Source organism: Humulus lupulus, chromosome 3 (assembly GCF_963169125.1).
Source record: "Humulus lupulus chromosome 3, drHumLupu1.1, whole genome shotgun sequence".
Taxonomy (NCBI): Eukaryota; Viridiplantae; Streptophyta; class Magnoliopsida; order Rosales; family Cannabaceae; genus Humulus; species Humulus lupulus.
In genome coordinates, this window is record NC_084795.1 from 259,621,402 (window position 1) to 259,693,490 (window position 72,089).

The 72,089-nt window shown below is 38.8% G+C and overlaps 2 protein-coding genes and 1 long non-coding RNA gene across 4 annotated transcripts; all 3 read left to right on the forward strand.

The window, feature by feature from the left end:
- Positions 1-6,346: 6,346 nt before the first annotated feature.
- On the forward strand, positions 6,347-7,473 carry LOC133825605 (protein FAR1-RELATED SEQUENCE 4-like). The gene is made up of 2 exons (XM_062258521.1): positions 6,347-6,570; positions 7,143-7,473. Exons 1-2 carry the CDS (start codon positions 6,347-6,349, stop codon positions 7,471-7,473), a joined length of 555 nt encoding a protein of 184 aa, XP_062114505.1.
- Positions 7,474-34,913: 27,440 nt separating this feature from the next.
- On the forward strand, positions 34,914-53,298 carry LOC133823834 (uncharacterized). Of its 2 annotated transcripts, none has more exons than XM_062256682.1 (10): positions 34,914-35,422; positions 35,545-35,734; positions 35,909-36,042; positions 50,227-50,339; positions 50,461-50,587; positions 50,687-50,848; positions 52,486-52,641; positions 52,730-52,752; positions 52,931-52,980; positions 53,152-53,298. In XM_062256682.1, the coding sequence occupies exons 1-10, from the start codon at positions 35,033-35,035 to the stop codon at positions 53,286-53,288; spliced, it is 1,482 nt and encodes a 493-aa protein (XP_062112666.1). In that variant the 5' UTR covers positions 34,914-35,032; the 3' UTR covers positions 53,289-53,298. The 2 variants fall into 2 exon arrangements, with proteins under 2 accessions (XP_062112666.1, XP_062112665.1); XM_062256681.1 differs by having other exon boundaries at positions 34,915-35,422; positions 52,730-52,809.
- Positions 37,487-39,998, forward strand: LOC133823835 (uncharacterized). Its single transcript, XR_009888463.1, has 2 exons — positions 37,487-39,191; positions 39,659-39,998. It is a non-coding gene; the product is annotated as an uncharacterized LOC133823835 (long non-coding RNA).
- Positions 53,299-72,089: the final 18,791 nt, after the last annotated feature.

The following is a 72,089-nucleotide window of genomic DNA, read 5'->3' on the forward strand; positions in this document are numbered from 1 at the left end:
CAAGAGGACAACACCATAACAAGAAAATTTAAAAAGAACAAACCCCCAAAGATTTTCGGAGGAAATCAAAGCGAACCGAATCAAGAGCTTTAGTGAAAATATCATCAATTTGTTTATGTGTTTCAATATATTCCAAGACAGTAACTTTATTTTCAACTAATTCTCTTATGAAATGATGACGAATATCAATATGTTTAGTACGGGAATGTTGCACAGGATTTTTTGAAATATTAATTGAACTTGAATTATCACAAAAAATAGTTAAAATGTCAAGATCAAACCCATAATCCATCATCATTTGCTTCATCCACAAAAGTTGTGCACAACAACTTCCTGCTGCAATGTATTCGGCCTCAACTGTTGAGAGAGATATAGAATTCGGTTTCTTGCTGTGCCAAGAAACTAGATTATTTCCCAAGAAGAAACATCCTCCACTAGTGCTTTTTCTGTCATCAGTGTTACCTGCCCAATCAGCATCACTAAAACACACTAGATTAGGGTTAGTTTCTTTTGAATACCAAATACCATAATCAGCAGTCCCAGGAACATATCGAATGATTCTTTTGACAGCTGCAACATGAGACTCCATGGGATTTCCTTAGTACCTGGCACACACACCAACACTATAACTTAAATTAGGTCGACTAGCAGTGAGATAAATAAGACTACCAATCATGCTCCTATACAGTGTAGGATCAACTTTGACACCATTTTCATCTTTGGATAGCTTCACAGTCGTTCCCATTGGTGTTTTGGCAATCTTTGAACTTTCAAGTCCAAACCTTTTGACCAGGTTCTTAGCATATTTACTTTGAGAAACAACTGTGCCTTCATCTAACTGCTTGACTTGCAAACCTAAGAAATAAGTCAATTCTCCCACCATGCTCATTTCAAATTCCTCTTTCATTTGTTTCACAAATACCTGCACCTCATTGTCAGAAGTAGATCCAAACACAATATCATCAACATAAATCTAAGCAATGATTATGTTAGATTTATTATTTTTGATAAACAAAGTTTTATCTACTCCACCCCTTTTGTATCCATGAGAAACAAGAAATTGAGTGAGTCTCTCATACCAAGCCCGAGGGGCTTGCTTCAAACCGTAAAGAGCTTTCTCCAACTTGTACACATGATTAGGTGCGTGGGGATCTTCAAACCCTTTAGGTTGTTCAACATATACCTCTTCATTCAAGATCCCATTGAGAAATGCGGATTTGACATCCATTTGGAACAACCTGAAATAGACAATAATAATCTAATTGATTCAAGTCTTGCAACAGGTGCAAATGTTTCATCAAAGTATATTCCTTCCACTTGTGTGTACCCTTGTGCCACTAATCTTGCTTTATTTCGCACAATTGTACCAAATTCATCAGATTTATTCTTGAAAATTTATTTTGTGCCAATAATATTGGTATGCAACGGTCTTGGCACAAGAATCCACACTTTGTTTCTAAAAAATTGCTCTAATTCCTCCTGCATAGCTTTAATCCAATTTTCATCAGCTAAAGCTTCTTTCACATTTTTAGGCTCAAGTAAGGATAAGAAACAAACAAATTGAACAACATTACTAAACCTTCTTCTTGTGACCATACTGTCTTTTGGATTTCTAAGAATTAAATTTGCTGGATGATTCAATTTAACTCTGGTTGATGGCTCTTTTTGGACTTCATCCGAAATAATATCTGGAAATTTCTTTTTTGTCTGTCCAGAATCTGTTTCATTGGATTCGTGCTCTGTTGGAACAGATGGACCATACGTTGCAACAGTAGTATCACTGACAAAAGCTTCTTCGTGTTTTTCAGTAGGTTCATCAACAAACCTATCAATTTCTTCCTCAGTAGAAAACTCAGAAAAATCCCTGGAATCATCAATAACAAAGTTAGCTGACTCCATTACAGTTTGGGTTCTCATGTTATACACACGATAAGCCCTACTGTTAGTGGAGTATCCAATAAACACACCTTCATCACTCTTAGCATCAAATTTACCAAGATGTTCTCTATCTCTCAAAATGTAACAAACACATCCAAAAACATGAAAGTAAGCCACACTTGGTTTCTTACCTTTCCAAATTTCATAAGATGTTTTAGATGTACCTGGACGGAGAAAAACACGATTTATGATATAGCAAGCAGTGTTAATTGCTTCTGCCCATAACCGTTTGGTCAATTTTTTGCTATTTAGCATCACTCTAGCCATTTCTTGAAGAGTGCGATTTTTCCTTTCTACAACTCCATTCTGTTGAAGAGTTTTGGGAGCAGAAAACTCATGAGAGATACCTGCAGACTTACAAAAATCATCATAAACTGAATTTTCAAATTCTTTACCATGATCACTTCTTATACGAACAATTTTTCCAGTGTTGCAATCTTTTTCAACTTTTAATTTCGAGCAAAGAGTTTTAAAGGCATCAAAAGTGTCAGATTTTTCTTTCGAGAAGTCCACCCAAGTATATCTAGAAAAATCATCCAAACAAACAAAAATATACCTTTTTCCATTTAAACTCTCAATTTGTATTGGAACCATAAGATCCATGTGAAGCAATTCTAAAACTTTTGAAGTATTTATGTCAGAAACACTTTTATGTGTAATTTTTAATTGCTTACCAAGTTGACAACTCTTGCACTTACCATCAGATTCTTTACCTAGCTTAGGTAAACCACGAACACTCCCTGCATGTGACAATTTTTTCAAAGTTTTGAAATTTATGTGACCAAGTTTAGCATGCCATACATCAGTGTTATTACTCACAATAGATTGACACATAATAGATGGCAGAAGAGTGTAGCAATTGTCATTAGATCTATAACCTTCAAGAACATTCTCACCATTCTTGTTTAAAACAAAACAATTCTCTTTATCAAAGTTAACAGTATAACCTTGATCACAAATTTGACTTATGCTTAGAAGATTAGCTTTAAGTCCTTCCACAAGTAACACTCTTTTGATTCTAGGCAACCCTTCAAAGTTAAGAGTACCCATTCCAAGAACATTACCCTCAATTCAATTGCCAAAAGTAACAGACCCACAATGCATAGGCTTTATGTCTGTAAGAATAGACTTGTCACCTGTCATATGTCTTGAACAACCATTGTCAAAATACCAAAAGTATGAAGAACCAGATCTATCATATTCACTGGTAAAACCAGCAAAACAATTATTCTTTTTTATCCATATTTTCTTTGATTGAACATTTTCCTTTTTTACTCTTTTGAAATTATCAAAATAATTGAATTTTTCAAAATATTCATTTTTGGAAAAATTCATAAGAGTAAAGCACTTAGGACGAATATGACCTTTCCCACCACAAAAATGACAGATTGGAATGAATTTTTCCAATTTTCCATTGGATTTTTCTGCTGACTGTGTCCATTCTGTTGGAACAATCCGAGAACTGGATGCAACAGATTGCAGTGAAGATGACACAAGAACATCAAACGATAGCATCCCAGCTGAGATAAAGACAGTTTTCTTTGATTTTTGAGAATTTGAAGCACCAAGTCCCACATGACTTCTTTGACCTGCATTCTGAATTTTCTCAAAAACAGTAGAACCGGGGTTAAGCATTCTAACATTTTTCTCAAGAGTATCCAAATCTTTTGACAACTTATTAATTTCAACATTTTTTGAAATTATTTCTTTTTCAAAATTTTCATTTAGATCAGTAAGTTGTTTGATTTCAAAGAATAAATCTTCATTTTTGCTTACCAATGACCGATTCTCATAACACACTTTCACCCATGAAGCATACATCTTTTTGTAAGATTCACTCAAAGATTCATCATTTAATTCAGATTTATCACTATCAGTATTCTCGTCATCTTTTGAAATATTATTTAAGCAAACAATTTTTTCATTTTCAGATTTAGAAACAGGCAAAATAGAAGTGAAAGCGACATTACCTTCCTCATCTTCACTACTTTCAGAATCATTATCACTCCAAGTAGCAATCATACCTTTTTTATTCTTTTTCAAGGTGTTTGCACATTCAGACTGGATGTGACCAAATCCCTCACATTCCCTGCACTGAATACCATTTTTATTAGTTTGAAAAGGTTTAAGAGAAGAAGGATTACCTTTTGTCATCTTGCCATTGAATTTCTTGTTTCCTATCTTATTCATATATTTTCGAAAATTCTTTGCAAGCATTTCCATTTCATTATCACCATCTTCATCATCTGATACTTCTTTTTCAGTGCTCTTGAAAGCTATGGTTTTCTCTTTTTCTTTGGAAGTACTTGGCTTGTCTTTTTGACGAATCTTTTGATTTAACTCAAAGGTACGAAGTGACCCCATCAATTCTTCTACCTTCATAGTACTGGAGTTTTTTGCCTCTTCCATAGCAGTGAGCTTAACATTGAACCTGTTAGGAAGAACTCGAACGATTAATCATCAAGTTTCTCACCAAGTGAAAATACTCATTAGAAATATCAGATAATCTCTCATAAAATTCAGATAGTGTTTCAGAATCAGACACTCTAAGGTCATCAAACCTAGTTTGTAACATAATAAATCTAGACCTTTTAACATCTACAGTTCCTTCAAATTGAGTTTGAAGAATTGTCTAAGCATCTTTAGCCGAGACACATGTGGAAACAAGTTTTATAAAACTTTCTCCAACACCATTAAATATGGCGTGAAGAGCTTTATTATTATAACTGGATCATCTTTCTTCTTCTGTGTCCCAAATAAGTTCAGATTTTACAATTGTGCTTCCATCTTCACCTTTTTCAGCAGGAGGTGACCATCCAGAAAAAATTGCTCTCCATGCTTTCTCATCTTGAGCTTTTATGAAAGCTCTCATCCTAACTTTCCAATATGGATAGTTTGAGTCATTTAGCAATGGAGGTCGAGACACCGAACTACCTTCTGCAAAGAAAGACATTTCACACAAAACAAATCAAACAAAAAATAACCACAAGATCTCACTAAGAGTTTAGTGAACCGCTCTGATACCAATTGAAATTCCATTTTTTATGATTACCAACTTAATTATTCAAATTAAATAATTAATTGTTGCACTGTTACGGAAGTGTTTAAACGGATACAGAAACTGTTTGAACAGAAACCAGATATGTTTAAACAGTTTGTGACCAGAAGATAAAAATGAACATAAGGTAAAGAACACACGAATTTTTACGTGGTATCATCAATCTTTGCAGATTGCTACTAGTCCACGAGGCCACGCCCAGAGAATGAAATTTATTAGAAGAATATATAAATGATTACAAAACCAAATTGACTTATACAAATAAAGACTCCCTCTTGAATTTGTCACGATTTTTGTAATCTAAACTCCTAATCAAATTTCTAAAGTGCTAAGATCTTGAACTCCCTTCAAATCATAACACTTGCACTTTTCCTCCCGAAAAGTGACTCACGAACAAGAATTCTCCCGAAGCTTGATGAACAATGTCCAAGTGTGTTCAACCTGCACAATTAACACAAAGAAAACAATACAGAAGTACACTGTAATAAACCACTAAGAACTTGCTGGACTCAAGTTCTTCACATAATAAAAAATCTCTCTAAAACTTGAAAAATATTTGGAAAATAATACACCAAGAGAGATGATAAAAATCCAACGACCTAAGGATGATTATATACTTTTTAGAATCCCTTTAGGTCGTGGAATACAAATCAGAAACCAATCAGCCAATAAATGGAAAATCTTCCAAAATAGGAAAGTCAGAATCTGTTCAAACAGACTGGCAATCCGTTCAAACAGATTCATTGAACCTTGACAGTTTTTTAAACCAATTTCCCTAAATAAATAAGAAAACTATATATACTTTATCTCTGCAAGCTGTACACGATTTCTGGACAAAATAAATCAGATCAAAAAATAAAATAAATACCAATAATTTCCAATTCAAGAAAAGATATTCTTTTATAGGAAATTATATATTTATTTTATTAACATATATATAATAATCTGATTAAAAAGACATATCACAACAAAATAGGAAACTACCCATTTCGAAAATACTTCTTTAATTAATTTTGTCAATATTGTCAAATATGCCAATAAAGGATTTTACATGTGTGAATGAGAATATTGCTGAGTATTAATATAGCTATTCAGAAAGCATTATTTACTTTTGAGTATAAGTATAGGTCTTCATGAAGCATTATTTCCTTTTGAGTATAAATATTAGTATGCTTTATGCTAGAATAAGTATAATGAAATATGACATGAGTACGAGATAAATGATTGTTCATGGATTCACATATGCACCTCTTGCTTACATATGCTTAAGACTACTCTAAAAAATATATAAAAGCAATTAGGGATTTGCCTATTGACATATTAAATGATTTTCATGCATTGCAAGGAGATATGACGAACATTGATTTATCCTCCAATCCTCAATGGGAAGAAATTCTTGGCTCCCTTCAACTATACAAACTAGTAGCCAAAATAGATAGAACTAATATTAGGGGCAAGGACATGGAGACTCTAGACAAATGGGAGGCTTTCTACAAAACTTACGCAAAGTGGGTTGGATTCGGTGTTAGGATTGACGACACCAAATACAGGGATGGAATTATTAGCATCCGCCGGTGGGTTTGTTCTAATGAAGGATTTCAAAGAGAAATTTTTTTGAACCTGCCAAACCAAAAGAAGCATGCAAAGGAAATAAAACAATGTGAGTGCCTCGCTGCGATCTGAATCCTTTGAATGAAAGACACAAACCTTTGGCAGTGTAAGGAATTTGTAGCGGTTCACAATCATGATTTGGTGATCCCATCACAAATGTATTTCTTACGTTCAAACTGTGAGGTTCTAGAAGCAGTGGCTTCCCATGTAATGAGCATGAACAGAAGTGGGATAAAAACTAGTTCAGCAGTAGCACACATGGCCCTACAATCAGGTGGGTACGATAATCTTCCTTTTCAACTAAGATATGTGTACAACAAGGTTTCCACTTTAAGAAAACTAGATAACCTACCAAGTGCCTCAAAGGGTGCGTTTGCTTTCTTGGACGGCCTATCAACAAAGGATCCCGATATATATATGTCGAGTACAAGTTAGATGAGTAAAATCATTTGGCAAACCTTGTATGGGCTGATGGAGTGAGTAGAAGGGACTACATGCTATTTAGTGAGGTCGTTGCATTTGACTCAATGTACAGGATGAACAAGTATAATAAGCCATTGACAATCATTGTTGGCGTTAAAGAACACTTTGAGACTTGTGTGTTTGGGTGCGCAGTGATAGTGGATGAGACAGAGGACACCTATTGTTGGTTCCTGAGGGTTTTCCTTGAATACATGGGCAACAAAAAGCTTAAAGTAATGCTCACTGACAATGATGAAAGAATTGGATTTGCTGTCAACCAAATTTTAAGTGATTGTACCCATCGACTCTATACATGGCATTTGGGAAACAATGCAACGAAGAACATTAAGAGTCCAGAGTTCGACCAAGGCTTCTATGACTTAATATACACCTACTACACATAGGAAGAATTTGAAGAAAAATGGGTTGATTTTATGGCAAGGTTTGGCCTTCAAGAGAATTCATGGTGTCGTACTAAATACAACACACGAGAACAATGGTCAAAGACTACTTGACGTGGGTGTTCTATGGAGCCATGCGAACAACTCAAAGATGTGAATCAATGAACAATCAATAAAAGAGATTTCTAAAATCTAATTTTTTATTGTGAGATTTTGTCACACAGATTGACCTAGCCATCAACACGATGTGCAACAATGAAGCCTTAAATGAATACAAAAGCGTACACACCCTTCCTCATATTCCAGACGTTAGGAATAATTACTTGATACTGTATTAAAAGCAGGCCTCTGAAATATTTACATGAAATATTTATTACAAAGTAAAACAAGTACAGGATGCAACATATTCATTTTTTCATAAGGAATCAAGGCACAGAGTTCATTACACCAAACTTACCAATGAGTTCAAGTGTTTGTGTTTGTTATTTGAGTCAGATGGTATTTCTTGTAGGCATATATGATGTGCAAAGAAAAGTCTTGACATACGAGTTATACCAGAGTTCTTAATTTTAACTCGTTTGCGGAAGGATGTTAAGAGTTCTTCTAATATATCACTACCTGAACCCGCAGCTGACCATCAAAAGATGATTCAAACTTCAAGGTAAGAACTAAATCTATTTTCTTTATTTATGAACTAAATGTTAAGTAAATTTTACCTTTTTATTTTCATGTTGTAATAGAGAATTTTATATTTGAGCATAGGTCTATGGCACTCAATTCTGTAGCACGGTCATTGATTTTTTATGCATCATACGACACCACATTTCAAATGGCAAAGAATGAGCTCAAAAAATTGATGACCAGATTTAAAGAGGCTTACGAGCAGGGACAAAGTATTGAAACGGGTACCGAAAAAACAACTAGAACACATCATGATAATCCAAACATTGTACAAGATCCTATTAGGGTGAGGAAGAAAGGCATGGGTACCCCAAACAATTCTAAAAGAAGAAAAAATGATGGCATACAAGATGGTAAAAAATGCGCACTCTGCGGAGGTCGGGACCATAATAGGCGAACATGTCACTTGAGGTCTGAAATGGTCTCTACAGCTCGGGTAGGAACATCATCTTACACAAGGAATGACACAAACTTTCCAACTCTACAACACAAGACTCCTTCTAATCTAGTTAGTATGCCTTGCATCAACCATTTGTCACCACTTTAGTTTATTTTCCTATTTCAAGTTTCTGGATTTAGTTTATATGCTCTTGACTGTTATTTTCATGGACCATTATTCAGTATTTTGAAACATTTTTCTCAATAGATACATGCAACCATCTGTGACCACTTTAGTTGCTTTTGTATTTGGAAGTTTCTAGAATTAGTTTATATGCTCTTGACTATTATTTTCACAGACCATTATTGAGTTTTTTGAAACCTTTTTCTCAATAGATACATACCACCCTTTTTCAATATTTATAATATAGAGATAATTTGATTTAATTGTTTACAACAATCAAATTAAGGATGCCACAAAATAATTAATTATAATATCATCTATGCATATAACATGATTTGACTAAATTGTCCACATACTAACAAATATTAAAGTGGTACAAAGTTTACAGTGTAAAATAATAAGTCATAATATTAAAGTGGTACAATATTTACAATGTAAAATAATAAGTCATTCACGTAAAACTCTACTACAAACAATATTACTCGAGTAATAATCATGTTTACTCTGGATATAACTCACTACTTAATTTACTTATATTATTGCGTGTAAATATAAGTAAATTACTTGTTGAAGGTCCATATTCACCCAGCAAAATAGTTCATTTGCTTTTGAATATTCAAATTACAATTTTATCCCTACACATATAACATGAATTGTTTGGCGCCAACACAGCCAGTAATAAAAACTGGATATAGCAAGTAAGTTTCACATGCAAGTACATTTGAGTTGACAATTTGTACCCACTGTCAGAAAAAAAAAAACCATTAGTTTAATAGATCACACGCACACATATATATTAGTTAGTTTAATAGATTACACACATATATATACATATATATTGATTTATCATATCATTTTATTAATATCATCTACGGGACCGGTCTGAAAAAAGTGGTGGATGTGTGACTGCATCCATCGCCTATATATATTTATATATGATAAAAAATTACATATTTTTATCTAATATTGTAGTGTACCAATTTTTTTTATGTGTTTGGTTATTTTGAATTTAATCATTTAATTGTTAAGAGTTTAAATGTTTGAAATGATTTTAATTATTTTATTTATTTGAATAATGATGATTGATTATGCATGAGTTTTGATTGTGCGCATGTGAGAGCATGGTAAGTAGTGATAGACATGCATGTTTGTGTGTGTGCAAGTGCATAGTATGCATGGTGAGCATGCAAGAGAATGTCATAAACCTAGACTAAATAGTGGGAATGTGAGTGATTTCCCTATTTTTAGAAAGACTATCAATACTTGAGAATTCTTGAAGGTTTGTGATTATTACAAGAGAGAAAAGGAAACAAAAATTGTAAGAGAAAGAGAGATGAGAGTGGTGTGAGCTTGGAAGAACAAGGGAGAAAGGATTTTTCCTTATTTATTTATTGTCTTCTTTTCCTTGATTGAAAATAGAGAAAATAATATTAGGTAAGTAATCACTATGTGATTGATTCTATTAGTTGTCTTTTGCTAATTTTGAGTAAGTAAAAATTGGAATTTGATCATGTGAGCTGCCCCATGCTTGGACAAGATAGTGAGAAAGAGAGAGAAGTAGCGAGCAAGGAAAATAGTTGCCATTTATAAATTCTCATAACTTTGGACACAACCTCAGTAAAATGACCATAACTTAAGTTGTAGGAGTCCAATTTTAATGAATTTAATACTGTAAGAAAGCTAATTAAAATATCTACAACTTTTGTGCAATATAGTTTTCCGTAAAACATAACGAATAAGAGTCAAGATGGGGGTCCAATCTATGGGGCATTTTGAGTTGTGAGATTATTTTAGGATAAGTATATAAGGGAAAAATGAATATTGGGGATTCATTTTTCATTGGGCTGAAAAAATACAGAGAGGAAAAGAAAGAAGGAAAGACGAAGAGAAGAGTAGAGAAGGGTCTTCGAATTTTCTAAGGTATGAATTGAGGTTTATGGCTTCATTCTTTCTTCTTCTTCTTCTCGGTTCTATTTTGTGAAATTCATGGTGATGTTACGTGAATTTCACAAGAGCATTTGTGGAGGTTTTGGCTTAAGGTTTGGTCTACAAGGGTAAGATTATTCTTCTTAGTCTCTTATGATTGATTGATGAGAATTTGGCTTTGGGTGGTCTAATAGTTTGATGATTATGCTAAGGTGTTGGAGTTAACAATCAAGAGGAGAGGATTGTAAATTCCGGCCTAGTGTACTCAAGGTGAGGAAGGATTTTGTCTTGATGTTGTTTTTATTTATTAGTTTCACCTATATGAAATGTTGTAATAGAACGTGTTAGGATTCTTTCATGTTTATGGGTGGCCTATTTGTTTTATGTTCTCTCCATGATCTAGATTATGCATGTGGAGTTTCTAGTTGATTTTCAATCATCTTGTTTATGTTTTTTGTAACGTCCCAATTTCCCTAATAAGGCTTAGTGCCTTGATTAGGGGGTCAGGAGGGCAATAATTTATTTAATTATGTATTACATGACTATATGCATGATCATACGAGTTATATTGTAATATGACTATATTAGCATCTTTAGGTATATAAAGATGCATGTGGGCCTGTTTTTTATTAGAAGGACATTTTTTGTGATTTTGACCTGTTGATGGCATATTTGTGTATATATATATATGAGTGCATATTGATTGAGACCACATTATTATGTGGATATATTTGAGTTATTCAGCACGCGACAATCCAAGGGAGCAAGTTAGTGGTATAGTCACAACGAGGATAAATACCCGGTTCGGGGCGAGCCAATGGGTATTTTGGGTGATCTGGAGAGTCACCAAGACTCATTGTAGCGTGAGTCATATTTTGGGAGAAATAACAATATTCTGGATTTAGCATAATTATTTGGGGAGATTTGGGTATAAAGCGGATTAGAGAGTAAAAATGACATGTTTTCCCTTATGGGGTGTTGAGAGATAAGCGGGTTGATTGGGGGAATTTTTGTCATTTGGGACCATTCGAATATAAGATTAAGGCTAGGTTCACTAACTCAGAAAACACAAACCTCTCTCCCCCTCTCTCTCTCTCTTGTTCTCTCTAAGCTCGTTAGTGTTTTCAAAGGAAACTCGAGTTTTAGAGCTCGGATTAAAGAAAGATTAGAATCATAGAGATTCTATGGAAGATTAGAAGCTTTATAGCCTAGGGATTCAACTAAAAAAAATGAATTTATTAAAGGTAATTCAAACTTTCATAAGTTTCTGAGTTTTGGTTTTTAAGTTTCTTAAGCTTTGCTTGGATTTTGTGATTTTGAGTGTTATGATTCGATTTCGAGTTGGGTTTTGCTGCCTGTAATGTATTAATGATGTTTTGGGATTCAATTATGGGTTTGGCACAACTTTGAAGTGAATTTGCAAGGTTTTGGCTCGAAGAAAAATGGTGAAAAACTAGATTCGCGAGGTTGCGTCACGGCACTGTTCTTAGAACTGCATAAACCTAGAGGCGAGGGCGATTCCCTGAATCCTCTTGGCGCTTCAGCGCATGTCCCTGGGGTTATAGGTGTTATATTATTTTATAATATAATGTAATATTATATTATATTATAATATAATATTTTAGATTAAATAAATATGACAAAGTGTGTCACATATTGTAACATATAATAGAGAGTTACAATATTTAGATATATGAGATATATCCAAATAATGTAACATATTTGGTGTTACAAATTTGTAACTTCCAAATATTACCCTTTATTGTGTAAAATTGTTGTTGCACAATATTGAGATGAATTTCATAAAGTCATATGTAATATGGCTGTTAGAGATATGATTTTAACCCGAATAATGTGTTTTGGGAATTACAAAATCATTTGGGAGGGTTTGGAACCGTTTGGAAAAAAAGCACATTTTTTAGTGCTGAAAATGTTCGTTGTCGCGGCCACTGAATGTTGGTGGTCGCGGCCTGTGGGACAGAGGCTAGTGGCCGCGGCCACAGGCCAAAAACTAACCATTTTTTCAGTTTTTTCAATCTTTGTTGAACGGCTCAAAAAACCCAAATAACTCCCAAATCTCATTTTTAATTCCATATTAATCCAATTAAACATTGGTAACAGTCATGGGGGTTGGTGAAATTTGAAATTCAAAGGGTGTCTCTAAACTCTATAAATAGGAACCTATAGCTCACTTGTAAGACACAACATTTCTATCCATTAGAGCACTTGACTAGAAACACCTTGAGGCTTGATAATTCCATAAAGCTTTTCCAATATATGAGAGAGATCCCTTAGTGCTTGAGTTAGGGGGAAATAAACTTTTGGACAAAGGTTTTAAACCTTGTTCAAGTTGGTGATCCCCAACCCTCTTCACTTAGGTTGTGTAAGTGAGAGTTTTCTTGTATTTCTGTTCTCCATTCTGTTGTATTGTTTTCTTCTTATTCTCTTGTTCTTTTTACTTGTATTTCTTGTTCAAGAGTTGTAATCTTTTCTTTTCTTTTATTTCAAACACTTTACTTTATTTGTAACCTTTTGCTTAGAGTTGTATTTTTCTATTATCTTCTTCTTCATCATCTTCTTCATTTTCTTTATTTATTTGTAATTTTCAGTTATAGAGTTGTAACTCCTTTTAATCAATCATTATTATTTGTAATATATTGCATAGAGTTGTAATTTCTTATTATTTCCATTCAGGCAAAAACAATTTTTCCTAACAATAGGCTGGGGGCTATCTGACTTGAGGCGCACCACAACCCTTCAGGGGTGCGCCGTGGCGCTAGTTGGGAAAGTTATCCATAAGATGTTTGTGATTGCGAGGACTCAAACCTAAGGGCTCGGGAAGGATTCTACTACCCGATTTAGTAGAATTCGAGGTCTCGGAGACTAGGACTCGGTCCGAAAGTCTTTATTTGCTCGATATTGATGGATATCGCTTATTATGGTTGTGACAAGGATACCACTAGGGCTTGAGACGGGATTGTGCTCAAGGGTCATTCTTAATTAGCTTGTACTTGGACCAGAGGTAAGAAAAATGTACACAATACGTGATATATGTGATTAGGGCTTGACCTGGTTGTTAAATATGGATATGATTAGGGCTCATGCCCCTGTGAATGAGCATGATTATGATTATGCATGTGATTCTTTGATTAAGCATGCTCGAATGCTCTGTATCTGTATAATTTCTAAATGATGTATGCTTGTTTGCATTATCTTATTGAAAGCATTGACTTATAAATCAAGGGCAACAATAGCGTGCCGAGAGCTGGTCGAAAGCATTGACTTATAAGTCAAGGGCGGAAATATCGTGGGGAATGCAGGCCGATATGGTTAGGCCTAATTAGGAGCATGATATACGCTTGACCGACCCTATGGTCGTTGGAAAATTAAAGCGCTAGGTACGATGGGCGAACTCTAAGGCTGGTTATACAGAGCATAAGGCAGAGGGCCTCGAGGTGACTCTATGGTCCCATATCCTAGGGAAATGGGCCCTAGTGTGACCTTATATTGATTTATTTAGGGAAACGGCCCCTGGATGACTCTATGGTCACGTATCTAGGGAAACGGACCCTGGTGTGACACTGTAGTCACTTATCTAAATAGAATGCATTCATGAGTAGGGTTATTACTGCTAAGCATGCTATTTATGATTCTGTAATATGTTGTTAACTGCTTATGAGCATGTTTAAGTTTTCTTGCTGAGCCTCAGCTCATGGGTATTTTGTGGTGCAGGTAAGGGGAAAGGGAAGCTGGACCAACCATGAGTTGGAGAGTTTTGGTGGTGATGTGTACATATGCGGCTGCTCGACCACCACGGACCGGGTTTCTCAGAGGAACTAGGGTTTAACCCTATTTTCCGCTTAGGCCAGCTTGTTGTAACTTTTGAGTTGTAATTAACCTTCTTAATGTTATTTTGGGACCCCATGTACGAACGTAAATATTTTAATGAAATGGTTATTCCTTTTGACCAAAAATTTTAACCCTAAATCGTTAATCAAGTTTAGTTACACGTTTATGACCAAGAGACTTGATTAGAGAATCTAGCACTATTTAAAATACACAGTGTAACGGTCTTGGTTACTCAGGGCGTTACATGTTTGGTGAGGTGATTTTGGTTGGGCCTAATCTACGGTTCTTATGTATAGCAAAAGAATTGATTATATGTATGTTTAATGTTTTTTTTTTTTAAAGAAGCATGTTAGGGTTTCAAAATCTTTTATGAGTTATGATTTTATTTTATTTTTATTTTAAAGATTAATATTGGGTCATGTTTGTTTTAATAAATTTAATGTCTTGATAATGTGAGTTTGTGTTTGTTTCTTGATTCTATTTTTAAAACCATTGATGTTGAGCATGTCAATTTGTAATATTTTTCTTGTATTAAATATGCTATGTGGGTTTCGACATTGTGAGTAGAGTTTAGTTTAGAGTAGTTTGATTTTTTTGTTGTTGTTAGAGTAGTTTTGCATGCTAGTTGTAATTTTAAGGTGTCCAAAGTGTAGAAACATGTTATGGTAAAATGTTAAATTGATAAAAATAATTGTGAGCATTTTAAGCATACTATGTGATTTTCTGCTTGTTGGTTTTTAATTGATTTAGAATGCTATTATGCAAAGATGATTTAAAAGATATTAAACCACTACAACAAATACGACCTTTAGGGACAACAGATGTCGCCCCTAATAATGGGCATAGTCGCTGATAATTGTCATTAGGGGCGACATGTCGCCACTAATGTTGATTATTAGCTGCGACAAAAATGTCGTCCCTAATAATTAATATTAGCGGCGAAATTTTTGCCCTTAATAAATTACAACTCGCCCTAATAATCGTGTCTACTGGATTAAATTTCGTGCCTAATAATAACAAGTTGCCCCTGATAATGTAATATTAGCGGTGACACTAATATTATTAGCGACAACAAAGTCGCCCCTAATAGTTTTATATAATTTAAAAAATGAAAAGATATTTAATGAAATGGAATATCAACAGCGACTTTTATATTATTAGTAGCGACAAAGTCGCCCTTAAAGGTTTTATATAATTAAAAAATGAAAAAATATTTAATAAAATAGAATATTAGCAGCGACAAAAGTCGCCCCTAATAATTTTATATAATTAAAAAAATTATTAAAATAAAATATTTAAATAATAATTTTAAATTAATTATATCAAAATTAAATATGCACAAAAATAATAATATCAAAATTAAATATGTACAAAAATAATAATTTGTTCAAATTACACAACCAATACAATATTAACCAAATTAAGCATGCATACAATAATATATTAATTGAATGTTATTGTTTAATACAATAATATATAAAATATCTCAAACCTCGACCCCTTCTTTTGGTGGCTGTGGTGGCTGTGGTGCCTGCAGTCTTCAATGGTTGTGGTGTGTGTGGAGGCATCAGCCATGAATACTGTGGAGGTAACGATGATCCTCCAGATCCATATATGTATGGATAAGGATAGGGCGGAGCTTGAGATGACGGTCCACTCATATGAGGAGGCGGGGGTTGGGACGAAGGTACACTCATATGAGGTGGATAAGCCTGAGGGTACGGAGGCATCAACCATTGATACATATATGGCTGGGTCGGAGGTTGCGACGGCCACAATGGTGGATGCATGTCGGGATGGCCTGGTGAAGGCTGAGAAGCTGAAGCTTGAAAGGTGTGATGTGTCTGAGGTTCAGAAGATGAACCTACATACTTCTCGTAAAATTTCTGACGTGTATTCTACATCTCCATGTTTGTTGCCGAACGTTTTTCAGGTGGAATTTGCTGTACACGTACTAAAGCTTCTCATTCACAATCTTCACCAGATCAGCCACTTCACGTATATCCTTAGTCAACTGGTGAGGTGGTGCCTAAGACTGAGTGTTAGAGGGACGGGTTAACGCTTTACCCTTTAATTTTTGGACAACTCCTTGCTGGTGGACTCGCCCTTCACCAAGAACTTGACTTAGTATATTCATTTGATCAACCGAGGAAGAATCATTAGTACTAGATTCAACTATCTACTGAGTCTCAACTTCAAGAGTTGACTTTAACTTTTCCTGTTTTAAAAAAATATTAAAAACAAAATAAAAAATATAATTATTTGAATTGATAATAAAGTTAAACTTACATAATCTCGTTCAACATCCTTATTGACAAAATTCTTGTTCTTTTTTGTCCAGTGATACTCCTTCCATTCCTCAATGAGGTTCAGGTTCAACTAATAAAGAAAATGAGAATGTTAGAGAACTTATAAATTCATATAACTTAATTAAGTTAAAAATTTTACTTGCTTTTTCATGACGAGTGGCCGCTAATGATTCCGTGCCATGTGTTGTAGAGTACTTCATTTTTTTCTCGGTTTATTTTATTCTTCATTGAGCGTGCAATAAACTCTGGACTTGTGAAAAACTCACAAATTTGTTTCCACTCATTGGCATTGACATCTTTGAGTGGATTCTTTAGGACCTCGTCCCAATCATCTAGTCATTTGTAAAACCTTTTGAAGTGGTTGTGCTGCTTAGCTTTCCTATCTCTATATCTCTCAGCCATCTCAACACCGATACTATCAATGAGGCTGGTATAATTTGGTCGCCCATCTATTTGATAGATGTGCTACAATCAAGAGAAAACATGGTAATCGTGCTGTAATTATAATACAATTATTATTATTATTATTATAGTAAATTCTAAAAATTTTACCTTCATTTTACTAACGACATTGTCCTTATACCGTTTTGGGACACTTGTCCAATCCTTGTAATATCCTGGAACTGCTGATATGACTTGGGTGCCCAAAATGCGAACAAAAGCAGCATGTTCCGTTTCCACCACATTGTACGTGATAGGGTCAACCACTATGGGGAGTTGATGTCAAGCTTCTCGCCTTTTGTCATCTAATTTTTTCGCAGCGGCAGGCCCACGACCTTTTCTCTTCAGTGGAGCGGCTATATTGTTTTAAAAAGCAAATCCTTCTTTGTATTTTTGCACCAGAATAGTTATAATTTTAATTTTTTTTATATGACATTGTACATTGTAACTACAGGAGGTATCCTGTAAGTTTTAAGAAAACTCTACATAATTTATGATGTCTGTTGACCCAAGATTTGGCCAACTGACACGGAGTCAGAGTATGCTTGATGTGAATGAAAGAGATGAGAAGAACGTAATGACAAAAGTAAATAAGACACAGTATTTTATAGTGGTTTGGCCCCAAGATCTGGTAATGACCTACGTCCACTTAGAATGATATTGATATAAAAATCAGAAGAGTGATCAAAGAACTAGGGTTCAATGAGTTTCACCACTTTCTGAAGAACAATACAATATTCCTAGGATAATTACTATAATCTCTCACGATTCCAAAAGCTAAAAGTCCCCTCCCTTGAGCTATCTCTTGCTACTTATAGGCTCAAGGGGGATTACAAAAGATTGTTACAGATATTCTTTCCTGAATAATCGGATACTCGGGAGATTGTGTGAGATAAATTCGGGATTCATAAAGATCTTCCCATTAATGTCGCCTTGTACACGGAACTATCGACCTGACTGGTCGCAGGTAAGACAGGCTTGCACTGCTTCTAATGTGTCCTCTGGTCGATACTTTAGCAGAACGTTTCCAGGTGTCAGCCACGTGTCCAGGGATCACTTGCCACGTCACCAATGCTAATTTTATGGATAACAATGTCAAAATCAGGGTTTAAATATTTTGTTGCATGGATATATAAAAAAAATCAGGTGCACATGTAATATAAATATTTGAACCATTCTTTCGACTCCTAAAATTATTCAGAATTTCCGAAAACTGATGGGATCCGTGCTATAACTACAATACTATTATATATATAAAAAAAATGGGATTATAATTATTAAGATGCTGAAAACACGAAGAGAGTGCACCCGTAGTCCCTTTTTAGGGGAGACTACTTGAGAATTACCCTATGTTATAACTGAGTTGAGTTGTTTAAGTTTTTTTTTTCTTTTCTTTTCTAATTTAAGTTTTAGGAAATTTTTTTGGTAATCCCCCTAAAAGGGAACTACTAGTACACCCCGTTGTTTTTTTTAGTACTTGGGTAGTTATAATTCAATTTTTTATATATATATATGATGGTGTATATTAATTGTAGCAAACATCCCATAAATTTTCGAAAAAAATTCGAATAATTTATAGTGTCATAAACAGTGTTCAAATAGTCTGTTATAGTGGTATTTTTTTCTTATACGCGAGTAAAATATGTTATTTGAACACTGATTTCGATACCATAAATTATTTGAAATTTCTTGAAAAAATTAATGAAATATCTGCTATAGCTATAATGTATATTGTCTAATAAAATAATTAGAATTATAATTATCAAAATGACGAAAACATGAGGCGGTCCACATATAGTATCTTTTGTGGGATGGCCTTGAATACATCACCAAAGAAGTTCCCAATGTATTAATAGTAAACTTTAGATTTCATTTAATTCAATGGCCTTGAATAGTTGTCAAATTTAGTGTAAAATTCGTGTCTAAAGAACCAATCCTTTTGTGTATAATCCAAATAGCATATTATTATATCTTCTAGAATTATCCCAAGTATGAGATGCCTTCTCACGATATAATAGAGATGAAAATAATGATACATGATTATTATTTTTTTAGAAATTTGCGACCAAAAGACTAATATTATGGAAAAGTTGACTTAATTTCTCTCTTTCTTTTGCCAAAACTTTATAATGCAACCCAAACAATTTTGTCACTACATTATTGGTTTAAATTTTATTAAATAAATTCATCATTTTAAAAATTCTTATTCTAAAATATATTTTTTTAAATAAGAAAAGCTAAAATTAAATTAAAAAGACTTATTAACATTAACAAAATTAATTAAAATTGAAAACGAAAATTAATTCACGTTGTTTTTTAAAAAAAAATACCCAAAAACAATGAAAATAAAAAGAAAAGATAAATCCCAAACTAAAAAGTTGAAATTAAAAAAAAATATTGTGATATGAGGAGTGAGGGTATGTGGTGGAGGAGCTACATGTTGGAGTAGGTCTAAGGTGAAAAAATAGTGTCATGGACAAAGATGGCATGTGGTGGAGTAGCTTCGAGTGGCAGTCAGACATGGTGTGTGATGGAGGATCCAAATCTTAGGCTATTCAAGGAGCACGAGATTTGAGTTTGGGTGCGCGATGGGACATGGCATGCATGAAAGCTCTTTTTGTAGACGAAACACTACTTATCTCTTATTTCTCAAAATTTTGCTGCACCAATAATGTCATATTCATTGTTGGGTAGGATTTTTGCCTTGTTTCAAAGTATTCTAGTGAGTTTTTGTGCCATTTGAAAAACAATTATTAGTATATGATTTATTAGATTTGTTGAGACATTATAGTCCTATTTGGGTATTGCATTACAATTGTGGGTTCTTCATATTTTTTAGATTTATCCTAAGATTAGCTAAATGAATTTATAAATTTTGATATTTAAATATTTTATGGGTATTGTTATAGTGTTCTTTGAGTTTTGTTTTCATTTTTTTGGATTTTAATAAAAATGTTAGATTTTACAAGTTTGGGTGTTTTTAAATGTTAATCATTTTTGTTTCTATATTTGAATTGGATTTAACCTTTTTATTTTCATTTAAAAGAATTATTTCATAATTTTATTTTTAAAAAAATATTTATTTTTAATATTGAAACTAATAATATAATGACATATTGACCAAGCACTACTTTTATTCAAAAAGATATACAACTAAATATTCATGTAATGAGTTTCCCCACAAAACAAGGTGTGGTGTAATTTTTATTTTAATGATGTTATTATAGGCAGGTAAAGAGCACGGAATTGATTTCTATAGCGCACCAAGGATGTACACAAGGCGGCGAATCGGCAGGAAGTGCTCCCACAGTTCTCGTCCCCTTTAACAATTTTAAAACTAGAGTAAAATTTAAATCCATAAAAAAAAATTTCAAATACGTATTTGATTAACAAGCCCCTTGAGCAACCTAGAGTTAGACCAACAAAAAATCCATGTTTGACAATCCCATACCCGCAAGGGCGATGACTGAAGACAAGGACGAGCCACTTCTGTGAGGTTTTGAGTTTTATTTATTTTAGTTTTGAATAAATTAAATAGATTTTTAAAAGGGATTAAATATTTTGGATCTTATGTTTTGTCTCAGTACATGTTTGGATCATGTATTTTGACAAATTACTTTTTGAACCTTGTATTTTGTAAAAATAGTTCAAATATACCCTAAAACTGATTTTGGTCAAAAAAATTAACTAAAATCACAAATAATTTGTCAAACTGACAATTCAGAATAAAGACACAATAACTCTGCCTTATAATTATGTTGTCATATTCATTTTTTTTCTTATCAAAATTGGGTTTAGTAATCTATTTGAACAATTTTACAAAATATAAGGTCCAAAAATTAATTTATCAAAACACAGGGCTCAAACAAGTAATAAAACAAAATACATGGTCCAAAAAAATATAAACTATTTTTAAAATATTCAAGAAATATATATAAAAGACCTCACCAATTAAATCAAGCCACATATACATTTGAGTTATATTTAGGGTACGTTTGGTACCCGTATTATGTCGTATTGTATTGTATTATAATGAATTGTGTTTTATAACATATTTGTATATAGTATTATGTTTGGTATTGACTTGTATTTACATATAAATATATAATATTTTAGTAAAAGTCAATACCAAATATACTACTATATAAAAATATGCAATAAAACATAATTCATTATAATAGAATGCAATGCAATACGACATAATAATACAGGGCATCAAACACACCCAGTGTATAGGTACCGACCATTGCATCGAAATAATAACAAAAGTATTATTGTCGTTACTTACTATTTGTATTCTTGAAAAAATTATTATATATATTTATAGGACAATTCTTCTATAGGGGTTTCACTTTAAGCCTGTTGACACGATTTTTCGCCAACATTGTATTACAAAGATTAGCTGGAATAAACTAGTGCTTAAGGGTAAACCGTAAGGAGAATAATCACTCTTCAAGTTACTTATAATGATATAGTAAGATCACTCGTTCCTTTTTACGTGGTTCGGAGGTTAAAATCCCCCTAATCCACGAGTCCATATTATTACTGTATGTCTCTCTCTATTTTGACAGAATATTTTCATTACACAGAGAAAATCCAACCCATTTTCTATCCAAGGTCTTGGTATTTATAGGAGAATGATCCCTAAGTAGGTGTTGGGGTCATCCCGTGATCACTTGATCCCTCACATCATCCCTGCGACACTGATGATTAACATTTACATTTTTATATTAAAGTGTGGTCTAATCATTAGGTAAAATAGATCATGGATCGCATGGTCTAAATTAGGCGTGTGATATCTGATCATGCACATTTATATTGCGTATCCGGGAATTCGGGAGTAAACAGACATGTGATGTCTGTTTACGCACGTTTATATTGCGTGGTCAACTTTATAAAGACCCTGGGGTATGTCAGACATCCGGCGTACGACGAGCTTAGCGTAACGTCAGCTCGTGCCTTTCGGTGCTATATTCCACAAATGGTTCCAGGCAATAAGTTGCTTTGAACTCATCAGCTCGGGCTATTTGTCTAGGGAATCATGCTAAATTCCACTCAATGAAAACTGAACATGTGGAACATCGATTATAGCCTTTTGCTAGCTAGCTGTACCCGAGCTGCCTAAAAAGATACGTGCTGATTTTCAGGGCATACAATTGCCCCCCAAGTCCCTGCTCGTGTTCTATGAAGTCACTTCTGACTTTCACGGTAGGGACTTTTAAACTTCCATTGCGATTATCCAGGCCTTGCCCATCATTTGAGTACTGGACACGTGGAACGTCGTGATTGGCATCTGTTCGGGTTTCGAGGATTATATTAAATGGCCTGGCCACCTTTTTGCCATCGTTTCATCTTTCGAATCATGACCCTCGTATCTCGCCTTAGCTTGATTGAACGGTCCTCGTTTCCTTATGCCTTTTACGTATAAATAGGGCTGGCAATTTTCAGTACTCATCACCTTTCATTAGAAATTTTTCTTCATTTTCTCTCTTCCAAGTTTCAAAAACTCTTCTTCTTCTTTTGATTAAAATCCTAGAAACCCCCATAATCTCGCCACAAAAACCCCTCAGAAGCCTAGTCTTAAGGATTTCTCCAGGACTCCTCCTTCTATGTTGCTTGCAACTTTTGTTTGGAGAACATACTGTAAGTTTCCTATTTTTCGTGTGTTTCAATTTTCTTCCTTTTTCTTTCTCATGTGAATCTACATTTCATAGTCACCAACAGTAGGTTGTTCCTGAATAACTTTGGTGCATAGGTTTCGATTTTAGGTGTATTGAGTAGATCCTAAAACATATCTAGGATTGTGATGTTCATAACTAGGTAATTTCTGGGTAAATTTAGGAAATACCCATTCGGGATATGGAAGACGAGAGGTTTTTGGGGTATAAAACCGGGTAGCTTAGGGGTCACGTTTCTTAGGCGGTTTTTCTTTAAAACCCTTTCCCTAAGGCAAGTAATGGCTTGACCCTGCTGACACACGGATCCCTGAATATCAAGGGTCTGTTGGAAAACCTAGGCGCGTAGCATAGGCAACGCGTGACATCACACGGCAGGCTGAGATTCAGCTCGCGTGTTAGGACCCCTGGCCTCTGTTATTTCTCCTGTTCAAAATTTTTTACGTCGTCCACTAAAATCTCCATTCTTATTCGATAGGCGAGCTAATGACACCCAAGAAAGGCGCATCCAAGAAGAACGTTGCTAGCTCATCGTCCCAGCAATCTCGCAAGGGAAAGGAGGTCGTCCCTGATTCCCCCTGCCTGAGTTCGGCCCCATGGTGGAGAAGGAGGTCGCGGTCGCTCCTAACACCTTTTTCGAGGCCGAAAGGATTGTCTCCAAGATAATGACCCAAGGAAGGGTCAACAAGATCCTGTTGTCCCATAACATCGAGGCTGGGGCGGGGGCTCTCATCGCCCGACCTCCCTACGAGGGGGAGCAGAGTTGTGCACCACTCCAGGACAATTTTGCGGCCTGGAGTGATGAGCACTTAAAGGTCGGGGCCTTTCTCCCCCTCGACCAGTACTTCGCGGACTTCCTCAATTATGTGAGGTTGGCGCCATTTCAACTTCCCCCGAACTCCTATCGTCTACTGGCCAGGCTGAGGTATCTCTTCTTTAAGCAGATGTGGGAGGTCCCCACCCCTGCGGATATCCTTTATTTCTTCTGCCTCAAGGCCAGCACAGATCAACGGGGTCGAGGCGATGGGTTCTACTATCTTACCCGCTTTCCGAATTCACCCGCAATCATCGAACTGCCCAGCCATCCCAACGACTTTAAAGATCAGTTCTTTATGTCGAATGGGTTTCGCAATTGCGACTACCATTACTTCAACCATCCTCGTAAGTTTCCTTTCTATTCTCAGCTCGCGAATTTTTTTTTTTTTTTTATTCTTGGATTTTTCGCGTATACTGATTAGAGCATCACCGTGCAGCCATTTTTGCAAGGATGACCAGATTAGAGACCCTCGGGGGTCAATATGATACCCTGGCGGGGCTTCTGCCTAGCGAGAAGGACTACTGCCAGCTCGTCTCTGACGAGACGATGTTGGCGTGTAAATTAATTTCTGAAGGCCAGACTTTGGCCCTGAGGAGGATGCAGGCTACTTACACAGTAGCTCGCAAGCTGGCGCCCATCCCTGAGGGAGGCGTCGCAGTCGTCGACGGCGACGAGCAGGAAGAGGAGCACGAGGTGCCACTTGTGTGAAATAGGCGAGCACCTGAGATCGCTCGGGAACCTGAGGTGGACCGAGTTCAATCGAGGGCAGTAGCCAACCCTCCGACCAAGGTAACTCATACCCCTTTAGGGACCTAGATAGGGCTACCGCCGACCTTAGGCTAGTTAGGTTTAACCCCAACCAGCTCGTACATCGCCACCCTAGAGACCCTGCCTATAACACAACCTTACTTCAGTGCGTAGATCAATTAGTACTACGACATGACATGGGCCGTCCTAGAGGAACCGTAGTAGTGGACAACACCTTGTCTTTTAGGTCGACCTTCTTTGAGGAGTATGGGACCAACCTTAGGTCGTGGCCCTCCCTTCTCGAGGGTATAGTTGCTCCAAGACTTAGACAATACGTAGAGGAATCCAATCCTGAGGTAGAGCCTAACTCGGAACCTCCCCTAATTTAAGAAGTGGTTAAATTAGACTCTCCTTCCCCAATAACAGTTCTGAGGCCAGAGGTCGTGGAAATAGACTCCTCCTCTAGCTCGTAGGGTAGGATTTTTTGTTACTTTATACGTATTTTCTTGGTAAATTGGTGAACGTATATGCATACTTAACACATTTCCCATTCTTTTTCAGGTGAGGAGATGGCACAGCGAGGGGAAACTGACATCCGCTCGATGTTCCAGGAAGGGAGATCCAGCGAGGGCCCCCTAGTCAAGAAACTCTGGCCTATGGCAAAGAAAATGCCTCCCTTGGTTGTGACCGCTTCCAAATCCCCGACCAAGGGGAAAGGCTCGGGCTCGGGAGCTTTGCCCCCCGCAGCCCTAGAGAAGAGAAGTCCGCAGCACCCCCTCCTCGCTTTCCCCCGGCTCCTGCCCCGGACCCGGTAGCATCGGTTGGTCCCCCAGCTCCAGTGGTCCCTGCCGCCACTGTTCGCATCCCCATCAACCCCCAGGATCTGGAGTAGATTCCAGACACTTTTCAGGGGACCGTCTATGAGACGACAAACTACTCGGTGGAGCATTTTTATAAGGCCAAGCCCAACGACCTGAGGGCGATCGAGGAAAGGAGCCCGGAGAATGTAATGGAATCTGCCCTGGGGATGAACCTCACAGTAAGTATTTTCCTTGACCTGACTTTTTTTATTTTTCCCTGTTATGTGCCTAACTGTTTCTTTGCTTTTTGTAGGCTGTCTTGGCTCAACATCACAGCATATCTCGGGCCAGGGCCAGGAACGATGAACTCAAGGCCGAGCTCCAGTTTGCTCAGGCCGCCCTAGCATCGGCCCAGGCTGCTCTCGCCGCCTCTCAACAGAGCGAGCAAAGTTCCAAGGCTGCTTTGGCAGCGGCCCAAGCAGGTGAACAGGCAGCAAAGACTGCCTTCACCACGACTCAAGAAGGCGAGCAGGTGGCAAAGGCTACCACAGCAGCCCTTCAGGCCGAGCTCGAGAGGGCCAATGCCAAACAGTTGGAGGTCGAGGCGGCTATTCTGGAGGAGAAGAAGGCATCGACCTCCTCCATGGAGGCATGTTGTACCACTGCTAGGCCTTCAATCAGGACGAAAACTTCTCCTTCATGGCCTCCAATGTGTGCGGGCACTACCTCCAAAAGTTCAAGGCTCGGCTACAATAAAAGCTGCAGTCTGAGACCGGGGAGGCCTCTGTCTCTGGTGAGCAAGAGATCGAGGAGGTGACGTCCTCAGAGTGGCCTAGAGGGTCTTAGCAAGAGATCGAGGAGGTGACGATCTCTTTCTCATGCTTTATGATGTGCGCGTTTAAAGCCTTAGGAAATGACCCTTAGGTCGAGATCGATATTCCTGGTCGTAACCAAAAAAGACGATTTATATCGTACCTGTTAAGTATCAGGCCCTGGACCCGGTTGTATCCAGGGCTTTTTAAATAAAAACCTAGTTTGCGTTAGTTTTATCGATACTCTTTTTCTTTAGAAAAAACATTGTTAATCAATTTAACCAACTTCTAAGTTTCGGAACCTGGTCGTGTCCAGGATATTTAATTAGAAACTTAGTTCGCGTTAGTTTTATTGACACCTCGCGTATTTTAGAAAAACACTGGTTATTCAATTTAACCAACTTCTAAGTTTCAGAACCTGGTCGTGTCTAGGATATTTAATTAGAAACTTAGTTCGCATTAGTTTAATTGACACCTCGCATTTTTTAGAAAAACATTGGTTAATCAATTTAACCAACTTTTAAGTTTCGGAACATGGCCGTGTCTAGGATATTTAATTAAAAACTTAGTTTGCGTTAGTTTCATTGACACCTCGCGTTTTTTTGAAAAATACTGGTTAATCAATTTAACCAACTTCTAAGTTTTTGATCCTGATCGTGTCCAGGATATTTAATTAAAAACTTAGTTTGCGTTAGTTTTATTGAATACTTCGCTTTTTCTTTAGAAAAAACGTTATTAATCAATTTAACCAACTTCTAAGTTTCGGAACCTGGTCGTGTCCAGGATATTTAATTAGAAACTTAGTTCGCGTTAGTTTTATTGACACCTCGTATTTTTTGGAAAAACACTGGTTAATCAATTTAACCAACTTCTAAGTTTCGGAACCTGGTCCTCGGGTTGTCCGCCCCCCAAGTAATCAGGAAGTGGACTTTCTAGGTTACTTTGAACTAACATGCATATGAAACCGTACAAAGATACAAATATACTATAAACCCCTTTTTTTTATATATTTTTAAAATTAAATGGCTTTTATATTCAAGCCTTACATAGACAGGTGGTTTAATCACTGATAATATTTTTTTCAAATGTACAGCATTCCAGGTTCGTGGTACCATTTCTCCACTAAGTCGGGCCAATTTAAAAGTACCTTCCTGTATGATTCCCACAATCTGATAGGGCCCTTCCCAGCTCGGGCCTAAGGTACCATCTTTGGGGTCCTTGCCTGCTAAAAACACCCTTCGAAGTACCAGGTCTCCTAAACCAAAGACATGCTTTTTGACCTTTGAATTAAAATAACGCGTGATTTTTTGCTGATAATGTGCAAGTCGTAGCTGTGAATCTTCCCATTTCTCATCAATTAGGTCAAGGGACGCGCTGAGTAGTTCGTCGTTCCGCTCCGGACTAAAGGTCTGGAGCCTATATGTGGCTACCTTTGTTTCGACAGGGAGGACGGCCTCACTTCCGAAAGTTAAGGAGAAAGGGGTATGCCCCGTGGAAGTTCGATGGGAGGTCCGGTAAGCCCACAACACCTTGGGGAGCTGCTCAGGCCATACTCCCTTTGCCTCGTCTCTTTTTAAGGCTTGCTTTGAGGGTTTTGTTTACAGCCTCGACCTGTCCGTTGGCCTGCGGGTAGGCCACCGAGGAGAAGCTTTTGATTACGCCATGCCTTTCACAAAATTCAGTGAAGAGATCGCTATCGAACTGCGTCCCATTGTCTGACGCAATCTTTCTTGGCAATCTGAATCGGCAAACAATATTCTTGACCACGAAGTCGAGGACTCTCTTTGCGGTGATTATAGCCAGGGGCTTCGCCTCCGCCCATTTTGTAAAATAATCGATAGCCACTACTGCATAGCGAACTCCTCCCTTCCCCATGGGCAGGGCTCCAATTAAATCGATCCCCCATACTGCGAATGGCCAGGGGGATAATATCATGTTTAGCTCGACTGGAGGAGCTCGGGCAATGGTGGTAAACCGCTGGTACTTATCACACTTTTTGACATAGGAGATGGAGTCTTTTGATAATGTGGGCAAAAAATACCCCTGCCGTAATATTTTCAAGGCCAGGTTTTGCCCCCCAGCCTAATCCCCACAGAAGCCTTCATGCACCTCCTGCAAAATAGTTTTGGCTTCCTCTGGCAGAACACACCGTAGTAAAGGCAAGGAGTGGCCACATCGGTACAGCATCCCGTCTATGATTATGTACCTTGGAGCTTGATAGAGTACTCTCCTCGCATCTTTCTGCTCACCAGGCAATTTTCCTGTCGTAAGATACTCTATTATTGGAGTCATCCAGGTCGGTCTGATATCGATCATCTCGACCTCCACCGAGCTTTCTGCCATGCTCGGACTTTCAAAGAATTCCACTGGTACTATGCTCAGAGTCTCTGCTTCTCTGGAGGTAGCGAGTCTAGCCAGAGCGTCGGCATTGGTGTTCTGCCCGCGAGGAATCTGCTCAACTAGGCTATACTCAAACTCGGATAGCTCCTTCATAACCTTGGCCAGGTAAGCTGCCATTTGAGCCCCTCGAACTTGATATTCCCCAGATACTTGGTTTACCACGAGCTGGGAATGGTTGTAGCAGTGAACGGCCCTGGCCTTCAACTCCTTCGCCACTCTAAGCCCGGCCAGCAGGGCTTCGTATTCGGCTTCATTGTTGGATGCCACGAACCTTAACTGTAGCGCGGAGTGGAAATGGTGCCCTTCTGGGGTTATTAGGATGATCCCAGGTCCAGACCCGTTCTCATTGATGACCCATCTACGAAGATTCTCCATAATTCCCGCACTGGTTCTCTTAAGGGCTCTTCCTGGAATCCAGTGCATTCATCCATGAAATCAGCCAAGGCTTGGCCTTTTATCGTAGTTCGAGGTACATACAGTATCTCGAACTGGCTGAGCTCGACTGCCCATTTCAATAAACATCCTGATGTCTCAGGTTTCTGCAGCACCTGCCTTAAAGGCTGATCGGTCATGAAATGGATTGAATGGGATTGGAAATATGACATAAGTTTCCTGGAAGCCGTAATAAGGCGGGAAGCCATCTTTTCCATTAGAGGATATCGAGATTCTACTTCGAGAAGTCTCTTTCTTATATAATATACTAGCTTTTGAACTCATTCCTCCTCCTGGACCAACACGGCGCTGGCCGCATTTTTTGTCACGACTAAATAGAGGAAAAGGTGCTCTCCTATCGTTGGTTTAGATAACACCGGTGGCTCGGCCAAATGTGTCTTTAGGTTGATGAAAGCCTGCTCGCTCTCCTCAGTCCACTCGAACTTTTTGTTCCCCCGGAGCAGGTTGTAGAATGGCAAACACTTATCAGTGAATTTAGATATAAATCGATTGAGGGCTGCCACCCTTCCTGTCAGACTCTGGACATCTTTATGCGACCTGGGCAAAGGCATCTCTAGCAACGATCTGATTTTTTCCGGGTTTGCCTCTATCCCCCCTGGTGTTGACTATGAATCCCAGGAATTTTCCCGATGCCACTCCGAAAGTACATTTCTGGGGGTTTAGCCTCATATCATACTTCCTTAGAATTCCAAAACATTCCTTCAGATCGGAGACATGGTTATCGACAGTCTTTGACTTGACTAGCATATCATCAACATACACTTCCATGCTTTTTCCGATCTGATCAGCGAACATTCTGTTAACCAGCTTCTGGTAGGTCGCCCCAACATTTTTCAGCCCGAATGGCATGACTTTATAGCAGTACACATTGGTTGGAGTCATGAAGCTAGTGTGTTCCTGGCCCGCAGGGTTCATGGCGTTCTGGTTATATCCAGATTATGCATCCATGAAGGACATGAGCTCGTGCCCTGCGGTGGCGTCCACCAACTGGTCAATCCTTGGCAAGGGGAAGCAATCCTTGGGACATGCTTTATTTAGATCGGAGAAATTGATGCAGGTCCGCCATTTTCCATTTGGTTTTGGGACTAAGACAGGATTGGCGACCCAGATCGGATACTTACCCTCACGGATAAAGCTGCACTTCAAAAGCCTAGCTACTTCTTCCTCTAATGCCTCAACTCGAGTCGTACCCAGACGCCTCTGTTTCTGGGATTTCGCAGGCATGCTTTTGTCCAAATTTAGCGTATGCATGATGACACTCGGGCTGATTCCTATCATGTCTTCATGGGAAAAAGCGAAAACGTCTAGGTTTTCTTGTAAAAAAGTAATCAGTTCCGCCTTTTGGTCGGCGTCAAGATTTTTCTCGAGGTTAACGACCCTCAAAGCATCTTTGGGATCGATGTTTACTTCTTCGAGGTCTTCGATAGCCTGGAGCTCGGATCTATCTTCACCCATCTGGGGATCAATATCGTCACTCGGGGTGGGTCCCCTGCAACTGACCTGCTGAGGTTCTTCCATCCCAGAATTATCTCTGACTTCCTGGGATTCCTCTCCTTGATCCTCCACGGCCATAGTCTGCTGCCCGGGTTGTGATTTTCCCTTCATGGAAATGTTATAGCATTCCCTAGCAGCGATCTGATCGCCTTAGATAGTACATATTCCCGTGGATGAAGGGAATTTGATCATGAGGTGGTGGACAAAATTTATAGCTTCGAATGCCATCAGCGTGGACCTACCCAAGATTGCGTTGTATGTGGTCGAAAAATCCACGACCATAAATTTGAGCAGCTTAGAAATAGTTCGTGGTCCTTCACCTAGGGTTATTACCAACTCAATCATTCCGATAGCTATCAAACCTTCTCCGGAAAACCCGTACGACATCATGGAGGTTGCCCTTAGTTCGGCCACAGACAATCCCATTTTCTCCAATGTGGACCTAAATAGCAGGTTCACAGTGCTCTCGTTGTCGACCAAGGTCCGCCTAACTCTCCGATTGGTGAGTTGGACAGTTATGACTAGAGGGTCGTTATGCAGGAACTGGACATGACTAGCGTCTTCTTCAGTAAAACTGATCGGTTGTTTCTCCAATCGCTGCTGTTTAGACAAACGCTGTTCCGGAACGAACTCAATTCCATTGTGAGACCTCAGCTCATTGACATACCTTTTCTGGGCAGTTCTGCTCGTGCCTGCCAGATGAGGACCTCCAGATATGGTGGTTATTTCTCCTCTTATTATTGGAGGATGGGTGTCCTGACTCACCTAGGCTCCGGTCTAATTTGCGGGGGGCTTCCGGAGCTAATTGAATGTTTTGCCCAGCGGACTGATTAGGAATGACTCGATTCCAAGCATACTGAGCTAGGCGCCCGACCTTGATGAGGGTCTCGATCTCATCTTTCAAATGCCTGCAGTCATCGGTGTTGTGACCGATGTCATTGTGGAATCAAAATTTTTTTGAAGGGTCTCTCTTCACCCTTTGATTTTTTAGAGGCTCGGGCTTCTTCCATGGAAGGCGGATAGAGTTTGCTAAGAAGATGTGCTCCCTGGTATCCATGAGATCGGCGTAATTCGCATAGATCGGTTTGAATTTCTCCACGGGCTTATTTTTCTTTGAACCATTATGGCCACCTTCGCCATTTCCCTTCCTCTAACTTCCTCCCCCATGGTTATTCTAGGTAATTGTTTGAGCTGTAGCTGCCACGTCCGTTACCTCTCCAACGGGCTGGGCAAGGACTTGGCTGGTTCCTGCGACCGAAGCTCACGCCTCTTCCAGGTTGATCCATCTCTGAGCCTTGTTCAGGAACTCGTCCACTGTGCTGACGCCTTTTCTCTGGATCTCTTTCCACAGATCGCCTCTAACAAGGATTCTTGTTCTCATCGCCATAAGCCTAGAATTTTCATCCGCGTCTCTAGCTCGCGCAGCGATGTTGGCAAACCTACTCAAGTAAGCTTTCAGAGGATCTCCGACCTGCTGCTTTACGTTTGTCAGGGAGTCTGCCTTTATTCGAGCTGCTTGAGAAGCCCAGAATGCCCTCTTGAAGTCAGCAGAGAAGCTCTTCCACGAGCTAATAGAATGCTTCTTGTATTGCTTGAACCATTGCCTGGCTAGTCTGACCATAGTCGAAGGGAATACTAAGCATCTTATTTCGGGTCCAACGTTATGGGCCATCATTAGGGTATTGAACATCCCCAAGTGGTCGGACAGATCTCCATCTCTGTCAAACTTTGATAAATGGGGCATCCTGAAACCTGGTGGGTATGGTGTTGCTGCGATTTTGGGGGCGAAAATCTCGAGCTCATCCCTTGAGTCGTACTCATCTTTTTCCTTTTCTGATAGGAGTCTTTTCATCAGTTCCTCCATCTGGGCCAGCCTCTCGAGGGTTGGGTCCTTGGTTCCCTGGGGCTGTTCAACAGCTCCCATTTAAATGTACGCGTTTAATGGGTTATTGTCCCTCCAAGCTCGAGCTTGGTTTGGTGGGGCATTCCCATTGTCACGTACTTTGGATGGACTTCCCTCGTGGTGAGTGCCGCTGGCTCCATTGCAAGTCAGATTGGTCCTTTGTGAGTTTAGGCGATCTCGCAGATCGGTATGTGGATCAACCCGAGGGTTTTGAGCTGAGCTCAGCTAATTCCTCAAATCTGTGCTGGTTCTACCACTTCAATGATCCTCTGTCCAATAACTTCCATTAGAGAAGCTCAGAGCTTGCGGTCAAGGATGAGAATCTGGAGCGTTCCCGCGTGCTCGTGGGACATGAGTAGGGGCAGCGGGAGGAGGATTCCTCCTACTGCTTCTGTAGGCAGGGACGTCTTGAGCAGAACGAGGTGGGGACAAATGTCGGATCGGCGACGGAGGGTGTATGATTGGCGAAGCAATTCTTGTCCCATCAGGTTGGATCAAACTAGCCCGAGGTTGCTCTGCTCTACCATTTCTGGTTCCCTGTGCATGGCGATCTGATTGTGGTACAGGGAAGTCGGTCGGGACACACCGTCTTTGCGAGTTTGTCCTTGACCGTCTGCGTGGGTTGCCATGAGCATCCGACGGTGGCGTTGAACTCGGAGTCGAGGTTCTGACCGACTGGCTGACTCGTTGGTGATCCCTGGGAAAGCCACCAAACGGGGTTTCTTGGTGACACAGGAGTAGAACTTGGAGTTGAGGTTCTAACCGATTGACTTGGGCTGGGTTGACTATCCTGGCGAGACTTACGAGTCCCGCCTTGCCTCTTTCCGATGTTAACGTCAGTTGCAAGAAGGGGTAGCCGAGCCAAAACTTCTTCGATTTGCTTATTGGCCTTGGCTAGATGGCTCCTCAACTGCATGTTCTCCATCTCTACTGCAGTCAAGGAATCCGGGTTTGGATTCAGCGGTAGAGGTGCTGAACTTTCGATGTCGTCGTGGCCCATCGGTTGTTTTCCCGATCGTTGCTGGATCTCCGGGCCTTGTTCGTCAGAAACAGTGGTATGGTGAGCCTCCTGCCCACCGTGCTGATCTGTTTCGTTACTGTACCTTGAAGAAGTGACTACCATGATGAACTTTTTCCTGAATCTTTTTCAATGGCACTAATTCGCATCTCTCAATGAAAGCACCAAACTGTTGACATGGTTTTTCGCCAACAGTGTATTACGAAGATTAGCTGGAATAAACTAGTGCTTAAGGGTAAACTGTAAGGAGAATAATCACTCTTCAAGTTACTTATAATAATATAGTAATATCACTCGTTCCTTTTTACGTGGTTCGAAGGTTAAAATCCCCATAATCCGTGAGTCGATATTATTACTGTATGTCTCTCTCTATTTTGACAGAATATATGCATTACACAGAGAAAATCCAACCCCTTTTCTATCCAAGGTCTTGGTACTTATAAGAGAATGATCCCTAGGTAGGTGTTGGGGTCATCCCGTGATCACTTGATCCCTCACATCATCCCTGCGACACTGATGATTAATATTTACATTTTTATATTGAAGTGTGGTCTAATCATTAGGTAAAATAGATCATGGATCGCATGGTCTAAATCAGGCGTGTGATGTTTGATCATGCACGTTTATATTGTGTATCCGGGAATTCGGGAGTAAACAAACACGTGATGTCTGTTTACGCACGTTTATATTGCGTGGTCAACTTTATAAAGATCCTGGGGTACGTCAGACATCTGGCGCACCACGAGCTTAGCGTAACGTCAGCTCGTGCCTTTCCGTGCTATATTCTACAAATGGTTCCAGGCAGTAAGTTGCTTTGAACTCATCAGCTCGAGCTATTTATCTAGTGAATCATGCTAAATTCCCCTGGATGAAAAGTGAATGCATGGAACATCGATTATAGCATTTTGCTAGCTAGATGTACCCAAGCTGCCTAAAAAGATACGTGTTGATTTTCAGGGCGTACAAAGCCCAACCGGTGAGGCTCTCAGTGTTCTCGACCCGTGAATAGTTTTCGACGCGATTTTTTTATCACCGTGTATATTTGTAGCTATTTAGAGCATCCTGTAATTTTTCAAAAAATTCTGAATAGTTTACAGTACCGAAAACTAGGTTCAAACATCTTGTTTTCCACGCGCATAAAAAAAATTAGTCACGCATGTAACAACATGTTTGAACTTAGTTTTCGGTACTGTAAACTATTCAGAATTTTCTGAAAATTTGTAGGATGCTCTAAATAGCTACAATATACACGGTCATAAAAAAAATCGCGCCGAAAACTATTCACGAGTCGAAAACACTGAAAGCCCTACCGGTAGGGCTTAAAGTGAAACCCCTATAAGAGAATTCTCCTATATTTATACATTTTTTGAAAAGGAATGATTTTATAAATTTGTGAAGAAAATCCTCAATCACTATTTGTTTTTTTTTTTTTAAATTGAGTATTTAAATATAACCATTTATAGGACTTTGCGGTAAATATTTATAATTATTATATTTTTTTATTTGAACTTAATAAATATTAAAACTACACAGTTACTCGTTTAAAACACGTTAAAGACTTTTTGGAGATTCCTCCCCACCGTTAAAGTTTCTTTCTTGATTATTCTCTTTGTTGAATCGGTACTAGCTAGCCCCAGAAAGTTAGCTGCAGCCACTGGCAAAGAAAAAGCCAAAAATGGCTATTGGGTTTTCATTTCAATGGCTTTTTCTTCTCTGTTTAGTCTCCTCTGTTTCTGTCTCACTCTCGAGAATAACACCCAGATTTCCATCTTCTGTTGTTAGCCCAGAAAAGGTCTCAGTTTCCCTCTCATCCACAAAAAACCACAAGCTCTACAAAACCAGTTACTTCACTCAAACACTTGACCATTTCAATTTCAATCCCCAGAGTTATCAGACATTTCAACAAAGGTATCTGATAAACGACACCTTCTGGGGTGGCGCCCAGACCAAGGCTCCAATCTTCGTTTACACTGGTAATGAAGGAGAAATCGAATGGTTTGCTCTAAACACTGGATTTATGTTCGAAACCGCTCCCCATTTCAAAGCCCTTCTAGTTTTTCTCGAGGTGAGTTTAAATTTAGTTCACTACGTGTTTGTTAAATGTCAATTGTTTATTAATTTTATAGTTTATACCATATTACTGTGCTCATTTTTGCAATTTATATATATTTATACTTTATATTCTAGCATCGGTTTTATGGGAAGTCCATACCATTTGGGGGTGATAAGGAAGTGGCTTACAGCAACACAAGCACGCTTGGCTACCTTAGCTCCACACAGGCACTGGCGGATTATGCCACTTTGATCATGGATTTGAAGAAGAATTTATCTGCGGTGGACTCTCCGGTGGTCGTCTTTGGAGGTTCCTATGGTGGAAGTATGTTCTTCTTCTTCTTTTTTTAAATCAACATGTCGTTGTTTATTTTAACTATAAAATAAATCTTGTCTTATAGTTATAAGTGCACAGTTTGTTTTGACTTTGGAGATCTGTTGTTTTTCACAATGGTTAAACAATGTTTATTGGTCTGTATATATAAATTTATATATATAGTGCTGGCAGCATGGTTTAGATTGAAGTATCCGCACGTTGCCATCGGAGCTTTGGCATCTTCCTCTCCCATCCTCGGTTTTGAGAATTTAACTTCTCCATATAGCTTCAACAATATAGTCACTCAAGACTTTAAGGTCTCTTTTCTTTCTCTCTCTCTCTCTTTGATAATTTTATATAACATGGTATTCGTATGCTTGAACTAGAAGACATTAAAGATCAGAGTTTAGATTTTTTTTTTAATTTTTATTTTGTTTTAAATCGGCATCTTTACACACACACCAACACTACATATATGTCCATAACTATTCATTGAAAGTGAAAAGGTCAGAACACATGATGTTGAAAGATAGCAATAATGTGTGGATGAGTGTATGTCCAACTTTACAAAAAGAAAACCAACCCCACATGCATCTCCTTATGTCTTAGATGATTAATTTTTTTATTTTAATTAATGAATTTTAAAAGTAATATAATTGTACTAAATTAAGAAAAGATATAATTTCTAAAAAAAATTATTAATTATCAAAAATAATATTTGAAATATATCATTTATAAAATACTATCATAAATTATATTATTTAATAGTGCTAATAAAAAAATTACTTATCAAATTATGAATAGAGTTTTTCTACGAGTGTGTTAGTCATTTATTTACATACCATTTGTGCACACAATCATGTTATACTTTTTTTAACCACATAATTTATTAATAGTAAAATCATTTTATTTATCATGGGTGGTTAATAATATTGACACATCATGTAGAAAAAGAATGTATCAATCATTATCCTTTTCTAAATTTCTTAAAATAATAGTATATTTGCATATTAATATTGTATTAAATTAATTACTATAATTTTTTTTTCTTATAGTTACATTACTATAAAAGAGAGAGAGAGAGAGAGAGAGAGATAATTTTACATTGGTTTTAAAGCTAGATGTCGATTTTGTTATTTTCATAATTAATGTATATGCGAGCCCCTTCAAAACCTATGTTATTGGATGATCTTTTACACCCGTTTTAGTACACAATCAACAGTAAAGATTTTTTTCTAATAAAATAATTAAAAAATTATCCAAAATGATAAATTTACGTAACTAAAATATTTGTACAAAACAAATATATAAATCCATAACAAAAATATATAAATCAATCTAATAAATACTATACAATAAAAAATAATAATAATACAAAATCATATATTCAAGTTATTATATATTTATGAAATTAAAATTATATACTTTAGATTCAATATTGAAGAACAACTCCAAAGCATAAGTTTTTCTGACGACATCTCTACAAAAGCAGTTTTATGATAGATTTAAAGATTGTATTAGTATTTAAATATGGCTATTTTGGTACCATGTATTCTTGCAAAGTATCATTTTGGTACCTTCTGTTTTCAATAATGCTCATATGGTACCTGCATTTTAAATCGTACATATTTGGTACCATAAACTCAAATTTAATTAATAAAATTTTACCAATTTAATCAAACTGTTGTCAATTATGTAAGTTCCAAATTTAAATTTAATTACTTAATTACATATAACTGATGACAATTTGATCATATTGACAAAATTTTATCTATCAAATCTGAGTCTAGAGTATCAAATATATATAATTTTAAAATACAGGGTACCATATGAGCATTATTGAAAACAGAAGGTACTAAAATAATACTTTGCAAAAACATAGGGTATCAAATGAGTAAATTCCCTTTAAATATAGAAGAATATCAAGAAATGAAATCAAGATCGTGAGGGAATATATGGAATGGAATTTCTGTTGGGGCTTCTACTTTAGACCCTACCCATGACGTTGTTTTTCTAACTTATGAAAATCATCCAATTATCCATTTTATTTGGTATACCATAGGATTGTCTGTATAATATATTTGCATGTATTTTTGTTCATGCTACAAGTTCCTCAAAGCCATATCAGATCTTCCCAAAATCATTCACTCCATTTACCCAATTCATTAAAGCACTCATCAAACCCTCCTACAAAGCCCCAAAAGAATACATCCAAGCCTCTGAATTCAACGAGTGCCAATTGAAACCGACCCTTGAGATCCAGTTTATCACTTTGCAAATCCCTCCTGAACTTATCCCTCAGTAGATTATACAGGGAAACACCTGATGGTGATATACTACCTAAGAATCTATAATCTTGACAAATTAAAAACAAGATTTAAAGAAATAACAAAGAACAAGTAAAAATTCACACAAGGAAATTTTTACAAGGTTCACCACTACACAAAGTAATGGCTAATCCTTGGGACCTAGTCCAGAAAGAAATCCACTAAGATATGAAATGCAAGTTTTACATAGTATCTCTCAATTTACAATCTACTAAGTAAATCATCTATACTTGTCTCTCTTGCAACCATCCTTAGTTTGAACTAGTTGAATCTTCACACTTGAATTCTTGCAGATCCAGCTTTCTTCCAATACTCAGCTTGATGAACAATCACAGCTAGCCATGGATGAACAACCTCTCAAGATTCAGTTCTTCAACCTGTAACAGAAAGATAACCAAAAACAAACTCTACGAACAACATATACCATATATTCCACGGCTGAGAAAATCAATTAACCCATATATTTATAGACCTAAGATCTAACTAACTCAAAAACCCAGCCATGCTCTCAAACAGAAAATCGTTAGAGAAACTAATTAATTCAGCTACCACTGAAAAAACCCGAAACCTAATGATACAGTCATATTCAGACAAAGCCACGTAAGCAAGCAGTCAATTAAAACAATGTCCAACAGCCAGATGCAACTGGCAAAACAGAAGATAAACCAAAATTCTGTCACGATACACAAAACAGATGGAACTAAGAAACTAACAGATGAATCATGAAATTGCCAAAATACAGACAACACAAAGTAAGACACTTACAACATCCATATTCATTTTGGTGCCATACGTTTAGCTATTACCGACTTGTTGTCGAATGGGTCTAATAGACACCAGAATGAGGAAATATGAGCATGCTAGATAGAGACAACGTTAAATGCAGGAACATTAATAACTATATTGTTCCCTAATTTTAATATGTCTCTCTGTGAGAATCGATTGATTGATGCCTTCAAAGTAGAAGTCCAACTGGCTAGAATTGACCAAGACCTCACCTCTACAAGAGCTACTCTTCAGTACCAAATGGCATACACTCTACAAGATCACACTCTGGATCTCTCATTGCCAACAGCTGAAGAAGCATTGTTGGTCTCGGTAGACTTTACCCAAGTCCCTACATGCACTCATATTCCAAGGTAGATTTCTACATATGATCTTATGAAAATCTTGCCTAGTTCGTGAATAACAAATTATGAGATGCTTAACTAGCCTCAGAAATGTATCCAGACTCTGATGGAACCATTTTATCATAAAAAAGAAGATGGCTCTATCGAAATAGTCTTTGACATAACTCAAACAAATACTCTCAGTTATTTCATTAACCCAGTACATGATGATTTCTGTCGTGCCAACTGATGTGGAAATCCAGTTATTTCATTAACCTTATTTATGCTTTTGAATCTTTGGATGGACACAAATATTAGGATGTCTGCAACTATATTCAGAAGAGGATCTCCCAAAAAGGCGTCCTAGTTTGTGAAACCAGCTTAAGCAGCTGTTAGAAAAAGGAGAAAGGGGAATAGGAATTTTGGGCTAGTTTCTCAAAAAATTGACTATATTATCAAATATTTTTCCCCTAAAGACTTTTCTAATCTCGTTCCAGAACCAACTGGGTGGGACACAGAACATCCTCCATCACTAGACTCTCGACAGTCTCCACCTCCAGCTTCTCAACAGGCTATCTTGACATGCTATAAGAAAGCAGCAAAGTGTATGCGACATCATAGAGAAAATTTTCCAGTACTACCTTATTTTACACACTCTCCTTCCTCTATCTCTTTAGTCCTCTTTCTCCCACAAAATTATGAAAACCCCATTTTTGTTATTTCTATATATTCTTTTCTCTTTTTTTAAGAAAGAAAAGAATAGGAGCAATGGTTATTATTACATTTGTTTTTTTTTTATTCTTTCTCTTACACGATCTCTCTTCTTCTTCTTCTTTTTCTTTCTGTTCTCTTCATTAAGATGTAATTTTAATTTTATTTTTTAGTTTTTTATTTATAGACATTGCTGAAGAAGCATTGACCATACCTAATCAACTAAATCATTTCATATCAATTCAATCTTAAGAAGAAAAAAAATCATTACCCATTTGCCATTCCTTAAAATGTTAAATCTCAAAAACTTCATCACCCAATTTTTAGAGGCACCATATAAGATTACTAATAGAAGAGGAGAGAGAATGTGCAGAAACCGAAAACCCATAATTTTGTTCTCACTCTCATCACCTCTTTCACTACAACTAACTTCTCGTTTTCTCTGCAACTTCTAGTTTTCCTAAATAAGCCATGAGATATCGACTTCGTTTTCTTCATTCTCATAGTTATTCTTAGACTTCTTCTCCCACCAAAAGTCCTCCATTGAAGACCACATCTATGTTATGTTTGTTCAAGGCATTGGAAAAGCTTGGTTCACCCGTCTTTGAATATCATTAGAGAAGATGACTAATAAAAGAGGGGAGAGAATGCATATAATAAAGAAAGTAATAAAATATTTTTTAAAATAGCCAAATGAGCTTAAAATACCATCAATATAAGGGTTATATTTTTTTTGACCATGTGTTTTGTCCCATTATTTATTTGGACTCTGTATTTTGATAAATTATTTTTTGGACCCTATATTTTATAAAATGATTAAAATAAAACCCTAAATTCAATTTTGGTCAATGTTTTCTCAACTAAAATCACAAATAATTTATCAAATTAACAATTCATAATAAAAATAAAATTATTCTGCTTAAAAATTGTATTGTTATATTCAATTTGTTCTTCATCAAAATTGAGTTTCGGGTTCTATTTTAACTATTTTACAAAACATAATGTCCAAAAAATAATTTGTCAAAACACAGGATCCTAACAAATAATGAGACAAAATACAAAGTACAAAAAAATATAAACTCATATAAAAATAGAAAAATAGGCTAAACATTAATCGTGGGTTTGTCAGAAAAAATTACATATTATTCACTTACAAATGACCTCACCGTAACTCAAATACCCCAAAACAAAATGCAGGCTTTTGATCCAAGATCAACGATTACAAAAAAAATAAAAATAAATAAAGCCTTGTGGATGGAGTCTAAAGCAACAGTCCCACAACAGAATCTCTCTATATATTAAATATATATATATATATTTATATAGAGTTTCTTAGGTATTGGTATTATTTTTACTTTTTTTATTTTCAGCATTTTATTAAATTATAATATAATTTTTTATATGACAACGTTTATATATAATAGTTATAGTAGGTATTTCGTCAATTTTCGAAATTTTTTTAAATAATTTACAGTACCGAAATCAAAGTTCAAACCGTATATTTTTCATGCGTATAAAAAAAGCAGGCATGCGTGCAACTGGCTGTTTGAATTCTGATTTCAGCACCGTAAATTATTTGAAATTTTCTAAAAATTAGTAACATACCTGTTATAAATATAATGTATGTCATCATACAAAAAAATTAGGTTATAATTCTCCAAATGTCGAAAATAAAAAATGTCATTACCGGTAAGACAAAAGTAATGCATCTACCTATACGTACATACCATAAATTCAGTATTAAGAGAAAATAAGAACTAGATGGCTTTTATGGTATTTTTTTTTTCCCTTGAGAAGGATTTATAGGGTCTTTTTGCGTCATTTCTGTAATAACCCTTAGTCCACCTAAACACTTTACAAAACCAACGTAAATGTTCCAATAATATTTTAATTCGGTTCTGGTACATTATCACTCAAAATGAGTTTTTCTTTTTTCTTTTTTCTTTCACGAGCACTATAAAGAAAGTATTTTCTAGTAGAGTTATGTGTTAAAAATTAAACCAACGTATAAAGGAAGTATTTTTAAGTAGTGTATTTTAAAAAAAAAAAAATTGTAAACATTAATTTCAAATGTTGAATTGACATAACATTAAATTTTTGTGGTTAACTTTCAAATGTAGAGTTGGCATAACTCATTAAATTTTTGTAGTTAAGTATCATATTGATCATAACTATTAAATAAACATCTAAGAGCATCTGCAATGAAGTGTTAAAAAGTTGTTATCTATTTAGCACATCTTACAAAAAGTATAACTTCAATGATGTTCCAAAAAATATATATTAGGATTACAATTTATATATTTAGTCCTTTTAGTTGTTTTTGTTCATTCCTTGTACTGGTTTTATTCACTTTATTATTATGTTCAGTAGTATAAAACCTTAGTTTGTTATTTTCTCTTATTAAGTTAGTTAGTAGTAGAGTTGTAAATGTGGGCCGCCCGGCCTGGCCCACATTTTTCGTGCCGTGCTCGTGCTGGCCCATTTTTGAAAGAGTAGGCCCAGCACGGCCCATGGGCCCGGCCCATGTCGTGCCGTGTCGGGCCGGCCCACTTTGTTTTTGCCAAAAAATGTGAGGATGGAGAATTGAACCCTCCACCTCCTCTTTCACCATCAATGGACTTACCACCAAACCAAATACATTTCTTTGTTTATATTATAATTTTAGATATTTTTATATACTTTTTAACAATATTTTACACAAAATTATATCAAAGATAATTATTAGAATTTTAATACCTACTAATAAATGCTAAAAATTTATCTAACAAATCTTAAAATAAATTAATATAATTATAAAAATATAAACATTGAAAAAAATAAGGCATATATTATCATTTTAATTTATTAATTATTGACAAATAAAAATTTATTATGATTATTAATGTCAAAATATCGGGTTTTTTATTGTGTCGTGCTTTCGGGCTAGTTTGTTCGTGCTTTCGTGTCGTGCCTTCGGGCTTGTCGTGCCGTGCCGTGCTAAGCCCGTGCCGTGCCGTGCCTGGCCCGAGCCCATATTTTTTCGTGCCGTGCCTGGCCCAAGCCCATATTTTTTCGTGCCGTGTCGTGCTCGTGTCTCCCGGACTCGTGCCGGTTTCGTGCCGTGCTCAAAAGCCCGGCCCGTATTTACAGCTCTAGTTAGTAGTTAAGGGAGTTAGGTTCTTGGTTTTATACACTATTCTATTTTTTTCTTTTGCTCACCTATTTAATAGGAGCGCAGCCTTGTAAATCAACTCAATTCATTTCAATACAAATTTCAGTGTTTTCGAATACTTTTCTTCTGCATTATGGTATCAGAACGAGAAAATTAAGTTTTCCCTTCAATCCTCTTCTTCCTGCTTCTCTCGCCATTATCTCCGGTGCAGCAGCATTTTTTCCCTTTCTTCGATGATTTCCTGCAACTTCTGACCATGATTCTTTTTTTTCGTTTTTGACTTCTCCTCAATAATCTCTTGATCGAATATCATATCTACCACTCCTTCATCCGCCGATACAACTCCTTTTTCTGCTGGTTCAAGGGACGACAATAATGAAAATCCAAGATCCCAAGCCTCCGACTAGACTTCAAATTCAAAAACCTTCATTGAAGATCCCTTGGACCCTTACTATTTGCACCACGCTGATAACCCAGGCACTGTCCTGGTGTCTCAACTTCTCACTGGGCAAGACAACTACACGTCATGGAGTCGTGCAATGAAGCTTTCTATCTCTGTAAAAAACAAGTTGGGATTTATTGATGGGTCCATTCCTAAACCTTCCATTTCTAATTCTTTTATGTACAATGTCTGGATTAAGAATAACAATATCGTTATTTCTTGGATACTTAACTCTGTTTCTAAGGATAATTCCGCAAGTATCATTTATGATGAATCAACTGCTGAAATATGGAATGACCTCAAGCTTAGATTCAGAGGAGAAATGGCCCTCACATATTCAACCTTAGGCGTGAACTCATGAACCTCAGACAAGATATGCAGTTCATAAGTCTCTATTATACTCGACTTAAAACTCTCTGGGAGGAGCTACCCAATTATAGACTGACTTGCACTTGCAACAAATGCACTTGTGGTGGTGTCAAATCTCTCCAAGAACACTACAACATGGAGTACATTATGTCATTCTTGATGGGACTCAAGGACTCATACTCACAAGTCAGAGATACCATTCTTCTCATGGACCCTTTACCATCCCTAAGTGGTGTCTTCAATCTTGTAACTCAAGAAGAAAATCAAAGGACTGTGAGCCAACCTACTCAACCCACGGATCCCCTCAACAACCCTGCAGTGGATTTTGCTTTTTAAGGTCCTCAATCCACAAATTCTAAGTTAGATTATGCACCAAACAAAAGCTACCCTCCAATAAAGAATAGACCTTTTTGTACTCATTGTAATGTTCATGGGCATACCATATAGAAATGTTACAAAATACATGGATATCCTCCAGGGTACAACAAGAATCGAGCACCAACATCAGCATTCGCTAATCAAGTCCAGACCAGTCATACTGCTTCACAACCTTCGACTGAGAATAATGCTTTTTTGCCTCAATTAACTGCTAGTCAATACAAGCAACTGCTCAACTTATTGGCTCAACAACAAACTGGTACATCAAACATCTAATCCCTCAATCTCTATAAACGCCCCAGGTATAATATTGTCCACAATTTCCTTAACTTTTCCCATTGATTTTGGTCATTGGATTATAGATTCGGGTGCTACTCAACATATCTCTCATTGTTTGTCTCAATTTATTTCTATCTCTAATATACCTCCAACAAAGTTGATTTTACCAGATAACTCACACCTTTTTGTTTCAAAAAGTGGTACCATCATTCTTCCTAATAATCTTGTCTTACATGATGTCCTTTTTGTGCCAAATCTCAAGTATAATATCATATCTGTTAGTGCCCTCACAGCAGCTAACAACATTTATGTTTCCTTTTCTTGTGATTCTTTTTCCATTTAGGAAACAATTACTCAGAAGATGATTGGCAAGGGTAGATCCTGTAATGGCCTATACCTCCTGCATATGCCCTCATCTATACCTCAAGTTCATACTGTTAGTGCTGCTATTTGGCACTCTAGGCTTGGTCATTTTTCCTCTAAATGTGTAGATGTATTAAGTTCTACTCTGAATTGTAACACAACTCACTTACATAAACATTCTACTTGTTATGTTTGTCCTAAGGCTAAGCAAAAGAAGCTGCCTTTTCCAAATAAAAATACTTTTGCTAATTCTCTTTTTGATATAGTACAATGTGACATTTAGGGGCCACATCACACACCATCACATTCCAATTATCGTTTCTTTCTTACTTTGGTTGATGATAAATCTAGGTTCACTTGGATTTACTTAATGACACACAAATATGATGCTATCACTATTATCCCTATTTTTCTAAACATGATTGAAAACCAATTTCATTCCATGATTAAATGCTTTAGATCAGACAATGCCCCAGAACTGACATTCACTAATCTTTTTGCTCAAAAAGGTATTCTCCATCAGTTTTCTTGTGTTGAAACCCCTCAGCAAAATGTCATCGCTAAAAGGAAACACCAACACCTTTTAAATGTGGCTCGTGCTTTACACTTTCTGACTCACACACCTCTCACTTTTTGGTCAGATTGTGTTCTTACATCAACTTATATCATACACAGAACCCCCACTCTAAACTTGAGCAATGAAACTTCTTATGAAACTTTATATAATAAACTTCCTGATTATGACTTCTTTAGAACCTTTGGATGTCTTATTTTTGCTTCTACCCTCTCAGATCACAGTACTAAATTCCAACCCCGTGCTAGAGCTTGTGTTTTTGTAGGTTACCCTCTTGGTTTTAATGGCTACAAGTTATATGATATTAATTCTAAACATTTTTCTTATATCCAGGAATGTTGTTTTTCATGAGGAGATTTTTCCTTTTCTCAAACTTAATGATGCTTCTTTCCTAGATGATCCTTTGCCTAGTATGGTGTTACTTTCTTCTTTGATTTCTAACACTCACATTTCAGATTATGAGTCTCCCTCTTCCTCTACTTCTACTTGCACGCCTATCCCTTCTATAGATATATCAGACATGGTTGATGACCAACATGATGACGCCACTAAGACTTCCCTGAGTCTTTCACCAACTATTGAATCTCGACCACCAGTTCGACGATCTACTAGGCAGGCCAATCTACATGCCTACCTTAAGGATTTTGAGTGCCACAGCTCCACTCATCCTCAACTCAAAACTCCCTATCCCATTAGTCATTATATTAACTATTCAAAACTATCTCATTCTCACAGAGTATTTTCTTTTGCAGTTTCTTCCAATCCAAAACCTACTACTTACAAGGAGGCAGCCTTAGATCCTCAATGGATCTCAGCTATGCAACAAGAATTGCAAGCTCACCAAGCTAACAAAACTTGGACTTTAACTACCTTGCCCCCTCACAAACAGGTTATTGGATGTCGTTGGATTTATAAGATAAAGTACTATAGTGATGGTACTATTGAACGATACAAATCCCGTCTAATAGCCAAAGGCTACTCACAACAAGAAGGGCTTGATTTATTTGATACTTTTTCACTCGTTGCTAAGATGGTTACCCTTAAACTATTATTAGCAATATCATCCATTAAAAAATGGCAAATTCTCCAACTTGACATATATAATGCCTTTCTTAATGGAGACCTCAATGAAGAGGTATATATGCAAACCCCACCTACATTACTCACTCAATCTTCTTCTATTTCAGGTCCTTCCCTTGTTTGTCAACTCCACAAGTCCTTGTATGGTCTTTGTCAATCATCTCACCAATGGTACATAAAACTGTCTGATGCTCTCCTCCATGATGGCTATCAACAGTGCCAAGCGGATTATAAATTGTTCACCAAGGGCCATGGACTGGATTTCATTGCCCTCCTTGTGTACGTAGATGATATCATCATCAAAGGACCGTCTTTATCATGCCTCAAGGAGCTCCAACAGTCCCTCAACGCTCGTTTCAAGCTCAAAGCCCTTGGTCCTTTAAAGTACTTCTTAGGCTTCGAAATTGCCAGGACTTCCCCTGACCTATTTCTCTCTCAGAGGCAATACACTTTACGGTTATTACAAGACACTGGATTCCTTGCTAACAAACTAGTTGCCACACTTATGGACCCTCGCCTGAAGCTCAATGACACTACAGGTACTTTACTCCCTGATTCTTCTCAGCACCGCAGGCTAATTGGGCGACTTTTATACTTGACCTTGTCTCGTCCGGATATTACATTTTCTGTCCACAATCTCAATCAATTCATGGCTGCCTGTAACATCCCAAATTTCCTAATAAGACTTAGTGCCTGGATTAGGGGGTCGGGAGGCAATAATTGAGTTAATATGTGAATTATATTATAATATAATCATGCTTGTATTTTAAAGATATTAAATATGTGTATGTGGGCCCGTTTCTTATAAGAAGGTTATATTGGTAATTTGACCCGTTAGGGGTATAAATACGAATATGTGCTTGTGTGATTGAGACAGCATTATTATGTAGATATATTTGGGTTACTTAACGAGAGGCGGTCCCGATGAGCAAGTTAGCGAAAAAGTCACAACGGGGTCTAAATACCTAGTTCGAGGTGTATTCTAGTAATTTAGTACATTACCGGAAAATTAGTGGGTAATGGGAATTTATTGGTAACTGGGTGAGAATATAGGAAGTAGCGGGAATAATAGGATGCAAATTTGTGGATAGCCGGAATTAAAGCAAAGGACAAAATTGCCCTTGTGAACACTTGATGAATAAGATAAGGGCAAGGGGCAAGATGGTCATTTTTGAGCTAAGTGTAGTGTTAGGGTGAGCTGGGCTGGCTGAATTATGCTGAGAAGTTTGAGAAACTAAAGGAAAAAAAAAGAACTCAGCAACTCCCTTTCTCTCTCTCGTTTTCTCTTTATGCTATGGAGGTTTAAGGATTTTTCTTGGGAGGTTGAGGAGGAAAGCTTGGGAAATCAAGGTGTTAGGCTTGGGGGAAAATCAGAGGCTAGGTTCAAGGGTTTCATCACAGTTAAGGTTTTCGCTAAGGGCTTGAATCAGGGATCGTGCTCGGAGGGTTGTCGCTAGTAACCCGCATACGGACCAAAGGTAAAGGTAAAGAGAAGCTTAACCAGGCATGAGTCGGAGGGCATTAGCAGTGGTATGTACATATGCAGTCTGCTCGACCACCACGACCGAGATGCTCAGAGGAACTAGGGTTAAACCCAGCTTTTGCCACTTAGGACGGCTTGATGTGTAATCTAAGTTTTGTAACAGGCTCTTAAACTAATGTTTTTTGGGATCCCATGTAAAGAACTGGTTATTAACTTAATGGAGATGTTACGAAATGATCAAAAGTTTTTAATACCCAAACTTTAGTGGCTTAATCACATGTTTAGTTCAAATGATTTGTAAGTAAGTCCAGCACTGGTTTCAAAACACACCTGGTAATGGACCCTAATTAGCAAGGCGTTACACTGCCCCTCGCATTCCACATCTCCAAGCAGTACACCATTTGCTCCGCTATCTTAAAGGAAGACCGGGACAAGGGTTACTCTATCCTTCCTCTTATTCCCTTAACCTTCGGGCTTTCTCAGATTCAGCCTGGGCTTCTTACCCCATTACACAACGGTCAACAACGGGATTTTGTGTGTTTCCTTGGAGATTGCCTCATCTCCTGAAAATCAAAGAAATAACCAACCATCTTAAAAAGCTTAGCAGAAGCTGAGTATCGTGCTCTGCCCGCCACAACCAGTGAATTAACTTGGTTATAGTATCTGTTACAAGCTCCCCAAGTTTCCACTCCACAACCTGCATTCATCTATTGTGACAACATTTCTGATGTCCATGTTGCTAACAATCCTACATTCCATGAAAGAACGAAACATATAGAATTGGATTGTCATTTTATAAGAGAAAAAATTAAAGTTGGGACTCTTCGACTCATCTCAGTAAGCAGCCAGCAACAATTGGCCGATGCCTTCACCAAACCCCTGCCTTCCACAACTCTTGCTACTCATATTTCCAAGATGATTGTGCATGACATACACAGTCCATCTTGAGGGGAGGCTATTAGGATTATAGTTTATATATTTAGTCCATTTAGTTGTTTTTGTTCATTCCTTGTACTGGTTTTATTCACTGTATTATTATGTTCAATAATATAAAACCTTAGTTTGTTATTTTCTCTTATTAAGCCAGTTAGTTGTTAAGGGTGTTAGGTTCATAGTTTTATACACTATTCTATTTCTTTCTTTTGCTCACCTATTTAATAGGAGCTCAGCCTTGTAAATCAATTCAATTCATTTCAATACAAATTTCAGTGTTTTCGAATACTTTTCTTCCACATTAGTATACTAAATTTGGCACATGCTAAAAGTGCGCCAAATTTGGCACAAAATAGAGCATGAGTCAAATTTGGCACATCAATAAATGTTACTTTTTTATTTATCATATTTTCACTAATTATTATAATTGAGTAGTTGACATTTAATGACCAACCATATATCAATTTTTATTTATATTTTAATGGAAAATTTCTTGGAGTACATGATTTGGATAATAAAAAAAATTAATTTATGTTTGTTTGTTTTCAATAAATATTAAATGAATTATTGATTTTTTTGTGTTAATTTGCATCTTGTGCATTGTAGCACAATTGCAAATGTTAGGTCAAATATAGCATTAACTCATTTATTGTGCTAAATTTAGCAAAAAATTTACATCTTACATTAGAGTTGGTCTAACAACTAAAATTTAGATAAAAAAGAAATGTTACTATTTGATACCTTAAGATGTCGAACACCAAATGAAGTGATACTCCATGGTTGGTTAGTGATACTCCATAATACTTATTAAATTTAAATATGTGAGATCTGATATTGGATTGCACCAATAAAAGCATGTCACTTCCTTGTAGTGTTGGACATCAATAGTGCCCATTAGCAATATTGATATCATTATTGAAAACTAACCCATACATAATTTCAATGCTATTACAAAATTACATTATTACTTTTTTAAATAATACTTTATATCTTTGAAAGAACACGACAATAAATATACTTGTACAAACACATCATATAACAAATATAGAGACGACATAATTGTTTATATCTTGAACCGGACCAGTAAGACAATTTTTTTATTTAATTGTAATGAGCCCGCCACACGACACTAAGCACAATTACAAACCAATAACTTAATATGCCAATGTGGGGTTCCTTTACTAGCTTTCAAAAGCTAGCTAGAATTAATGATATAATAGTACTTGTTTTTTAATTTATTGAATAATCCTTTTTATATAGCACTGACTTAGGTAGTGTTGTTACTTGGCATGTGATTATTAGAGTGAGAGTGAAAACTGCTACCAAGTGATAAAGGGCTCGTGGCAACAGATTGAAGACACTGCAAAGACTTCGAAAGGAATCAACCTACTAAGGAAGTCATTCAAATTATGCAAGTAATTAATCAAACAATTAACTTTATTTATATATATATATATATATATCATAATATGCTACAAATACATAAATAATAACTTTAATTAGTCAACACTAATTATAATGTATAATATTCATCAGGAACTATGAATATATGGCAGATTATCTTGAAAGTTGGCTATCAACTGCATTTATTTACACAGCTATGACTGATTATCCAACCCCCTCAAATTTTCTGAATCCATTGCCAGCTTACCCAGTGAAACAGGTACTAGCTAGAGACTCAAAAATGAAAAAGAATAATAATAATAATAATAATAATAATAATAAAGAGAATTTTAATTTTAATTTGATTTGTTTGGTTCAGATGTGTAAAGCTATTGATAATCCAAAGAGTGGTAGTGGTAGCAACACATTTGAGAAGCTGTATGGTGCAGCTAACGTCTACTATAACTACAGTGGAACTGCCAAGTGTTTTGATCTATACGATGATTCTGATCCTCACGGCCTCAGTGGATGGAGTTGGCAGGTACGTATAGGAACATCTTTAGATCTCTCCTCTTTCTTGGTTCTACCTTTTATTTTTTTTTACTAAAAATATTTTATATTATTAATTAATTAGTACGAATATCTCATATTTGTACAACTGGGAAATTGTCTCCATTTATGGGGACTATATATACTATTCCTTTGCATGGGGTTAGTTTTACCAATACTTTTTTTTTCCTAAAACTAATTCATACAAATATTAAGGGACAAAATACCATTAATTATGTCAAATTTAGTTTTAATTATTGTTCATATATATACTTTATATTCATTTTTAAATTTTTTATATCAAATTTGTATACCCTTTCGGAGTCGAATAGTACATTAATATATTTTATAATTATAATTACCCTATAAATTAACTAAAATTGATTGTATTAGCTTATTTGTATATTTATTAAATCTTCTTTTTCTTTCACCAATAGTCTTTTTTTTCTGTATTTTGTTTGATTTTAAGTTAGAATAAGAATGATTTTGTAAACTCAAGAGGAATACTTTTGTTATCTTCCCTATAAGGTTTTTACTTTGCACACATAATGATGATCTTTCTCACTTTTTTTTACACAGTGAAAAGAATATCGCTCCTACTTATTACGCTATTGATGCTCTTTTAAGCTTAAATTTCAAATTAGATTAAAAACTTTGATGTATGGTGTTATGTTATTTAAAACTCATTATATTAATAGAAGGGTTATCTTAGATTGTAATCAAAAGATTTTTCCTAGTAAACATAGCATCTCAGAGTATCCAAGAAAAATCATGTGCCTCACATGCATAGGTTAACCCTTTATTTGAAGTTATATATACATATATATATATAAATGTGATTATGACTAATCATTATCCACTAGTGGAACCTATAAAATGAAGGTACTAAAAGATGAACCACGAGTTTCAAAATCATTATCCTCTTTCATGGCCCCAGCCTATATTGATTAATATATTTTTTCTTGGGGGAATGGTACAAAAAAATAAAATAAAAATAACGAGTTATCTAATCTTGGATGCATCTCTTTTATACTTCCCAAACTAAACATATGATTTCTGCTTATAAAAACACTATTAATTACATGAGTGGGGTAGTATAATTCTCACATTTTTTCTTTATTATTTTTAAAAGTCAACGTAGAAAAATAATGAAGATTAGAATTCATATTTCTCCTTTAAAAAAACGAGACAAGATATACAAGATTAGAGACTATATAATATATATAAGTTTTGAATTTTGACCAATTGTAAAAATAAAAAATATCTGGTTATGATATATTTAGATTTTTAATAATTAATAACTGCCTCAATAATCCAATAATTCATGTGAGATGCTGTCTATAATGAATTTCCTTCTTAGTAAATGAGACAAAATTTTATCCTAAATATTTTATAGTGTTGTTATTTGACACATTAAGGTATTCAACACCACATGAGTTAGAATAATAAAATTGGTTAGACATATTCTATAATACTTATTAATGTGTGATACCACTAGCATACTTATTAAAATTCTAAATATAATACTTATAGAATACTTATTAATATTCTATAATAAATTCTAATGGTGTTGGACACTACCTCTAGCAATTCTCAATATATTATATATGAGTTGAAATTTGTGGACAGGCATGTACAGAGATGATATTGCCAACAAGTGGTAGCACCAATGAAAGTATATTTCCAGCTAACGATTGGCATTACAGTGACAGAGCCTCCTCTTGCAAAGTAGCCTTTGGGACAGAGCCCAGACGCACCTGGATCACTAATGAGTTTGGCGGATTTGTTGAGTATTATTTATTATTAATTATATATATTATGATTTTCCATTTTAAATAATTGAAAACTAATTAGATTCACATTATATTGGCAGGCTATTAAGAGAGTTTTAAAAAGGTTTGGGAGCAATATTATCTTCTTTAATAGCTTAAGAGACCCTTGGAGTGGTGGAGGGTACGTATATATATATATATATAATATATATATATATATGATTCTCTACTACTTTTTTTCTCACATCACTATCATATTTAAATATAAAGATATTTTTTTAAAAGAATTTATTATTTGGCAGGGTACTGAAGAACATATCTGAAACTATAGTTGCAATTGTTGCCAAAGAAGGTACACTTGTAACAATTAATAATTGGCAGAAAGAAAGATATCCATGTTTTCCTTTTCTTGACCATATATAATTCATAATAAGCAAATACATTATTAATGGTTTTTTTTTAAAATAAGACAAAAATAGTTGAATATATTTAAATTATTAGTCTCTCGTTATTAACTTAACAGGTGCTCACCACGTAGATTTGAGGTTCTCCACCAAAGAAGACCCAAAATGGCTTAAAGAAGTGAGAAAGCTAGAGGCCAAGATTATTGCAGGGTGGATCTCACAATATTATCATGATTTGGCACATCTATCTTTCTAACTAATTTTTTTTTTTTAAATAATAAATAAATTAAAGCCTTTCATTTTTAGTATTTAAAGACCTACTTATATGCATTACCACAAAGACCACTCCATACTATATATATGTGCTGAATGAGAAGCTCAGCATTTAAATTTTACCAAAAACTACATAGATTTATTGGTGGGTTTACACAATTAATTAATTATAGTTAACTCTATACTTTTAAATGTCCTTTCTCTTTAAGCAAATGACCATATATATCAACTTTCACTTTAAGATTATCATGTGCAGTAGTGAACTCAGGATTTTGTTTCAGCTGGGATGAAAATTAAATAATTGTGTTAATATATAAAATATGCGTATCCGTGAAGACATAATGGTAGAAATATATATACAAAAAGATGACTCAACAATTCTACCAAATAAGTGGAATTGATGACCCAAATCTAAAACAGGCATTCCTCTCTTCCATACCAGAACCACTAGGAGAAGAGACCTTCAGACTTCTCTCGGGAACAGGAAGAACCTTAGCTGATGCCACGATTGGAGAAATTTATCAACTAGTTCTAAAGGCGTTGGAAAAGATGTGCTCTCAGCATAAATTTATCCAAGAATTTATGAAACAATCCAAGAAGCTTGGAAAGGTTTGCAGCCAAAAAGGACTACGAATCAAATGCCAATCAGAATCAGCATGTTCCTGTCGTCCAGGAAAAAGGAAACACAGCAAAAGGTTTAAAACCTTTAGGACCTTTAAATCCTCAAGGGGAAAAGAACGCCGCTCCTTCAAGTTTCTAAGGAGGAAACGCTCTTTCAGGAAAAAGTCTGACAGATGTTTTATCTGTGGTGAAAAGGGACATTATGCCAAACAATACCCCAAAGGGAAGACCGCCAAACTGATCACCCACATTCAACAAACAACGGGCATATCGCTCGAAGAAAATGATCTGGAATCTATCTTCTCTACTGATGACGAGATCAATTCAGAATCCCTATGTGCGTGCGAACAGCAGAAGATCCCAGATGAGTTCTACCACATGGCAGCAATCAATACAATACAACCATCACCAATCATCTCTATGCAGATCCTCCCTACAAAGTATGCTCGGCCAGTCAAAGTAGCAGCCTTCTTCGACACAGGAGCATCATACACCATGATGAACCCTGATGTTCTCCCTCCAGAATACTGGAGGAAAGAGAAGCAATACTTCCACGCTGCAAACGGAAGCATCTTCTGCACAGAGCTCATCAGTAAGCCGATCAAATTACAGTTCTTCCCAGGATGTTCTATTATTCATAGAGTAATTGGTTCAAAATTACCAGGAAAAGATTTAATCATTGGGTTTGATGTCTACACTAAGAAAAGGGGTTTGAGAATTCTTCCTGGTGGCCTTGGTTACAAACAACATTTTGCTCCATGGGAATCCATCCCAAACTATTTTCTCATGCTTCCTGACCCATTCTCTAAAGTCAAACAAAGACTCATAGAAAACTCGTGTGCCACAAATCATGCTGAATTCCTCCAGAAATGTGACCACCCTCTTTGGAAAAATCATCAGTTCTTTATCAGTTTACCATTTAAGCTCAACGAAGACGTTAACCCTACCAAGGCAAGCCACCCGGGTATGAACCCAGAGCATCAGAAAATGGCAACTGAGGAATGCAGAGAACTACAACAACAAGGACTGGTCGAACCAACAACCTCTCCATGGGCATGCCATGCTTTCTACGTCAACAAGAGATCAGAACAGGCCCGAGGAAAACAGAGGCTGGTCATCAATTATAAGCCTTTGAATGAATTTTTGGCAGACGACAAATTCCCCCTACCAAATAAAAATTCTCTATTTGCGAGCTTGTCGAAGGCCCAAATATTTTCTAAATTTGACCTCAAGGCAGGGTTTTGGCAGTTGGGTATTAAAGAAGAAGATAGGCCCAAAACGGCCTTCTGCATTCCGAACCACCATTATCAATGGACTGTTCTTCCCTTCAGACTCAAAACAGCTCCATCACTGTTCCAAAAGGCCATGACTAAGATCTATGGCCCTATTCTAGATCAGGCCCTAATCTACATTGATGACATATTGCTCTTCTCACAAGATGAGCAAGCCCATCAAAATCTTCTGGCCCAGTTCATATCTCTCACAGAAGCCCATGGGGTCATGCTATCTGAAAAGAAGATGATCATCGGACAAGCCCAAATTGACTTTCTGGGGATGAAGCTAGTCAAAGGCCAATATGAAGCCCAACCACATATAGCCCAAGAGTTGCCAAAATTTCCCGAAAAGGAATTCACAAAGGTGCAAATTCAACAGTTCCTAGGGATTGTAAACTATTTACGGGATTTTGTCCCGCGATGCTCGGAACTGACAAGACCACTCAGCGACATGCTTAAAAAGCAAACTCCACCATGGTCACAGGAGCAAACTGTAGCAGTCAAAAAGCTAAAAGAGATAATGCAGACACTGCCACCTCTGCAGATTCCTTCTGACGGCAAAAGAATCCTACAGATAGATGCTAGTGATCGGTATTGGGGAGCGGTCCTACTTGAACAAGACAAGACAGGGAAAAGAAAAATATGTGGATACAAGAGTGGCCACTTCAAAGATTCTCAGCTCCATTATCACTTTACCCTGAAAGAATTATTGGCGATAAAGATGGGCATCACAAAATTTGAATTCCATCTGATAGGGCACCATTTCTTGGTAGAAACAGACTTTGCCGCGTCAAAAGGAGTGCTTAGCCTAAAAAAGAGCAAAACGACAAATGGCCAACTGTTGAGATTAGCATTTTGGTTTGAAAACTACTCTTTTGACATTAAGCACATTCAAGGAAAAAACAATACTGTAGTTGATTTCTTATCCAGGTCACCTCCCGCTATAAATCTAGCCTCAGGATACTCACCAAAAACTATCCCCATTGTCATCCAAAAATCACCACATATAATCCCAATCATAATCATGATGGCCTCTTCCTCTTCTATCACACACACCCAATCTTTTCCCCGGGATGCAAAGAAGATCCTTTCAAAAAAATCCAAAAAATCAGCCAAAGAAAGAGCAACCCACAGAGCAATCTTCATCCAGAATCTCATGATCTCCAAGCTTGGACCTTCCATACAAAATGACTTTGGAATCCATCCAAAGTATCCATTTGCCCAAATCCTACCTCTCCGAGATGCTATCTTCATACCAAAACCGATAGCCCACCTTTTCTGGTACCTAGCTAGTGTCTTCACCATAGCTGTCGAAGTACAAACTATGGCCTTACACACGTCCATAAAATCATTCTTAGACCAAGAAAGGTTCAAGCCAGCCTACCAAGTCCAAATGGATATTTTGTCCTGGTTTGCCCCACTGGAAGAATGGAAAAGGGTCTTATCAGCAGAATGGAAGAAGGTCCAAAATAACAGGCCCACTTTCATCTATCCACCAGGCACAAATGTTGCCAGCCTAATGAACTGTTATACTGTTCTCTTCCTTAGCATCAATGCCAAGCTCGATGCAGAACAGAATATAGTTACCAATCCAATATTCGAAGTCTACGGGTCAAAAGAAGAACCATTATGTGGTCTTGGAGGCCAAGAGTACATGGACATCCAAAAGAGTCTGTTTGAGAAAAACCAGATTATACCTCCGGAACTGTGGCCCAAACCAGAAGATGATGCTCCTTGGGAGACATTCCCATCCGACTATACTCGCAAAATAACAAGGGCCCTTGAAGCCTTCCATCTGTCAAAAAATGAAGCAGATCAAGTCACCAAACTCGAAGAAACACTAGAACAAAAATATCCGTCTCTGTACAAATTGATCGATACTGAAGGGGTAGTTTTGCGGAAAAATGACTACTTTGAAGATTCACAAAACCCATATGTTGAATCTGCAGATATGCAAGACCCCTATCTCTTCCATTACACAGGGGACGAATGGAACGTGATGTACACAGAATACGACGCCTGTCCTCCAGCTGGCAGTGACGAGGATGAAGAACCGACAGGATGGAACCCACTTCATGAAGACCCAGCATATGACTCTGACTATGAAATTAGTCATGAGACAATATTTAAATAACTATTTCAGTCATAAGGTTTTGTTGTTTAGCCTTTTGTCTTTGTCGGGGAATCTTATCCCTTTGTTGTTTAGCCTTTTGTCTTTGTCGGGGAATCTTATCCCTTACCTATGCTTTTGTCTTTGTTGGGGAATCCTATCTTATCCCTTATCCTATCCCAACCATGGTTGGTTTTGACTAGGATGGGTTAAGTTTGTGGTTTGGTTAAGTTTGTTTGTTTGCTGAAGGATGTGGCTATATAAGGCCACCATCCCCCCTTGTAAAAATCAGAGAATTTCGAAGCAATAAAATACTAGAGTGTTTATTATAAAAATTGTTCTTCTAAATCCTTCCTTCAGAGATTTCCGAAGTAGAGATAGCATGCAATATGGATCATATCTGAAGGCAACTACTGTTATAAGTTTTTAGATTAACCTTCGAGTTAATAAATCTAGCAATCTATCCTGTATGATCGTAAGTCACGCAATTCTGAGTATGTAAGTCGTGCAGATTGGTGTGAGAAGTTGCTGGGTTTATTGATTCGTTAGTTTGTCTAATTAACTTATAGCAGGAACACCTTAATGGTATAAAAAACTAAATGAATTATTTTCAGTGTATATGTGATAATGCAAATATAAATCAAAATTAGCTAAATATACCACCTTTCCCGGGCTAACTTAACTGGAAATTTTGGAAGTAAATTATATATACTAATAGAAAAAGATCACTTATTCTCAAGAAAAAAGTAACTTACAGTTTTGACAATTCAGTTCTAGTAGCAACAATTTTATTTTTTTGTTTTGATTTTGCTTTTAAAATTTTATGGACAAGTTAGTCAGCCAATTTTTGTAAATGGGATCTTTTTAAGTTTATGCATTTTTTAACATAATTTTACAAAAATATGCGAATTTAATATTTTCTCAATTTTATGAAAAAATTCTATTTAAAACTTAAAATATAGGGAATTTTTCAAAAATATGACTTTTTAGCCATCTTTGTGCAAAATATATGGGAATTAATCTTTTTATAATATGTATGGAAGAATTTAATTAAGAAAAACTTAATTTATGGGAAAAATTAGTACATAGGACAATTGAAATTTAAACAAAAACACATCAGCACAACCAGGGGCACAAATGTAATTAACACTACAATAGTACATACTACTCTGCTCAAGCCTGAAACACGATCAAAAGCTTTCTCCAAAACCACGAAACTCTCTACAATTGCTTCCATCTCCGGCACTCCCTTCTTCGGCGATAAGTTTCTTCTCCAGCGACAACTCCTATCTTCGGCGATTTCCACAACATTAGATCAATAGCCAAAGGTTCGACCTCGGCTTCTGCAAAAATTTTAACAAAAATCTGATCACTTTGACAACTAAAGTACTGATCATTTTCTACAGAAATCAAATAAATTCGAACATTCATCCAATCATACGAGCTGCAATCTTTTAAAATTCTGGCGAGCTGCATATCCACTACACAATCAAGAAACAAGGTTTGCAAGAAATCGTCTCCTCTGTCAACTCTATTGTATTATCTGTACGCCCTGATTTTCCCACGGGCTGATTAGCAAGATGAGCTGCGGCCTAATCATGATTATCTCGTGTTTCTCCCCAAGACCGGAGCTTTCGTCATAAGGTCGTACCTCCTTAGCTCGAGGCAATCCAAGGGTTCGCCAAGAGTGTCTAAAACTTGAGCCTGGACTCTGAAGGCCGAAGGTCAAGTTAAGTGTCCAGCTCGTGGTACGAGCAGAGTATGGAGGCTATGACCCTTTATAAAGTCAACACACGCATGGTAAACGTGCATATATCAGACATCACGTGTTTGATATGCCCCTGACTTCTCGGACACGCAGCAGGAACGTGCGTATTCAAACACCCAGGACTGGGTTGGGCCGTGCGGCCCACTATCTCCTTACCTATTGATTTGACCACACTAATGTGTCAGGTTTAGGAATTAATCATGAAATGTCACAGAGTTGACATGATAGGTAAGGTCATGGATGACCTTCTTACCAACTCCCAGGTGCCTTCTCCTATAAAAATGGGGACCCTGGGAGTTGATGGAGGTTGGATGATCTCTTGTAAGAAATATCCTGTAATCATATACCCAGAATATAGCAATAATATCGACTAGTGGAGTAGAAGGATTTTAACCTTCGAACCACTTAAAAAACGTGTCTCGAGTAGCCATTTCATTTTCCTAAGATCATATATCTGTTTCGGTTCAACCTTAGCACTAATCCCCTTTCTCTTCTTTTCTTAATTTCCTGTTGGTGAAGAACCGCGTCAACAGTTTGGTGCTTTCATTGAGAGCAAGTTCGATTAGTGCTGTTGCAAACATCCAACTATGGTGACTACTCGGTCCAGGCATGGTAACGAGACAGAACAACATGATGGGCAGGAGGCTCATCATACTACCATCCCTGGTGAACAAGTTCCGGAAACCCAGCAGTGGCCAGGAAAGCAGCCGGCGGGCCAAGATGATACTGGTAGTTCGGCGCCCCGGCCGCCTAATCCGAACCCATGTTATTATACTGCGGTGGAGATGGAGAACGCTCAGCTAAGGAGCCAGTTAGCAACAACTAGTTAGCAAATCCAGGATATGCTGGCCCGACTACCCCCTCTCACAACCGGCGTTAACGTTGGAGAGAGGCAAGGCGAGGCTCCTAAGTCTCGCCGGGGTAACCGGTCCAGGCATAGCCGTTCGGATAGACTTCCAGCAACCAACTCCACCCCTTCATCACACCATCGGGAGGCAAACTTCAGAGGAAGGCCTAGAGCCGAACAACAGCAATACAGCCGTTCAGTCAGAACGTCGACCCCTAGCTCCCAACCATCCTCGAGTGCGCCCAGGAGAGCTCGAGGAAATTCCCGAAGGAGATCCGGGGAGGGCTCACAGCATCAGCCCATCCCCAACGACCGTCCTGCGCCCCATCCAGATCGCCAGGCGCGGGACCAACGGGTTGGCAGGGCCGAAAGGCCCCCACCGAATTTAATCCGACATGATGGAACCAGGATCGCCTCTCCAATCAGACATCCTCCATCTCCGATCAGATATCCATCTCCTCCTCGGCCCGTCTGAGATATCCCAGCCTATGGGAGTAATAGGAGAAACCCGCCATCAGCTGAACCTTCCCGCCGTAGCAGGACGCCAAGGGAAAGACCGGATCATCACCACCAAGGGCGGACTCCAGGCTTGTCTAGCAGGAGCCACGGGACCGACGGTCGCCGAAGTGATCTTTCAAGAGGAGACCTACATCAGCGTTTGAGTTTGGCACAAAGTCACCAAACCACCCAGGGAGGCGACCTTCGAGATCGCCGCGCTCGCTCAAGGGGGGCCCTGTCCGAAGTACGTAACAGAGGGAATGTCCTAAATAACCTATCTCAAGATAGGAGGGGCAATAACCCACCAAATATATACAATGGGACCAGAGCTGTTGACCAGCCCCGGAATAACCACGGACATCAAGACCAAACCCTCGAGCGCCTGACTCAGATGGAGGAGCTGATGAGGAAACTCCTGTCAGAAAAAGAGAAAGATGAATACGATTCAGGGGACGAAATGGAACTCTTCGCCCCCAGCATAGCAGCAACGGCGTACCCATCTGGTTTCCGTATGCCGCACTTTTCAAAATTCAACGGGGACGGAGACCCCTCGGACCATCTGGGGATGTTCAACACCTTAATGATGGCCCACAACATCGGCCCCGAGCTGAGATGTCTAATCTTCCCTTCCACCCTGACTGGGCCTGCCAGGCAGTGGTTCAAGCAAAGTAAGAGGCAGTCAATTAGCTCCTGGAAGACTTTCTTAGCAGATTTCAAAAGGGCATTCCGAGCATCTCAGGCCGCCCGTGTTCAGGCCAACTCCCTGGCTAACGTAAGGCAGCAGCCCAGCGAGACTCTAAAGGCCTACTTGAGCAGATTTGAGAACGTCGCTGCTCATGCCAGAGACGCGGATGATAGCTCCAAACTCATGGCCATGAGAACTGGAATTCTCGTCGGAGGAGATCTCTGGAAGGATATAAAAAGGAAGGGAGTCAGCTCGGTTAACGAATTCCTTAACAGGGCCCAAGAGTGGATAAACTTGGAGGAAGCCGAAGCCTCAGCTGCGGGAACCAGCCAGGTCCCCGAACAGCCCGCTGGAGTAGGGACGGAGGTCGTGGCAGCGACCCTAAACGTCACACAGAACAACCAGCCCGGTGGAGGCAAAAGAAAGGGTAATGGTGAGGGCAGCCAGCACGGCCAAAAGAAGAATAAGTCTGTGGACAAAGTCAAGCCCATCTTCGCGACTTATACGGAGCTCACCCAGTCTAGGGAGAATATCTTCCTAGCCAACTCTACTCTTCTTCCCTGGAAGAGGCCCGAGCCGTTGAAGCACCAAAAGGGGAAGAGAGACACCTCCAAGTTTTGCCGCTTTCACAACGATGTTGGACATAACACCGACGATTGTAGGAATTTGAAGGATGAGATCGAGACTCTCATCCGAGTCGGTCCTTTGGCTCAATATGCGCGAAACAGGGTTCCAGCCGCTCGAACTGCTCCCAAAGTACCGGCTAGTCAGCCCGGGTCTCGAATCGATCAGGACGTCCCCCCTCCCTTAGTTGGAGGAGAGATATCCACCATATCTGGAGGGCCGCATGTGGTACGAGCAGGGGTGCCCAGAAGAGGTACGTGAACGAACTTAAGGCACACAATGGAGAAGAGTTCGTTCCGGAGCAGCACCTGCCAAAGCAGCAGTGATTGGAGAAGTAGCCGATCATTTTTACAGAAGATGATGCGGACCGTGTCCAGTTCCCACACAATGACCCCCTGGTCGTGGCAGTCCAGCTGGCCAATCGGAGGGTTAGGAGGGTGTTGATCGACAATGGAAGTTCGGTGAACCTCCTATTCCGGTCCACCTTAGAAAAAATGGGTTTGACCGTCGCTGAGCTGAAGGCGACCTCCATGATGCTGTATGGTTTTTCGGGAGAAGGATCCGCAGCAATAGGGACGATCGAGCTGGTGATCACCCTGGGGGAAGGATCTCGGACAGTCTCCAAGCTCCTCGAGTTCGTGTTCATTGACTGCTCTGCTGCGTACAGCGCAATTTTAGGACGACCTACACTCATGGCTTTCGAGGCCGTCACGTCCGTTCGCCACCTCGCGATGAAGTTCCCCACTTCGACGGGAATCTGCACTATCCATGGTGATCAACTCGCTGCAAGGGAATGCTACAGCATTTCCATGAAGGGAAAATCTAAACCCGGGCAGCTGGCAATGGCCATTCAAGGTGGAGAGGAATCTCAGGGACCCTCAGTGGAATTTGAGATTAAAAAACCTCAAAGCGCCAAGGGTGAAAATAACGTCTTAAGTGAGGATATTGACCCTCGGATAGGCGAGGACAGATCCGATCTCCAAGCAATTAAGGAGCTCGAGGTGGTGAACATTGATCTGTAGAATCCGTCACGTACAGTCAGGCTCGGGAAAACACTCTGTAGCAAGAGGAAGGCAGAGCTGACCAAGTTTCTGCGGAACAGCCTGGACGTGTTTGCTTGGTCCCATGAAGACATGGTGGGGATCAGCCCCAGTGTCATCATGCATACACTTCATCTAGATAAAAGCGTTCCCGCCAAGCCCCAGAAGCAAAGGCGTTTAGGAACAGCTTGAGCTGAAGCCCTGGAGGAATCGAGGCAAACCCCGACAAGATCAGATCACTGCTCGAACTTCCTTCGCCCAGGTCGCGAAAAGATGTCCAAGGTCTGACCGGAAGGGTAGCAGCCCTCAACCGGTTTATTTCCAAGTCCACCGATAATTGTTTGCCCTTCTACAACTTGCTCCGAGGAAACAAGAAGTTTGAATGGAGAGTAGAATGCGAAAGCGCGTTCCTCGACCTGAAGGCACATCTTGCCGAGCCACCCGTATTGTCCAAGCCCAAAGCAGGAGAGCCTCATTTTCTCTACATGGCAGTCACCGAGGACGCAGCAAGTGCCGTTCTGGTACGAGAAGAGGACCAGGTTCAGAAGCCAGTCTACTACATTAGCAAAAGACTTCTCAGAGCTGAGTCCCGATACCCATTGATGGAGAAATTGGCATTCTGCCTCATCACGGCCTCTCGAAAGCTCAGGCCGTACCTCCAGTCCCACTCGATTCACGTCATGACCGATCAACCTTTAAGGCAGGTTTTGCAAAAACCTGAAGCATCGGGACGTTTGTTAAAGTGGGCCATCGAGCTTAGTCAGTTTGAGATTCTATACACTCCGCGAACTGCTATAAAAAGTCAGGCCCTGGCCGATTTTATGGCAGAATGCGCAGGATTCCAGGAGAATCCCGCAGAGAACTCACCCCAAATCAGCTCGCCCCTGGCTTCATGGAGGATCTTTGTAGATGGTTCATCCAACGAGAACGGATCCGGAGCTGGAATCATCTTGATATCCCCCGAGGGACATAGATTCCACTCGGCACTGAGATTCGGGTTCAAGGCCTCCAACAATGAGGCCGAATACGAAGCATTACTGGCTGGGCTGAGGATAGCCCGGGAATTGAAGGCGGGCTCCGTACAGTGCTTCAGTGACTCCCAGCTCGTGGTAAACCAGGTTCTCGGCGAATATCAAGCACGGGGACCCAAGATGGCCGCTTACTTGGCAAAGGTAAAGGCTGAGCTGTCTGCGTTTGAGCGAGGCTCGATCGAACAGATACCTCAAGAGCAGAAAGCTAACGCAGATGCTCTTGCCAACCTCGCCACCTCCGGAGAGACGGAGACCTTGGGGTTGGTACCAATAGAATTCTTGGAGAAACCAAGTATAGAAGGAGACAAGATAGAGGTCGAGATGATTGATGCCAGGACGACCTGGATGACGCCCATCCTCGAGTGTCTCATCGAGGGAAAGCTGCCTGAAGGACGTAACAACGCACGACGAGTCCTCTATCAAGCTCCGAGATATACGATAGTCGATGGTGTGTTGTACCGACGCGGGCACTCCCTACCCCTCCTCCGGTGTGTTCTTCCAGATGAGGCAAAGGCCATCCTGCAAGAGGTGCACGAGGGTTTTTGCGGAGACCACGCTGGGGGGCAAAGCTTGGCCTTAAAAGTCCTTAGGCAGGGATATTATTGGCCAACTCTGTTCAAGGACTCGATCTCGTACGTGATGAAATGCGACAAGTGCCAGCGGTTCTCTGCCGTTTCCCAAGCTCCTCCGGTCGAGCTGAAGATAATCTCATCCCCATGGTCGTTCGCAGTTTGGGGAATCGATTTGGTGGGCGTCCTCCCTACTGGAAAAGGCGGGGTCCGTTACGCCGTGGTAGCCATCGACTATTTCACGAAGTGGGCTGAGGCAGAACATCTGGCAACGATAACGTCCAAAAAGGTGCTTGACTTCGTGGTTAAAAGCATTATCTGTCGATTCGGCCTGCCCAAGAAAATTGTCTCCGATAATGGTACTCAGTTTGACAGCGACCTGTTCACCGAGTTCTGTGAAAGATACGGAATTGTCAAAAGTTTCTCCTCCGTGGCGTATCCTCAGGCGAATGGCCAGGTCGAAGCTGTCAACAAGACTCTAAAGGCAAGCCTCAAGAAGATATTAGATGAGGCAAAGGGAGTCTGGCCAGAACAGCTCCCCCAGGTCCTATGGGCATACCGGACCTCGCATCGGACTCCTACGGGTCATACTTCTTTTTCCCTAACCTTTGGGAGTGAGGCAGTCCTCCCCGTGGAGGTTAAAGTGCTTTCGCATAGGGTCCAGTCTTACGACCAGGATCGCAACCACGAGCTCCTGTGCAATTCCCTTGACCTGGTTGACGAAAGGCGAGAAGATTCGCAACTCCAGCTCACCTATTATCAGTAGAAAATCACTCGCTACTTCAACACCAAAGTCAAATAGCGCGCCTTTAGCATTGGCGACTTGGTCCTAAGGAGAGTTTTCCTGGCCGGGAAAGATCCCAAAGATGGAGTCCTGGGACCAAACTGGGAAGGACCGTACCAGGTCATCGAAATCATCAAAGAAGGAACTTATAAGTTAGCTCGGCTTGATGGAGGGGTAGTCCTGCGGACTTGGAACGTCGTCCATTTAAAGAAATATTATCAATGACTCACTTGTAAGGCCTGGAAGGCCATGTTTTGTGTATGAATGAGAATCAGCTTTTTGTACGTATTTGCAAGTGTAATCTAAAGTAACCACGAAAGACCCTTTCCCAGTTACTTAGGGGGGCATATGGTACCTGGATATAACCAGGTCTCCTTAATGACTTAGAAGTTGGTTCATATCAATTGACCGCTGTTTTTCTTAAAAAACGCGAGATATTGACAAGGATTAACGATAACTAAGTCTTATACTGGATATAACCAAGTCATAAAACTTAGAAGTTGATTTAAATCTATTGCTCGTTTTTCTTCTTAAAGAGCTCGAGATATGGATAAAAGTTAACGCGAACTAAGTTTTCAAATTAAGTTCCTGGTTTTAACCGGGTCATAAAACTTAGAAGTTGATTTAAATCTATTGCTCGTTGTTCTTCTTAAAGAGCTCGAGATATGGATAAAAGTTAACGCGAACTAAGTTTTCAAATTAAGTTCCTGGTTTTAACCGGGTCATAAAACTTAGAAGTTGATTTAAATCTATTGCTCGTTGTTCTTCTTAAAGAGCTCGAGATATGGATAAAAGTTAACGCGAACTAAGTTTTCAAATCAAGTACCTGGTCATAACTGGGTCATAAAACTTAGAAGTTGATTTAAATCTATTGCTCGTTGTTCTTCTTAAAGAGCTCGAGATATGGATAAAAGTTAACGCGAACTAAGTTTTCAAATCAAGTTCCTGGTTTTAATCAGGTCATAAAACTTAGAAGTTGATTTAAATCTATTGCTCGTTGTTCTTCTTAAAGAGCTCGAGATATGGATAAAAGTTAACGCGAACTAAGTTTTCAAATCAAGTTCCTGGTCATAACTAGGTCATAAAACTTAGAAGTTGATTTAAGTCTATTTGATCGTTGTTCTTCCTAAAGAGCTCGAGATATGGATGACAGTTAACACGAACTAAGTTTCAAAAAAAATTGTAACCAAAGTGCGCAAAGGCAAGAAGATCAATTAAAAGCTTAAAACCAAATTGTCTCGAGGTGGAAGCACCTCATGCAAAGGTTACACAAAAATCATAAAAAATAGTGAAGGGCACAAGAGAGGAAAAGGCCCTAAGCTCTGCCAGGTGGCCCCTTGGAGGTCGCTGTCTCGCCTTGCTCAGCGGCGCCAGAGCCTTCCCCGGCCTCGGAGGGCGCTTCTTTGTCAAGGCGAGCCTGGAACTTCACCAGCAGGCGCTCCCAAACGCTCGCTGATACGAAGGAGTATTCGGCATCCGGGTTGTAGGCCCAGCAATGGTAGAAAAGGTCTTCCAGGGACTTTTCCGAAGTTGTCTACTCGTCCTTTAGGGTGGCCTGAGTCTCGGCCTTCACGGCATCTAGGTTTGTCCGCGAGGTGGCGAGGGAGGTCTCGAGCTCTTAGACCTTCGAGCGGGTTTTTTCTAACTCGGCCTGCGAGGCCGCCAAGGCATCCTTAGCCGCCTGCAGGGTAGTCTGGTGCTCACTCCTCATGTCCTCGAGCTGAGTTTTGGTCCTGGCAATGCTTCGGTGAAGGGCAACGGCACTCTGCGAAGGTGAAAATACAATTGCCTTAGAAAAAAGAGAGAAAAATAGGGCAAAGTGTAATAGTAAAAGCCTTAAAAGAATAAGTCAGCTTACCGTTAGGGTCATACCCAGTGAAGACTCTAGCACGCCCATCGGGCTCATTGTCTCGATGGCCCGAAGCTCCTTCTCATTGAACTTGTATATGTGGCCGACGGCGTAGCTCGCCGACTCATACACCGTTCCCCGGAAGGCCTCTGGGATCTTCTCCAGGTACTGGGGATTGACTGGGATGCGTACCTCGGGGGGGACAATCGCCGAAGCCCTGGCCTCCGTTTCTGAGTTCCGGATGGTGATAGGGTCTCGTGGAGGAGGTGGGGGCATGTTGCTCCCACCAGCAGCAGGAGGGTTAGTTCCCACGACCTGAGTTCTGGGGAACTGCTCCTTCTCCTTTGCAGGAGATTTAGTGGGAGTTCCAGCAGGTTTCTTCAAGGTCCGGAGCTTCTTCATCTTTGGCCCAGAGGCCCCGGCGAACGCACCTCGCAGGCTCTCTTCGGGCTAAGACATCTCTTCTGCCAAAGCAAAAACATGGTTAGTACGAGATTTAGCAATCATATGGAAACCAAGAACAAAGGGGGAAAAAAGAATAATTAAAGTACGTGCATGCTAGAGTAAGCCCTACCCCCCGAGCTAGAAGAAGAACCTATGGTTACGACCACCGGTTCCGGAGTTTCTGTGGGAGAGTCTATGTCAATTATTTCCCGAGCTGGGGCAAGTTCTGGGTCCGACTCTGGTTTCGGGCTGGATTCTTCTACATATTTCCTAAGTCCCGGAGCCACGACACCTCTGATAAGGGATGGCCAGGACCTAAGGTTAGTCCCATACTCCTCGAATAGGATCGACCTAAAGGAGGAAGTGGTATCTACGACTACGGTACCCCTAGGTCGGCTATCTTGATAGTCCAATACGAGCTGATCGACGCAGTGGAGCAGGGTTGTGTCCAGGTCCGGATCACTTCGGTGACGATGGACGATCTGTCTGGGGTTGAATCTAGCTAGTCGGGGGTCGGCAATGGCCCTATCTAAGTTCCTAAGCATATAAAGGTTACCTTGGCCCGAGAGTCCCGCGACTGCTCCGGACTGGATCCTCTCTTCATCTGTTATCTGGGCGACCTCCAGCGCCCACTTCCTATTCCTCACAAGTGGAGTCTCGTCCTCCTCGTCCTCGTCCATCGCGACCTCCTCCATGACGATGGGCATGGAGGTGCGAGCTGGGGGAGGCCCCCGAGGCCTCCTTAGATTCAAATTTTGATTTGGGAAAATCAGCTTACAAGCCACCATCATCTCGTCCGTCACGAGCACCCGGTAATCCTTCTCACTGGGGGGCAAGCCCGCCAGTGTCTCGTATTGACCCCTGAGGGTCGCAGATTTCTCTGTCCTCACGAAGATAGCTGCAGGATTAATCCAAGTCAGAAAGGGACACAAGAATTTTGCGGAACTTAACTTACGAACTAAAGATAAAAATCACTTACGAGGACGATTGAAGTAATGGAGCTCGCAATTCCTGAACCCCGTCGACATAAATAATTGGTCTTTAAAGTCATTGGGGTGGTTGGGCAGCTCGATGACCACAGCCGTATTTGGGAATCGGGTTAGATAGTAAAACCCATCACCTCGCCCCCGCTGATCCAAGCTGGCCTTGAGACAGAAGAAATACAAAATATCCGCAGGAGTGGGGACCTCCCACTCGTGCTTCAAAAATAAGTATCTCAACCCCGCCAACAACCGATAAGAGTTGGGGGGGAGCTGGAAGGGGGACAACTTCACATAATTCAAGAAGTCAGCGAAGTACTGGTCCAGTGGTAGGAAGGCCCCCGCCTTAAAATGCTCGTCGCTCTAGGCCGCGAACGATTCGTCGAGCGGTGCACAGCTCCGCTTGCCCTCTGCGGGAGGTCGTGCCACCACAGATGCCTTCCCCAATGCGATGTTATGGGAGAGGAAGATTTTATTGATCTTCACCTGGTCGGTGATCTTTGAGACGATCCTCTCTGCCTCAAAGAATGCGTCAGGAGCCACCTCGAGCTCCCGCTCCACTGCCAGCCCAAAGCTAGGGATCGGAGAGTCCGGTATCACCGCCTTTCCTTTGTCTTGCTGAGATGCCGAGCTGCCAGCTGTCTTCTTTGGAGCATTCCTCTTCGCTGCCATCAGGTCGCCTAATGAACAAAAGAAAATGTTTCAGAAAAGGCGACCTAAGCATGTGGAAGAAAAAATTACTATTTACACGAGCTGAGGTAATCCCAGCCCGTGGAGAGTGAGACCACGCAGTTCAATGAACACGCGCCTGTGCTCCCAACAGATCCCTGATTACTCGGAATTCGTGTGTCAGGAGGGTCAGATTAAAATTTTTCCTTGGAGGGAAAGTTCCAATAGGCATGAAAGGGCAAAACCGCCTGTGAAGCGTATCCCCTAAGCTACCCGATTTTGCCCCCAAAATATGTCAAGATTCCTACCCAGAAACTGTCCCCAGAAAAGGCATCCTGCAAACCATACTCTTGAGTGATTTCCTACGGCAAAAATACCCTAACCTAAAAGGCTTTCACCCTTCATTCCCACAAAGACCAATAAACCCATGCATGTGACTATAGTAAATATTTACCTAAGCTACAGTGAAAAATATTTTCAAAACACGCATGGTCAGGGAACTTACAAGATATTTGATTGGAGGGTGGATGAAGGTGTCGCCTAGGTGGGGGCTTCACCGGAATACTTGTCCAAAGCTTTGGAGGAGTCCTCATGCCTGAGCTTCTTGGATGCTGAAAATGGCAGTCACAAAGAAGAGGGTTTCCTTTTTTTTTTTTTTTCTTTCTTCTGAGATAAGGAGAGAAAAAGGAGAGAGTTTCTGAGAAATTTCGAATAAAATGGTGGCCCATGCATAGGGTGGCCACCCCTTTTATATATACGCGAAAGGTCACGTTAGAAGGGCCATTGGATGGCCCTTATGTGGGATCCAAGGCCCTCCACTCGAAATATGAAATGACGGCTGGGCGTAGGCTAGGCCATTAAATGCGGTTCTCGGAAGACGAATCGTTGCCAACCACGATGTTCCATGTATCAGATGCCTGCGTAAAGAGTGGAAGGTGAAGAGTTCGTGGGGAAGCCTAAAAGCCCCTACTGTGGCCTTGTCCGACGTCATGTGCCACGAGCAGATGCTTGGGGGGAAAATGTACGCCCTGATTTTCCCACGGGCTGATTAGCAAGCTGAGCTGCGGCCTAATCATGATTATCTCGTGTTTCTCCCCAAGACCAGAGCTTCCGTCATAAGGTCGTACCTCCTTAGCTCGAGGCAACCCGAGGGTTCACCAAGAGTGTCTAAAACTTGAGCCTGGACTCTGAAGGCCGAAGGTCGAGTTAAGTGTCCAGCTCGTGGTACGAGCAGAGTATGGAGGCTATGACCCTTTATAAAGTCAACACACACAAGGTAAACGTGCATATATCAGACATCACGTGTTTGATATGTCCCTGACTTCTCGGACACGCAGCAGGAACGTGCGTATTCAGACACCCACGACTGGGTTGGGCCGTGCGGCCCACTATCTCCTTACCTATTGATTTGACCACACTAATGTGTCAGGTTTAGGAATTAATCATGAAATGTCACAGAGTTGACATGATAGGTAAGAAGGTCACGGATGACCTTCTTACCAACTCCCAGGTGCCTTCTCATATAAAAATGGGGACCCTGGGAGTTGATGGAGGTTGGATGATCTCTTGTAAGAAATATCCTGTAATCATATACCCAGAATATAGCAATAATATCGACTAGTGGAGTAGAATGATTTTAACCTTCGAACCACTTAAAAAACGTGTCTCAAGTAGCCATTTCATTTTCCTAAGATCATATATCTGTTTCGGTTCAACCTTAGCACTAATCCCCTTTCTCTTCTTTTCTTAATTTCCTGTTGGCGAAGAACCGCGTCAACATTATCATTTTCCTTTATTTGGAAACTATCTTAAATCTTCTACATAGAACTGTAATATTGGCATACAAAATCAAAATTATACATGAACTATTATATTGATTGTAATGATAATGATCATGATCATAACGTGCTTGTTGAAAAACACAAAAAATTTATAAACTAAAAAATTGAAAAAAAAATATCCAAACCCACTGGTTTGGGTACATTGATTAACTAAAAAATAGACAAGAAACAAGAACTCTCAAAATTTTATATCCTAATTTGTCTTTATAATAACAAGGATAATTTGATATTAGTGTGAATTTTAACTGCCAAAACATTCAGTAACTTTAGGATAACCAGTTACTTGAAAAACACAATCATTATATTCAACTAAATGTTTCAGTGGGGTATGGGACTACAGATTAAGGAAACCAGTTACCTTGCCACTGGTTTGTGTACATTGATTAACCAAAAAATACACAAGAAACAAGAACTCTAAAAATTATACATTCTAATTTGTCTTTACAATTAAAAAAGTATTTGATGTAGGTGTGAATTTTTACTGCAAAAACAATCAGTAATAATAGGGTAACCAGTTACCCTGAAAAACAATCAATATATACAACTAAGTAAAAATTACAACTATATTAAACTAAATGTAAAAACAATCAATATATGATTAAAGATTAAAGAAACCAGTTACCCTGCAAAAAAAGTCAATATATAAAACTAAGTGTAACCAGTTACCCTGCAAAAACAGTCAATATATAAAACTAAGGGGAAAAACAATCAATATATAAAAGTAAATGTAACTAGTTAGCCTACAAAAAGCTAAATGTTTCAGAAGAAGATGTGATTAAAGATTATGTTAACTGTTATCCCCAAAAAATGGAGATCGATGACGTGGCAATACATGCTCCGTAAAAGACACATTAAATAGTCAATAAATACATTGACTCCTCAGAGTTGTGATAAAGTGACCCGGTAGACTGATGAAGAGTTTTGACTGCTTGAGAAGTGTCATGACCGACCAGGCATGACCTTGTCCGACCAGTCACGTGTTTTTCTGCCCAAGAGTGACATTGCTGCCCAGGAGTGACATTGTCCTACCAGCATGCACATGTCCTACCAGCACTGACATGCTAGAGGGGAGTGCCATGTTAGAGGAGAGACATGGCATGCTAGAGGAGAGAAGTCATGTCCGAGCCAAGTGCACCCGAGAAGCCCAATG

Bases quoted from the DNA above. Each gene is read 5' to 3' on its own strand.
- LOC133825605 (XM_062258521.1), top strand. From the start codon at position 6,347: ATGACGAACATTGATTTATCCTCCAATCCTCAATGGGAAGAAATTCTT. The intron at 6,571-7,142 runs GTGGGTTTGTTC...CTCAATGTACAG, and splicing joins GGAATTATTAGCATCCGCCG to GATGAACAAGTATAATAAGC.
- LOC133823834 (XM_062256681.1), top strand. From the start codon at position 35,033: ATGGCTATTGGGTTTTCATTTCAATGGCTTTTTCTTCTCTGTTTAGTC. The intron at 36,043-50,226 runs GTCTCTTTTCTT...TGTGATTATTAG, and splicing joins TAGTCACTCAAGACTTTAAG to AGTGAGAGTGAAAACTGCTA. The intron at 52,642-52,729 runs GTTGAGTATTAT...TTATATTGGCAG, and splicing joins CTAATGAGTTTGGCGGATTT to GCTATTAAGAGAGTTTTAAA.